The sequence below is a fragment of the Papaver somniferum genome, unplaced genomic scaffold (genome assembly GCF_003573695.1).
Source record: "Papaver somniferum cultivar HN1 unplaced genomic scaffold, ASM357369v1 unplaced-scaffold_135, whole genome shotgun sequence".
Classification (NCBI taxonomy): domain Eukaryota; kingdom Viridiplantae; phylum Streptophyta; class Magnoliopsida; order Ranunculales; family Papaveraceae; genus Papaver; species Papaver somniferum.
In genome coordinates, this window is record NW_020622713.1 from 5327652 (window position 1) to 5399740 (window position 72089).

Sequence of the window (72089 nt, forward strand, 5' to 3'; positions counted from 1 at the left end):
CAATTAAACCAGTCAACAAAAAAAAAACCAAATTTTCAATTGAAAACTAAAACCCAGAAAAATAAAACCCACTTATTAAAATAACCTCACCTCAGATCTTTCAACTAAAACATATTACTCTTTTTTCTCATCAGCACCACCACACCATCATCACCAGAACCCTGAATGGAATTCAATCACAGTTATCTTAACATGATCTGGTAGCATAGATTTTGAGAAAATAAAACGCTAATTAGTCAAATGTACCATATCACCTCAAAACCCAAGAGTCATTAGCATCATTTACTGCCGATTCCAAGAGTTGGATCACCCAAAACAAAAACAAAAAACAAACATTTCAGAGACCAAATACAAATAAATTAGACAGACTTATGCAATCAAAGAAATAAACCTCTAATTGTTCCTGCTTCTCAGCTTTCGACTAATCTACTCAATATCTGAAAAAATCACAAACCAAAATCATTATAAATCCCACAAATTTCAGATATGAATGATGAAATACTGTTAAGACAAACACAAATATAATAATCTAACTCAAAACTGAGATCATAAAACTTAAATTAAAACCAAACCCATGATTTAAACTCCATGAAATCAAATGAAGAAACATAAAAATTGCGAATCCTTGATTTGTTTTCTCAACAAATATGAGAAGATCCAACAAACCTCAGAAGAGATCTATAGAGAAGAAATTTATCTTGATGGGAGAATCGAACGGAAAATCGAGATACTCTCTGATGACAAAACCAATTACCAGATCCACTCATAAACGCACCGAAATCACTAAATAAAACCTCATCAATAAAGTGATCAGGGACGAAGAAAAGTGAGGAAAGGGAGGTGAGAGGGTGAGATGCAGAGGAGAGGAGAATGAAAAAGAGATAAAGTTGATTGATATTCTCTTTCTTCTAGAGATATGTGGAGTATAAGAAAACCTACCTCGAGTAACTAATCAAGGAGATGTAGGCACGCGATTTCTTATTTGTGCGTTTCGCAAAAGTACCTTAACTCAGTTATTGTGTGGTATAGCCAGACGATAATTCCCTATCACCGATGTAATTGGTCCAAGAATATCTGATGGTTAGCTTCTTGCCATGTGTCAAAAGAAAAATTTATGAACGGTTCTCTAGTTTCAATAATAAGTGGAGCACCATGTGATATCGTTTAAAGCTTTGGGAAGTATAAGAAATGAGTAGTAAGAATGAAAAATATATTTGGAAATCATTAAGACAAACACGAGTTCCGAAATATACAAAAATATATTTAGAAATCATTAGACCTGAGTTTCTCGTTCGGATGAACTGAAGACGAAATATATCAGATTGGAAAATCACAGGTTCAAAGATTGCTAGAGTTAGACCTGAGTTTCTCGTTCGGATGAACTGAAGACGAAATATGTCAGATTGGAAAATCACAGGTTCTAAGATTGCTAGAGTTAGACCTGAGTTTCTCGTTCGGATGAACTGAAGACGAAATATATCAGATTGGAAAATCACAGGTTCAAAGATTGCTAGAGTTAGACCTGAGTTTCTCGTTCGGATGAACTGAAGACGAAATATGTCAGATTGGAAAATCACAGGTTCTAAGATTGCTAGAGTTAGACCTGAGTTTCTCGTTCGGATGAACTGAAGACGAAGTATATCAGATTACTAGAGTTAGACCTGAGTTTCTCGTTCAAATGAACTGAAGACGAAATATATCAGATTGGAAAATCACAGGTTTAAAGATTGCTAGAGTTAGACTTGAGTTTCTCGTTCGGATGAACTGAAGACGAAATATATCAGATTACTAGAGTTAGACCTGAGTTTGTCGTTCGGATGAACTAGAGACGAAATATATCAGAATTGAACATCACAGGTTCAAAGATTACTAGAGTTAGACCTAAGTTTCTCGTTCAGATGAACTGGAGACGAAATATATCAGATTTGAACATCACAGGTTTAAAGAGTACTAGAGTTAGACCTAAGTTTCTCGTTCAGATGAACTTGAGACGTAATATATCAGAATTGAACATCATAGGTTCAAAGATTACTAGAGTTAGACCCGAGTTTCTCTTTCGGATGAACTGGAGACGAAATACATCAGATTCGAACATAACAGATTCAAAGATTGCTAAAGTTAGACCTGAGTTTCTCGTTCGGATGAACTGGAGACGAAATATATCAGATTCGGACATCACAGGTTCAAAGATTGCTAGAGTTAGACCTGAGTTTCTCGTTCGGATGAACTGGAGACGAAATATATCAGATTCGAACATCACAGGTTCAAATATTGCTAGAGTTAGACCTGAGTTTCCCGTTCGGATGAATTGAAGACGAATATATCAGATTCAAACATCACAGGTTCAAAAATTGCTAGAGTTAGACCTTAGTTTCTCGTTTGGATGAACTGAAGACGAAATATATCAGATTGGAAAATCACAGGTTCAAAGATTGCTAGAGTTAGACTTGAGTTTCTCGTTAGGATAAACTGAAGACGAAATATATCGGATTACTAGAGTTAGACCTGAGTTTCTCGTTCAGATGAACTGAAGACGAAATATATCAGATTGGAAAATCACAGGTTCAAAGATTGCTAGAGTTAGACCTGAGTTTCTCGTTCGAATGAACTGAAGACGAAATATACCAGATTACTAGAGTTAGACCTGAGTTTCTCGTTCAGATGAACTGAAGACGGAATATATCAGAATTGAACATCACAGGTTCAAAGATTACTAGAGTTAGACCTATGTTTCTAGTTCGGATAAACTGGAGACGAAATATATCAGAATTGAACATCACAGGTTCAAAGATTACTAGAGTTAGACCTAAGTATCTCGTTTGGATGAACTGAAGACGAAATATATCAGAATTGAACATCACAGGTTCAAAGATTACTAGAGTTAGACCTAAGTTTCTCGTTCGGATGAACTGGAGACGAAATATGTCAGAATTGAACATCACAGGTTCAAAGATTGCTAGAGTTAGACATGAGTTTCTCGTTCGGATGAACTGAAGACGAAATATATCAGATTACTAGAGTTAGACCTGAGTTTCTCGTTCGGATGAACTGAAGACGAAATGACCATATTACCCTTATCGGAAATAAGTAAAGTAAATAGTACGAACAATCACACACCACCGCCATCACCACCATCACTACTGAAATTTTGGTCAAACAATGATACGTACCATTACTATTGAAATCCAACAATTTTCAATATCAATAAATTCATGTAATGCCACAACTTAATCTATAGTAACTGAGTTACATCATAAAAACGAGATTCAAATTAGATGGAGATTTCTAGGGTTTCTGATACAAACCTGATCCATCACTCTCTCTGAAATTCGTCTGGTTTTGATTCTCAATTTCAACTTGAAATTACCAAAGATTTTAACCTAAAATCACGATCGCCTAAATCTATAGATGATATTAAAATCACCAATAATAGGAGAAGAAGAAGAAGGAGATGAAGAAAAAGAAGATGAACCGCTGCTGCTGGTGGTTCTTGATTTCAAACGATCTTCGATCTATACATCTCCCTCCTCTCTCTTCTCTCAAATCTCTTTCTCCCTCTTTCAGGTATACCGAATCTACTGACAGCAATTAGGTACAAAAACACAGATACTGACGGACGTGATAAAGGTGGTGATGCTGTTTGTGGTGGAGGCGGTTGAGATGGTAGTGGTGGTGGGAGCGATGGTGATGACGGTGGCCGGAGGAATGAAAATTTTTCCGAGATCGAAGAAGTAAACAAAAACGAGAGTTAGATATGAAGGTTAAAAGACGAATTTTAAAAATTATGATTGCTGATAAAATTTCAATTATGCTATCAGGGGCATTTGTGAAGTTTGTCAATGATATTTTTGAAGGCCCGTTAGAAGTAAGGGTAATTGTACAATTTCCACTTAAAAAAAATCTCTAAACAGACTCGAGTCTTACCGTTAACATGCTTGGTTCATGCTTTAATTAGTGGGAAAAATACGGTTTAGTCCAAAAACGCGTCAAAAAGTATTGATTAGCCCATCCCGAATTAACCAGGTATAATTTAGTCCAAAAGTTATTTAAAATATAAAAAATACACAAATAACCTTCATGATTTACAATTTAGTCTAAATATTTACAGTTTAGTCCAGAGTGATTTATGATGATGTCAGCAATTTTTAATAATATAAAAATTATTTAAAAACGATTTATCTTTCGCACCACTCGTCCAAAATTCACAAATTTTATATATTCGGAAAGCTCTTTCCGAAATCTACAAAAAGAGTACCCATATGACTATATAGTTTTCAGTTTTTAAAAAATTTAATTGTCACTGTGTACAAAAAAAAGTACTCATGCACAGTTTTTCACGTGTGCACCATTTTGTACACACCTACAAAAACATATACGAGTATGAAATTAGACACTCATACACACACTCAGACCTGCTTCTTCATGGGAATTACACTGGTACACTAATACGTATATCCCTGCAAAACTTGCATAAAACCAATTATTCATAACCACACACAAATCTATTTTTACATGGAAAATACACTAGCACATTAATATGTACACCTTTAGAAATCATCATAAAATCGATCATTCATAACCACTCGCAAACCTACTTTTTCATGGGAATTACACAGGTGCACTATACGTACGCCCTCCAAAACATGCATAAAATCGATCATTCATAACCACACGCAAACTTATTTATTCATGGAAATTACACCAGTGCACCAATATGTACACCCCTATGCACATGCATAGAATTGATTATTCATAATGACACACAAACCTACTTACATATGTGCACCAATATGTACACCCCTCCAGAACATGCATAAAATCGATTATTGATAACTGGACACAAACCTACTTTTTCATGGAGAACACACAGGTGCACCAATATGTACACCCCTAAAATACATGTATAAAATCGATTATTAATAACCGAACACAAACCTTAACTTCGTTATCATGGGAATTACACAGGTACACCAATATGTACACCCGTGCAAAACATGCATAAATCGATCATTTATAACCATACACAAACCTATTTTTCATGGGAATTACACAACTGCACCAATATATACACCCCTAAAAAACATGTAAAATATTGATTGTTAATAACCAGATACAAACCTACTTTTTACATGGGAACTACATATGTATACCAATATGTACGCCCCTGCAAACACCTACTCTGTACACCGGAAATAAGTTTAGGCTAGGAGGTAAAAACATTTATAAAACAAAACCATGAAGAAGCAATGAAGACGGCTGCCACACCCCAACTTCTACTAAATCCACTAACATTTGCTTATAATAAGACGAATTCCACAAAAATGATATTTCAGATTCTAGTAACCAATTACTCAATAAACTATACCAGAAATTTTAAACGTATTGTAAATCTAATATTTGAACATGGACAATAGAAACTAAACATAAAATGATGTTATAGTCATCATATTTGGGCATGATTTTCATTATCAAACCGATGGTTAATAAAATAGAGAAGCAAAAAGAAACAGACTTACTTTGGAAAAAATTTCTTTCTCTTCTATTTTCTCCCTTAGACTCAGAGGCAGTAAGAGCTACAACACTTGTTGCACACTTGGAACAATAACCATTAGTGCACTTTCCCCAAAAATCATGGAAGTCATCTTCTCCCTTCCACTTACAATTACCTCTGTGGTATCCTTTTATTTTAATTGGATATAAGAAGCTAATCTTGTCGTCATCAACGGCAGCTCCAACTACAATTAAAAAAAGACAACGGTCAATAGATAGATTTAATATTGAATGCTGGAATATGAAAACGGTACAAGCAAAATATGATATGCATGCACATACGCAACGTACATCGACAAATTCTAGTTTGAGTAAAATAGGAAAGTGATAATGCTAATGATCAACAGGTGTACAACTATGTACAAAATAACGATTAACAGGTGTAAAACTACGTACAGATCAACAATCAACAAGTGTACAACCATGTGCACATTAATAGCAGCATGTGTACAATAGTGTACACATATGTACCCAAATAATGTATACCCAAATGATCCAATAAGTTGGTTGATTCAAATCCCTAAATTTACACGTGTCCTCCAAAATAATCAACAATTTACACATTATGTGCAAAAATATATATCTATGAATGATATTCTTCTCATGGCATTAACAATCAACTGGTGTACAACTATGTGCACGTGAATAAGCAACAAGTGTACAACTATGTACACCAGCATTAACTATGGTAAAATTCAGCCGCCAATTAAATATGAAACTTCCAAACTGCCGCTACTATATGATAAACTACCACCAAGTATATCAAACATTCATGAGTAGATATGAGAATACAAATCTTAACAAGAAGTAATCAATTATTGAAAATGTTAAATAGCCAAATAATTCCAGTAAGGTATCATAAGGTTTTATTTCTTGTAAAATAAACTAGAATTATTATGTAATGTCTTTACTTTACAATTATAACATCCAAAAAAGTATGAGCTACCTAACAACCACACACCATATCTTTACTTAGGATTTGTGTAACTGGTTCTAAAATGTATCAAAGAAAAAAGGCTAAAGTGATAATTAAAATAACTACCGAGCAAAATCCAGTTCACTACTGTGAACTGTTACCAATAAGCAATTAGTAAGGCTCTATATCAAACTGTTGAAACAAAATAAATAAGACACTACTTCCATATATATAAATCTGGCCTAAAGTAGATGCGAGTCCCTGGTATCATCTTAAAAATCCCATATTGTGAATAAGATATTCGTACTTGCAGAGGTAGCATTCGAAAGTACTTGGGCTAAAAAATTTGACAAAATTTCATAAATCCAAGCCCCTATTTCTAAAGCTACCATGAATCATTTTCACATTACTGACGACAAGTCATGGATCTCCACATGTGTACCAGTTTGTACACCCAATGTATTTACCCCAAGCATAAGCTTATGAAGTCATTTTCACATGTGCACCCCAGTTTTTCCACGATTGTCTCATTATAGATCTCCAAGCCAGAAATATTTAGTACAAATTCTCTATCTTGAGACTGAGCATATCACATAAAACCAACAAACTTCAAATGAAAAGGCACATCACATAAACATAAAGAGTTTCAGCTACAAAAGGCAGGATTCCTAGTTAAACATTATTTTTTTAAACAGCTAGAACAATACATTTTACTGTTCAAAGAAAAAAAGCAATATGCGTCTTTAGTAAAGAGAACTAATTTATATTTCCAATGTGATCGTCTGTATCTCAGACAACATTTTACGCAATTCCTTCATGGTAAATGTCTTACCATTGATGGTTTTTCCATAAAAAATACAATCGCTGCCAAAAAGATTTACGATAACAAGTTAAACAGAGGATACCTGTCAAACCTTGATATAAAAATATCGAAGAAGGATGGAAACAGAACAAGAAGGTGGGGACATGTGCGGTCATTTTCTATCCTTAATACTTAATAGGTGTGCTTTCAACCATTTGAATATGAATTATCATATAAGCCAACCATTCAAGGAAATAAATAATCAGTAATTTAACAAGTGAAATAAACCTATTTACACAAGTATATCTCACCATTAATTCCAGTAAGTGGGGAAAATGCGATATCCTTAGCCCCTCCCTTGTAATCTCAATAATCTGAATTCAAAGCTTGCACGTGAAACTAAATACACATAATTAATGAATTTTCTTTACAAACACTGACTGTCTGTAAATTCGTTAGCTGTAAATTATAAAAAATTGAATCATTTACCAAAAACATAAGGGGCAATAGACTGTTTACAATTTAGATTATTAGATAAAATAGTTTGTTCATCGGCACACTCCCAAGCAATCTGATCAGTTAGGATTGTTCTTTTCTAATTATAGGACTCACTCGCAGTAACGAAAATGTTGTCCTCACGAATTAAAAATGAAACCTAAATATTTAGGTTTTTGAAATCGTACATAAAATTCTGAAATCGATTCATAAGTTAATAGTTGAGATCAAACTAAATGATAAGAATATGTTACACTTATCTTTCCAATCACTTTCAACGATGAACTCTTCAATATTGAAGTTAAATCTCATCAAGTTTTCCCCTAGATTGAGTAATCTTCAAAAAAAAAAATGGTACCGTCGTACCAATGATAACGAATCAAGTCCAATCAATTGTTTGTTTGATTCTCAGATCTATGTTTGGAATTTGAAATTTCAGTTTTGAAGAGATTATGATTAGGATTTGTTCTTCACAGGAGAGTTGATGGAAAATGAAAAAGTAGAAAGCCAGAAAGTGAATTGCGAAGAAGAAATATGAGTGATGGGTATTTTCGATAGTGGAAAATATTGGTTTGGATTAAATCATTAAAAAAAGGACTGACTCGTTTTAAATTTGGTAAATTAGGATCTCCTAGTACTAGGCTTTGAAGGACAGGACTAAAGAGTCTAAGGCCCAACAAAAATGGGACTAAACGTCAATTTCTACTTAATTAATCTAAGGACACAAGCTGGGAGGGCATAAGCCCTCTCAAAATTCCCCAAACTCAAAAGAAAAAAAATAAGTAGAAATTAACGTTTAATCCCAAATTAGTTGGGCTTTAGACATTCTAGTCCAGCGTCTTCAGGCCTAATACTAGGTGATCCAAATTTACATAATTTCAGACGAGTCGGTCTATTTACGAATGATTCAGTCCAAAATTAGCATTTTGGATGACACAAATACCCATCAATGCTAAATGTGACATTTCTTCTCCGTAATCAGGAAAGAGCTCTCCATGTACTCCTGATATGATCTTGACAAAACTTCAGCTCGAATTTCGATTCACGATCAGGATTAAATCATTTTACGCATCTCTATCTTTCCCCTCTCTCTCAGCCGCGAGGAACCTTTGGAAGAAGATCTCAAAACAAACAGATCTGGTAAAATTTCCTCAAAATCTTGTTCAAAATTCATTTAATTTTTGATCAATTTTTTGCTTTTAACATTTTCTTCTAAAATATTGCTCCAATTTCTTTTGCGATGATATTTTGACTGGTAGATGTGAATTTGTGGTTAGTTTTGTGTTTCAATTCACGGATCCGTTAGATGTATAAATTTAGTTTTTTTTGGAAATTCTAGATTTGTATAAGATCTATTCAAGGTTTAATTTTTTTTTAAGAATTTGGTTTTGATTGTTGATCGTCTTCTCTTCAATTCAAGTATTGATACTTAATATTCTTATATACAGATTTGAATGAGTTATTATAAGAATTCTTATATCCATTGATTTCATTTTAAAATATAAATTTGATTTCTATATATAATTCACAAGGAACAAATTGAAAAATGACAGATGACATCAATATCTTTAGAGTACCAATTCTAGATCCCTCTTGTGTTAATTTGAGCATACAGGAATATACTAGGAGAATATATAGAGACGTTTCGTTCAAATTGTTAGATTGCAAAAGTAGATAGTGTTTAGTTTCTGTTAGTGCTGATGAAAAATTTGATATAACATCGAATAGTTGGTGTACATTCTGTACCGTAACTTGAAAGCTATCAAAATAGCTTTTAATCATTTGCTGTGGCTGCATCATTTATTCCTAATAAGTTCTCATCTAGTTTAATTTTTATTGCAAACTGATTGTTTTTGATAGACCCTTTATTTTACATTTCTTTGTGCGGCGCAATTTTTCTCTCCCTATTATGTTCTTTTAAAGCTAGCTTGATACGTTCAATAGGTACCTTCCTTTTAATATGTTTGCAGAACGAACACCAATTTGTTGTTTATATGATTACATATCTAAAGTATCACCATGTTTAGCGGTCCTCTAACATGTTCTCACTTGATTTATCTAGTACAATTAGTTAAATGAACGTCGACATACACTAATGGAAGAATTTGCTAAGGAGTATATGCATGGAAATAATGCTCCTGAACTTGAAGGGGAGAACTGACTGGTAAGGGTAAACAAATTATTTTAATAATTGTATATATTTTTCTATGCAGGCCAGTATCTTCGAATAGTTTGGAGTTGTATCCAGTGTGTTGCTGCTTTGTTTTCTTATCATAGTGATTATTTTAAGTTGTAACGTTGCTATTTTCAGTACACAATTTAGAGGCGGATGGTGCCCAATACATTCTTCATCGCCATTAGGTTGTGTTTAGTCCATGCTCTAGCCCAAATTTACCAGTTGTATCACAGACAACCATTAGACTTTTTAGGGACATAGACATTATATTGTGTTTGGTTACATTTGTATCTAAGACTCTTTTCGAATTAGAAGGCTTGCTAAATAACTAGATTGTAGATAGTTGATTTACAAAGGGAATGTCCCTTTCTATTAGTTGGGTTTCCTTTCCTTTAATTTCTTGCTTTCAGCAAAACCATAATAAATATGTGCAACAATTGAGTTCGGTGGAAGGGTGCAGGAATAAGATCAGGACCTTAGTGGGAGGCTTTTCTTTTCATAGATTCGTTTAGCAGTAGGGAGGCTTAATGTGTACATAATTGTACACATTTTGATTCTTAATGTGTACATAATTGTACACAGGTTGATTCTTAATGTCCACATAATATTTAACACCTCTATTAGTTTCACTTAGTAAATTGAATTGGAGATACCTTTGTTACACGAATCCAATGGTTCTATAAGAGAAAATAGTACATATCTTGGATAAAGCATGTATCATTTCATAAAGTAAATCTTTCTATCTCTTTTATCGGAATTGTTTTTTGGAAAGATATCTTTTAAACATGAAAATTAGCTTTGTAATTTTTTTCTCTCGCTTTTGGATGGTTTAAAGACTTAATTGTTGCCTAATGTAAATTTCATTCTTTCACAGGTTCATTGTGAAGGATATGTCTATTGTATCCCATGTATTCCAATTGTTTGATAAGTTTTAGGTTGAATTCCAGTCAAATTTTTTCTTTCATGTATTCCCCACTTGTGAGGTACTCCAAACTTGACAAGATGCGATTTATTTGTTATTTTCTGTTTGCATCTCTAATGTGATATGTGATGTTAACTCAGGGGAAGCTGGTGTTGATGACGACGGTGAAGTTCCTGACATCTCTAAATGAGAATGTATAATATGGCTTGCAATTTTGACAGCTTAAGTGGATCTCAGTCCTCTGTGAATACCTGGTTCAAGTGACAAGGTAAACCATTTTTATTTCACTATATAAGATGTACTTATTTGTACACCAGTTTTACGCGGTGTACTTTTTAGTGCACCAGTTTTATCATACTAGTTGTATGTCGTGCACTTTGTTTCTGCATTGATTATGTTCTAGAAATTATGAAACTAGTATTTGCATTCGAACTTATCTACTACAGTGATCTTATGACATTCAAGGGTTTTGTTATGTATTTTTTGCTTTTGGATACGTATTACAAAATTTTAAATTTTTATACAGTGGATTTTTTGATTTTAGCACAATTTAGTAGAACTGTAGAATGGATAAATGATGTTTGTGCTATATTGGGCTTTCTATAATGTTTGTTAAATGGTATTGTTGTCGTGCTTTTGCACCACTAAGACGTGGGTGACTTTTTAATGATTTCAATGTTGTTTTTGCTATCGGAATCAATTTGTCGAAACCATGACTCAAAGATGGTTCTATTGCAAGCGATTGCTCATCGTTTTTTAATCCCGGGGACATGTACGTACTACCTAAAGATGATCGAGAAGAATAAGCAATTCAACTGTTCTGGCGAGCATTAATGCTTGCAGTCTCCTGAAAGCTTGAGAAAGGCTCTTAGGGAGATCAGTTCCATGTACGCCAAACAAGAGACTTTCTCAAGATTTACAGAGATGGTAATTATGTTGTTAGTATTTCAATAAATTGAAGATAATAAGAAATGAAATTGGCTTCGAGCCGATTAATCTGATGATTTTCGGATTGATCCATTCAGGAACCTGCAACTGTTGAGAAATGTTGTGGATTTTCAAAGCAATGGTTTGACACTTGGCTTGCAGGGTAATTTCTCTCTCCTACAAGATACATTATGTCTTTTACTTTTCTATAACATATTTTTACCTTGCTGATTTTGGTATGCCTATTTTGGTAATGTGTACATAGTTGTACACATGTTGATTCTTAATGTGTACATAATTGTACACATGTTAACTTTATCGTGCACATAGTTGTACACTTGTTATCTGACGTGCACATAATTGTACACTTGTTGATCGTTAATGTTTTCATATATCTACACATGTTCGTTGAAGTGCACATAATTGTACACCTATTGATCGTTAATTTGCACATAGTTCTACACATCTTGATGGTTAATATGCACATAATTATACGTATTTTAATCGTTAATGTGCACGTAACTGTACACTTGTTGATTGTTAATGTGCACATAATTGTATACCCATGAATGATGGTTTAGAAATGTTCCAAACAAATATTTGTGTACAAAATTATCGGCTAATTTTCATCCTTTAAGGTTGAGTTTATCAAAACCAGGCCTAATTCTTTGGTTTACAATAGTAAAACCTTAAAGGAAAACATATTTTATTGTTGTTTGCAGTGTAAAACTTAAAGGAAGTAGTAATTTATTGTTGTCTGAAGTGTCTTATCTCCTTATAACTTGATTTCTTAGATTTCAACAGACACATTATCTGTTAATATCTCGAGTTTTCAACCTTTTTCTTAATCTCAATTGAAGGTGTAATGAAGGTCAAAGATGATAGATAGTCCCCAACTTATGTTGCTATGCTTGCAGCCCAAGATGCTGCAACACAGTGTAAGGTATTTGGTCTAGTTGTATACTTGGTTCCCTTTACAAGATTTTGTGCATTAGGCTTGCTTAGGTGAGTTTGTCATGTGTTGAAGGTATTTTAAGTTTTTCTCATGTGAGTTCGGTATCCTACGAAATACATTGTTCCTCAACTTTTAAAGCATAATTTCTCATTTGTATTTCTTGTTGTGACCACATAAAACACTATTTAGATAACTTAGGTTTGTGACGAGTTTTTTTTTACAAGATTCATACTGATTAGTAAAACTATGCCTATAACAATTATCATTCGGCACTATGGATTTCTTTTGTTGGTTTACTTATTATCTTTTTCATTTGTATCTCATTTGTTCGGAACTCCTCATTTTCTTTCCAATTTTTTCCATATCGGGTTGTGCAGAAGATGGATAGCGTGAACGACGTTTTGGTATATTTGTTCGGAACCCCTTATGGATATGTTGCATGTTATGTGGGCCTGAATGTTGGATTTTCTGGATTTTTACAACGGTGTACATAGTTGTACACAACAGTGTAAATTAGAATTCTACAAAAATGAAAATTACGTAGTCATATGGGTACTCTTTTTGTAGATTTCGGAAAGAGCTTTCCAAATATCTAAAGTTTGTGAATTTTTGACGAGCCATTTGAAAGATAAATTGTTTTTGAATTATTTGTATATTATTGAAAATTGTTGACGTCATCGTGGACTAAACTGCAAATAATTGGACTAAATTGTAAACAATAAGGGTTATTAGTCTACTTTCTCATACTTTGGACTAATTTGTACCTAGTTGACTCGGACTGGAGTAAACCGTATTTTTGGACTGATTTTTGGACTAAACCGTATTTTCTCCAAAAAATAATAATAAAAAAAGAAGAAGACAGGGGCTTCAAATCATTGCTGCTAGGGGTAAATGTTGTTTTGTCTTACGTAGAACTTAATACATCCCCAAGTATATATTGACACACCCCAAACTCTTTTAGGGATATGAATCCTATCAAACTCAAAACTCAAAGTAAGAGGAAGAACCCCTTGTGGATATGTTGCATGTTATGTGGGTCTGAATGTTGGATTTTCTGGATTTTTACAACGGTGTACATAGTTGTACACAACAGTGTAAATTAGAATTTTACAAAAATGAAAATTACATAGTCATATGGGTACTTTTTTTGTAGATTTCGGAAAGAGCTTTCCAAATATCTAAAGTTTGTGAATTTTTGACGAGCCATTTGAAAGATAAATTGTTTTTGAATTATTTGTATATTATTGAAAATTGTTGACGTCATCGTGGACTAAACTGCAAATAATTGGCCTAAATTGTAAACAATAAGGGTTATTAGTCTACTTTCTCATACTTTGGACTAATTTGTACCTAGTTGACTCGGGCTGAACTAAACCGTATTTTTGGACTGATTTTTGTACTAAACCGTATTTTTCCCAAAAAATAATAATAAAAGAAGAAGAAAACACGGGCTTCAAATCATTGCTGCTAGGGGTAAATGCTGTTTTGTCTTACGTAGAACTTAATACATCCCCAAGTATATATTGACACACCCCAAACTCTTTTAGGGATAGGAATCCTATCAAACTCAAAACTCAAACTCAAACTAATTTGTACATCCCCAAGACGATCTAAAAACCTCTTTTAACTCCCAAACTCAAAAATGTTTGATTTCAAAATCAAAAACAATCTATGCCTTGACGTGCCACGACATGTATGAATGAATACATGAAGTAAGAGGAAGATCCCCCGGGTTATAGCAGGGTTAGAAAACCGATGGTTTAAGAGATGCACCAAAGATTTGGAAGTTATATATAGCCTGAAATGGTCCTTTCGTTCATTGGTTGGGTCAATCTGGTTTAGTTGTTTTCCATAAGTAGGCAGGTTTTACACAGTGAGTGTAAGGTGCTCAGATTTCTTCACTGCGACAAGGATGGTTTATGTGTGGGTAAGGACGGTTCTTGTTTCAGTCACTACACAGTACTCATTGATCACTATACATAGTACAGTACTCGTAATAACGTAATAATTACCAAAACCAAATATGCAATTATGAAAATCAGATAAGGAAAAGCAAGTTAAAAGGAAAAGGGTTTGATGTGATTAATAAATGAAGCTAAAATTTGAAGTAAAGGTGGGTCGGTCAAGCATTATACTGCAATGCAATCAGTACCCGTTTAGTTGTTGAGGTTGTACAAAAATGACATGAATCCTCCGCCTCTCAGAGACTGATGAAATCATTCAATGAACCCTAAACATAAATTGAGATATAGACTTAATTATTAAACTGAGTTAGAGTTTGATGTATCTATGTACTGTTCATGATTAATCATGATGATTCAAGAAGACCAATACTTATTTTCTGTCTACAAGGATAGGCTACTAAATGACATGCAGACGTGTGAATGATGTAGTGGGGTAAGTTAAAAACATGAAGTTATTGCTCCATGGGATAACAAGAGGAGTCTAGTCTAGTCTAGTCAGTCAAAGGTAGTAGTGGTAATGCAATGTCATGGAAACTACTTCAAAAAATTATAACAACAGCCTCAAAAGTTTTTCATCATCTCTCTGCGACTCTTTCTCTTCCAATCTCAATCAACTAAGGAAACATCAAACATTTGTTCTTAGTGTTTAGGTATATAAATGTTACCGTTCCATTGCAATAGTTTGTTTGACAGAAGATAATCTGACACCACAATTGAAAATGAAAGTATGAGTATGACCAAAGATTATTACTACATCCTTTCATAGTCATATCAACAGTTCTTCCTTGTTCCTATTTCAGTTCTTCTCCTTTAATGGGTTCATTTGAGAATATCAGTTCTTTATCTATTCATCTGGGGAACCCATTAGTGGAATCTTCTTTTTCTGCTACTTTTTCTTCTTCACAATATAGAGATGATCATGGTGGAAATAGTGATGCCAATATTATTGATTCTAGTGATGTTTCTGGTATTATTAACAGTGTAGTAGTCATGGAATGCAATAATCAGAACAGCAGAGATTTAGATGGTGAATACCATAATTATCACCGCCAGAACTCAGTGAGTAACAATAATGGTCAGTCAAAGCTTTGCTCAAGAGGTCACTGGAGACCTGCAGAGGATTCTAAACTCAAGGAACTTGTTGCCCTCTATGGCCCTCAGAATTGGAACCTTATCGCAGAAAAATTAGAGGGAAGATCAGGTAAGGAGAACAAGTGATGAAATCTACTTATTTTTGTGTCATTTTTTTCATTAACAAGTGTAACTAATTATGGGTTTGTTTTGTGTTTGTGTGTTTAAGGAAAGAGTTGTAGACTGAGATGGTTTAACCAGTTAGACCCAATGATAACTAGAAAGGCGTTCAGTGAAGATGAAGAACAAAGATTAATGGATGCTCATAGATTATATGGTAACAAATGGGCTACGATTGCTAGACTTTTTCATGGAAGAACTGATAACTCAGTGAAGAATCATTGGCATGTTATCATGGCTAGAAAATATAGAGAACGGTCTACTAGTTCTTCTTCTTATAGGAGAAGGGAATCAACTTCATTTTTACATGAAAGTTCATCATCTTATCTTGGATCTTCAATGAACAACAACCGGTTTTGTGAAGATCACCTACAATCACCACCACCAGCACCACCTCGTGACTTCTTCTCTGGTTTGTCTTTTCTCTATCTCGTTTGGTGCATTTTAGGTTTCTGTGCTGCTTCCTATTTGGAGGCCTATGAAACAGTAGAAATGTTTATTTTATGGGATCCATGGTTGGCTCTTTAGGTTTCTAGTTTTATCTTTATTTTGCATAACTTTGTTTCATATCTACTTACTTGAGTTGTGATTGGGTGTTGTTGTTGTGTTGATGCAGCTGCTGGTCAGAAGGACCATATTAGGTGTACATGGGAAGTGCAGCCAAGAAATGATTACTGTTCCAACTTCATGCTACCACCTACTTCTACCTATTATCATGACTCAATGCATCATCATGACTTACTGCAGCAAGAACAGCAACAATATCAACCCACCACTTACTCTCATTCATCATCTAGAACATCAACATCTCATGTCTCGGTCAGTGATCATTTTCAAGCATCATCATCCTCGTCAGTAGACAACAACAACAACAACAATAGAGTTATTGCAACAACCTATGTTGACACTACTGTTACACCACCTTTTATAGACTTTCTTGGGGTAGGAGCAACATGATGATCATTAATAAGTGTTGAGGAGGAGAGGTTAGGGAAGAAAAGGGGCTCATGTAAACCATTTTGTGATTTTTTGATAGCAGGCATTATATTAGAATTCATATTTTCTCATTGTTGTAGGGGAAAACAAATATTATATCTGAAATAATATTTCTATCTTGAAGTCATTCTCACAAGATTTCTTTATGAGTTTATTTTTACCATGTACTACACAAATTTCTATTTACAAAAATGGTTTTTGGCTTTGGTTGTTTTTTTTTGGAATAGTAATAACAGACCATGCACGGGGGTCTTGTAAATGTATGTCATTGTTAACCTATTTTCGAGATTATTAACGAAAAGGATTGAACGAGGCAATCAGATATTCCTCCTGGTCTGTGTTTCAAAAGCTGCTCGTACTGCTTGATTACAATTGGTGACAAGAAATCTCAACAAAATCAAAAAGATGTGTCCTTCCTTATCTCTCTGGTACTCGGTAGTTTTGTTACCTGTACGGATTTTTCTTTTTGGTTAATGTCAGCTCCATCTGTAATATATACAGTTATTTAACTTCTTCTCTCACTCCCTCACCCATCTCCATCTTTCCATCTACTCATTTGGTACACTCGGATATCTTCAGTTTTCTTTCCACAATCTTCTCATCTTGCTCATGTTTCAATTCAACCTCCTTCCTGGTTCAAATTACAATGTTGACTACATTTTTGCATAGTACTCTCTCCGTAGTAAACCGAGTGGTACTTATAGCAAGTTTGGATTCCTGAAGCATAAGTCAGAAGCAAAAAACATTTTGCTTCACAAAAAATTGTCTTTCCTACTTCTAAAAGTCGTTGCGGAATTTTACACCCAAACTAACTTTTTGTTTTTCGACTTCTGAAAGTCGCTGCTTCTGGATGTGTATCCACACACGCTATTAGATTTTTGCATACACATCAGAAAGAAAAAAAGGTGAGATATAGAACTTATATTCATGTTAATAATCTCGAATGTTCGTAGTATATTTCTTCTTCTTTTTCTTTTTAAACAAAACTTATGAGGATATTTTAATTTTATTGATAAAGAAGTCGATTACAGGGGTTCCAAACATTTGTTTTTGAAGGCTCACAAGATGACGAAAGCGGGGTCATGAAATAGTAATCAGCAAAATCCCTTATCCTACTAATTATGCTAAATTCAATTACGTCATCTATTTAGGGACAAAGGGAGTATTTCTTTTTTTAGGATAACCCCTGAATGTTGAGTGGGGTTTGGAGGGAAAACAATATACACCGTACGAAAAAAAATGCCCTATTATATTAGTGAAACTGCATTTAAAACCTAGAATTACACTTACTGACCTTTAAATCATCTGCAAATGAAATTTTAAAATTGAATGATGCAATATAATTATCTTTGAATATACAAAAAAACCTTTTAATTTCCTTGAACATCAAAAAGGGGGGGAATTAAATTTTTTTCTATTAGGGTATTAATAAAGCACATGGTGGAGAAGAAGGAGAAATAAGAGTGCTACGTTTCCTGTTAATTATTAAGCCTTGGGCAGAAATTTAATTTCTGCAGAACCGCATTGACTTAGGGGGAAACCAAGTTTTTGCGCATTACGTACTATTTCTCCAGAAGCTAAGAGACAAAACACTTGCCGATTTCTCTTCTTTTCCCTTACTGCATTTCTCATTTTCAACCAAGAAAATGAATACCATAGCGCTTGCTCTTACTCATCAGGAACATTGTCTTCAACTTCAATAAGTCGATTGAGTTCACAAATTTGCATATCTATAGGGAAAGCAATGATTTTGGTAATGAGTTAGCCAATTATGAAGCTAATGCTATGGACGCCTGTTGGTGGAACCAACTCTATAGATGTGTAGTGTTGGTATGCCATGGCTTAACTATCTGCTGTTCAGGGAAACCAAGTATTCGTCGTGCGTGGTAACCCGATTTCTGCCTAGTATTGTTTTATTTCATATGACCTTTTACCAATGTCTGCCTAATATTATTTTGTTTTATTTCATTTTCCTAGTATTTGCTTTGTATTATTTTATTTCTGCAAGTATTTGTCGTGCGTGGTAACCCAATTTCTGCCTAGTAATATTTTGTTTCATAGTCATAAATTTTAATTTTAATCAAATCCTACAGATTATCTACAGATATGTAGTGTTGGTATGCCATGGCTTAACTATCTGCTGTACAGGGAAACCGAGTATTTGTCGTGCGTGGTATCCCGATTTTTCGCTAGTATTATTTTATTTCATTTGACCTTTTACCAGTGTCTTCCTAGTATTTTTTTATTTTATTTCATTTGCCTAGCATTTGCTTAGTATTATTTTATTTCTGCCAAGTATTTGTCGTGCGTGGTAACACGATTTTTATCTGGTATTATTTTATGTCTTAGTCATAAATTTTAATTTAAATCAAATCCAACCGGACAATTTATTTTGGCCATTTAGATCGAGTTCAATGGCATAGATTTAATAATTTCAGGGAACTTGGTAATTCCATGTAACAACCTTGCTCTTAGGAACTTCTATTCTCCCCTTGCTTGGCTTAGTCATGTGTTGACAAAAATGGTTCATGAAGTTGGTGGGAAATCTTGTATGGAATACATTGTGAAAGTGATTAACGGAGCTGATGGTATTGTGCGATGGAAAAATAATAATATTATTCTTGATTGTAGGATTTTATTAGGAGAATTTCAGAATTGAAAATGCACTTTTGTGCGTAGAGAGTCAAATGAGGTTGCTAATTGTCTGGCTAAAAAAGCCAGATCAACTAGAGCAAACCAAAGTTGGTCTTTTCCCTTTCCTAGTTGGTTTAAAATTCTTGTCAGAGATGAACTAAATGTCATGATTTAATCATCAATAAAATTCAATCTTTCTTATTAAAAAAATAAATTTTTAGGAAAACAAAAAAGAAAGAAAAGTTTTAAAGGGAGTTGTCTCCGTTTGTTCGTGTATGAGGTCATACTCCAAGAAAAATGAAAATTATAGTAAGTTATTTCAAGTTATATCTCAGGTTATTCTTTTTAGCTTTTGCATTGCAGCACCGTGGTCCGTGTCAGTGGTTGATTTTGTCTTTGTCACGTGATTACTTGAAACCACGATATGCATGGTTCCTTAGTAGAATCTTATGGAATTTCTTTCGGATGGACTGATGCAAAACCACATCATCCTGTAACTTCTTGTTTTAGTGGTAGATGTCACTCTGATACGATAATAAAGTCGTTGGATGATGATACCTGCGACCTAAATTCGAAATTCGTCAGTATTGGGGTGGACCGTGGAGGGATTTTTCTGCTTGTAGGTAGTAAATCTCTTTGAGGTTTAAACTTTAATATAATCTCTGGGCTTTTAAACCCAATTTTTTTTAATAATTTTTTTTTTCATTTAGTGGGCCATCTAGCTCATCACACCCTTAATGTTAAGGGATGGTTAGAATTCTTAAACGTAGTTTTTCGAGTTAACTAAGTTAAAAAGTCAAAATTTCAGCTTGAATCGAAATGTTTAAAATGATTTGTAGGAGCAAACAATATCTTTATTATGAAGCAGATATTTTTATTGCTCGCATCTAAAACTATTCTGCTTCCGGTTGTTAGACCATCTCCACCTAAAATGGCCTTGATCCTTGCATTAGAGATGCTCTTAGGACAATTTATTTCGTCTGCTGTTTTTCTGTTCCAAGTTCTATATCTGTTCGGATTTATTTTTGCGAGTTTTTCTTCGGGAAACAATTTCCAAAATTAATTTCTCTAGGGAACCTTTAAATACACTCGGTTCATGCTTCCCTTAATTTTGGTTTAATGCTTCAATAAAGAAAATGGATACTAATAGAGGTACCAATTTGTTTGGGGTATGATTTCAAAGGTAAGGAATGTTTTGTCTTATATACAATATGGTAGACCCCAAAGCAAATTCGAACCCCCGTTAGGAATCCGATTGTCTCAAAAATGTCAGATTCAAACCCATGAGGGCCTTGACGTACCATGAAATAGGAAAAAGGCCCCTCGGGTTATTGCAGGGTTATAGTACCGACGAGAAATTTTTTGACGGGGACGTTTTTTGAAGGGGACATGGGGAACAAATGATATGTTGACACATGTCTTACATATCAGTGAATTCTATTTCCAAAAATACCAACACCAATTAAGAAAACAAATTTTCTCTCCAAAAATACACTTTTTTTATATTTTTGAAAACATAATTCATTAATATGTAAGACATGTGTCAACATATCATTTGTCTCCCATGCCCCCTTCAAAACACCCCATCAAAAAATTTCTCAGTACCGATGGTTTAAGAACCAAAGATTTGGAAGTTATATGTAGCCTGAAATGGTCCTTTCGTTCATTGGTTGGGTCAATCTGGTTTAGTTGTTTTCCACAAGTAGGCAGGTTTTGCACAGTGAGTGTAAGGTGCTCGGATTTCTTCACCGCAACAAAGGATGGTTTATGCGTGGGTAAGGACGGTTTTTGTTTCAGTCACTACACAGTACTCATAATACATAGTACAGTACTCGTAATAATTACCAAAACCAAATATGCAATTATGAAAATCAGATGAGGAAAAACAAATGTAAATGAAAAGGGTTTGATGTGATTAACAAATGAAGCTAAAATTTGAAGTAAAGGTGGGTCAGTCGAGCATTATTCTGCGACCAGTACCCGTTTAGTTGTTGAGGTTGAAACTTGAAAGGTTGTACCAAATTGACTCTCTCAAATATCAATACATGAATCCCTCCACATTTCAGATGAAATCATTCAATGAACCCTAAACATAAAGTTAAGAAGAAACTGAGATACACTTAAACTGAGTTAGAGTTTAATGTTCATCTACTTGGAGTGTTGACTGTTCATGATAAGTCATGATGATTCAAAAAGACTCGAGTAAATAGAAAACAGGAATCTCATATATAGACTCATCATACATACTTTTTATGTCAAACTCTCATTATTTTTTCTACCTGGTAAACAAAAAGTTGTACAGAAACTGAACAATGCTACAAAGAATAGGCTAAATGACATCCGGACGTGTGAATGATGTTGTGGAGTACTGGGCCGGGTTAGTTAAAAACATGAAGTTATTTCTCCATGGGATAACATGAGAAGCCTAGTCTAGTCAGTCAAAGGTAGTAGTGGTGATGCAAAGTGATGGAAATTCTATCGTAAAAGAAAAAGAAAAAAAAAAAAAAAAACTACCTCAATAGTTTTCATCTCTTTGCAACTGTTTCCCTTCCAATCTCAATCAACTAAGGAAACATCAAACATTTTCTTCTTAGTGTTTAGGTGTAAATGTGATCATTCCATTGCAATAGTTTGTTTGACAGAAGATAATCTGACACCACCAAATGAAAATGAAAGTATGGAGTATGACACATTACATCCTTTGATTATGCACAAAGATTATTACATCCTTTCATAGTCATATCAACAGTTCTTCCTTGTTCCCATTTCAGTTTTTCTCCTTCAATGGGAAACCCATTACTAGAATCTTTTTCTTCTACTACTTTTTCTTTTTCACAACATAGAGATGATCATGGTGGAAACAATGATGGTAACATTACTGATTCTAGTGATGGTTCTGGTATTAATAACAATGCAGTAGTCATGGAATGCAATAATCAAAACAGCAGAGATTTAGATGGTGAATACCATAATTATCACCAACGGAACTCAGTGAGTAACAATACTAGTCAGTCAAAGCTTTGTTCAAGAGGTCATTGGAGACCTGCAGAGGATTCTAAACTCAAGGAACTTGTTGCCCTCTACGGCCCTCAGAATTGGAACCTTATTGCAGAAAAAATAGAGGGGAGATCAGGTAAGAACTTGTTGGCCTATACTTCTTCTCCTTTTTCGTTTTTTTTTTAAGAAGTAGCTGATTATGGGATTGCTTTGTTTTGTGTGTTTTAAGGTAAGAGTTGTAGATTGAGATGGTTTAACCAGTTAGACCCAAGGATAACTAGAAAGGCATTAAGTGAAGAAGAAGAACAAAGATTGATGGATGCTCATAGATTATATGGTAACAAATGGGCTACGATTGCTAGACTTTTTCATGGAAGAACTGATAACTCAGTCAAGAATCATTGGCATGTTATCATGGCTAGAAAATATAGAGAACAGTCCAGCAGTTCTTCTTCTTCTTATAGGAGGAGGAAATTAAGTCCATTTTTACATGAAAGTGGTGGTGCTTATCTTGGATCGCCGATGAACAACAATGGTTTTTGTGAAGATCAACCACAATCACCACCACAACCACCTCCTGACTTCTTTTCTGGTTTGTCTTTTCTCTATCTCTCAATTGGTGCATTTTGGGTTTCTGTGCTGCTTCCTATATGGAGGCCTATAAAAAATAGAAATGTTTACTTTATGGGATCCATAGTTAGATGTTTAGGTTATAGTTTTATCTTTATTTTGCATAAATTTGTTTCATATCTACTTACTTGACTTGTGATTGGGTGGTGTTTATGCAGCTGCTGGTCAGAAGAACCAGGATATGGGAAATTCTTTTAACCATATCAAGTGTTGGGAAGAGCAGCAGCCAAGAAATGATTACCGTTCCAACTTCGTGACTTGTTTTATGCCAGTACCTACTTCTACCTATCATGACTTAATGCAGCAACACTATCAACACACTACTTACTCTCATGCATCATCTAAAACATCAACATCTCATGTCTCAGTCACTGATCATTATCAAGCATCATCATTATCATCATCAGCCTCAACTCCTATAGACAACAACAGTAGAGTACTTATTGCAACACCCTATTGTGACACTACAATTGCACCACCACCTTTCATAGACTTTCTTGGGGTAGGAGCAACATGATCATTAGTAAGTGTTTAGGAGGAGGGTAGGGCAGAAAAAGGGTCTTGTGAAGTCACTCTTGTAACATGTCTTTATGAGTTTCGTTTTTACCATGATTGCTACACAAATTCCTATGGGGGTAACCAAATCGATAGAGACCAAAACAATCCTGAATGCACTGGATTGAGAACCTTGGTTTTTAAACACTAACATGAAAGTGAAAACCACTATGTAGAAGTTAATTCCAGAAAGTTCACTTTTTTTTTCTTTTGCTTCAAGAAGTTATTTTCAAAGTTTGTTCCCAATCTAGTTTTTGACTTTTTTCGCTTCTAAAAGTCGAAAAAGTTATTTCGTGCATCCAAAAATCATCTTGTTCTACACAAAAATTCAATGGGTATCAACTGGAATCAGCTGTTTGAATTATTACTTCTTGGAAGTTTTGTTGCATATTCATTATTTCAAAACTTCAGAAATACTCCTCTACTAGCTAATTTGTGTCATTTTGTCACAGTGACATAATAGACAACGAAATTAACATTTACTGGCATGGCTCTCTGTAGAATATAATAGCAAAAAACTGATTTTATTTTATTTCCCTGTTTGGTAACTATAAGTCACAAGTTTCTTCACATGTATTTTTCTGGCTTTTGTAATCAGGATACATAATAACTGTATGACGACACGATGATGGTATGGTGGCAATAATCACACATCATTAAGCATAGCAAGCTTGACTGATTGGAACCGATGGGTCTGACATAGAACCATTTAGTATGAACTTAGCAACCCACTGATTAGCTGCCTCCGAATAATGTATTCCATCCCAGCTGATATGTGTTAACGGATTTGCACAAGGGCCGCTATACACCGTGCCGTTTACAACTACCTTTCCAGGACAGCAGCAAAAGTCGAGGGGGTCAACAAGACCTGCAATCATCAACACCAAAATACCTGATCAATCAATATCTGACGATTAATCACTAACCTACTTTTACCAGCAATTAACTTCTATATTAATGAAATTTGTAAGATTTAGAAACATCTTACCTTGATCCTTGGCAGAGTTGATAAGGTTGTATTTAGCTGTATAAGCATCAACATATGTAAAGGCTGCACCAGTGAGGTTGGCCTTGAGTTGGGCTAACTTGGACTTGAGTTGCCTATTGAATTCTTGAGCTATGTCATTCAAAGATATCACACACCCATTCTTGTCCAACGGCTCCTTGCCATAGTAGTATTTGTTGTTGCTAGGTAAACATCCAATAGGTCCTGTGTTATGCACCCAAAACACCCTTGCACCTTCACCGTAAAGTTGCTGCGACAAAAATCAAAAGTACATTAGAGAACTATGGTATAAGTTGTCACTAACAAATGCCTATGATGCTAGTTTCTTTGTACCTGTACTGCTGTGGAGAACAGATCAAGGATTTCAGGAATTATAGCACGTGCTCCTTCTGGTGTAGATAAACCAAATTGAAGATCGTTTTGCCCGATGTCGAGTGTGTATAAAGCCTTGGAGAAATCTTCTGGTTTCGGTAAATCTGCTTTAACTGAACATAGAGAACAATATATGTTTAAAGCTGTAAAAACTAGACTGGAGACCAAATCTTAAACCAAAATGTTCTTTGTACAGATTTACAAAAATAAATGATGGAAAGGTTACAATTGACTCTGACCTTTTTCCTGTTGGGTAGAGTTAACAATGTCAATGGTTCGAGCTTTAAATTGTCGGAATTGAGCTATCTGGACGTCAAGATGAAATGGGCTATAACCCTTGTCTTTTCTTATGGGTGATCCTCCGGTTGCAAAATTGGCTCCATTTTTGAAACTACTCAATGCAAGTGAGTCCAGATATGCTCTTAAGTAGGCTAAACCCAATTCCTCGGCTGCAGCATCCACCGAGATTGCAATCGTCCGGCATCATTAGCATGCAGCAACAAAACATCATTAGTGTATTCATAAGCTATAACTACTAGAAAGTACGCACCGCAAATCTGACTGCATTAAGTAAATTAGCAAATCTTAAAAGGAAAACTAATACTGCATACCCATAAAATCAACAATAAGACGACCATCACAGGCCCTTCCAGACGGCTTTCCAAAGAAAGTTTCTCCATTTGGAGTACCGATCGGATAAAATGCAGCTGAATGACCTCCAGTGTCCGAGTTTGAATCTCCAAAATTGAAAACCGCAGGGAAATTGCACGTCTTCAACGTTGATTTAAAACCATTATCATCAATATTCTTACCTACTGCAGATAATCCTCCTATTCCATTAGAACTAAAAACAAGAACCCAAAACAAGAAAACGAAGAGGAAACCAGACATCTGAAATTCTTTTCGGAAAACCATGTCTATGTCTTTATGAAATGTTAAAAGATGAAGTTAGAAAGAAAGAGAGATGAGGGGATAGATGAATTGTAGACTCTATTCTTCCTACTACTACCTGTATATATAACCCATTCAATGTCTTCTAGAAAAATCTTAGTGCATGCAGTTAGAAAGAAAGAAAATGACAATCACTAAACTTGACCTTTAACTGAATGCAGTAAGACATAAATTCACATGCGAATAGTGGGCCTAATCAGAAAAACTTTTACAGCTGGAGTTAGTGAAAGTGACAGTCACTGAGCCTAAACACAGCTTTGCTAATCGACTACCACAACCAACTACCAGTTTATTGAACTTAATTACCCAAAGTAACTAACTTTGTATCTACCGCCTAAATAAAGGACTGAGATTTTAAACATGCGTGGGTGGGGTCAGTAAGCGCTACATTTTTAGCATCTCCAACTAATAAAGAATAAAGAAACTCAAGACCTTTACCTGGAAAAAAAAGAGTTAATATCATTCTCCAAGTTTCTTTTGTTTCGCATTTTTTTTTTAAATAGGACCTTTGCCTTATTTTCCCTATATTCAAAAACAAAAGACAATGTAGACACTTTGCAGCGCACATATTATCACAAATGTAGACACTAAACAGGCCTGGGGAAAGGCCTTTGTTTTCGCATCAACCACTTCTTACTTAAACCTGGGGTTAAAACCATAAAAGTGCTTGCGCGGCCTGAATCACTATCGCAAAAATCTATGGCATCCAAATACGACTTCCAGATCTGGCACGCAATGATCACTGGTGCTTATCATTATCTTCTCAGAACGCGCTATACAAGGATATCCTTTAAACTCCAGAAGATGATCAACCGCTAAATATTGACGCTCATTCATTTTTGTCAGGGTCAGATTACATACTGCCGGGAGTCGCATTAAGTGAATCTTTTCCCTATGGAGGGAGGTCGAACGAGAGCAACATTTCCATCTTACAATCATTACCAACTTCACTAGTCGTCCTCCAAAGAAATCGCCCCCGCAAAAGGTGTCTGGTTTACAAAACGATCTCGAAACATCTAGTTATCATTCGACTAGGAAAAGGTGAAGAAGTACCAGGTGCTGGTGACATTTTAGACATTTTAGTCGTTATGTTTCTCCATGAACACGTTCCAGTGTAATGACCATGCAAAGAAACTCGTTGTCTTTTGAAGTAAAAACAATTACAGCCTTGTATACTTGTGATAAAAAACCAAAACCATGGCACAAGTACATGTACCCCCGATTGTAGTCACATAGGAGAGGGTAGGTGTTTGAGATCCGGCGGGGTTGACCAAAACAATTGAACCCACAACATCATCAGGTATACTCGCTATTTTAAACGTGAATTATCTGGTATACTCGCAAATTAATGAAAAAACAACATCATCAGGTGTACTCACTAAAAAAAACTTAAAGAAGATGATCAAAGTGAACTAGAAGATTACCTCAACTCCGAAGCTTCCATAAAATGAAGAATTAATCGATCAACTCTTAACGAGTGGCCAATGAGAATAGTTAATGTTCCAAATCATCAACATATTCACTTTCAGCAGCAGTGGCAGCATCGATAAAAATTAATATCCTAATTAGCAAATAGAAAACAGCATCATCGGTAGAATTCAAGCACACATCTACTGGAGGCTTTAGGAAGACTTGAGAGCTCCGACATAAGTACTTCTTTGCATTTCCCAACAACAGAATTGACACAAGATCTAATAGTAACTGTCTGCAAATCTTCTGCATTCTTCAAAATCAGTTTCAACCATCTCATCTCCCTTGCATTTCCATTAAAACTCATAAAACAAACATACCGGAGGTGTTGAAACAAACATCCTGCTGTAAACATAAGACCATCCCAACTATCTTCTTCTACATTGTCGCGAATATGCTGAGTTGGGTTTAGAAAACAATGAAACAGATAAACATTAAAATATGCTTAGCAATACCCAGGATTTGTTTTTCTATTTTTCTAAAATGGCTAATAAACATCAGAAGTTTTGTGTACTTACCTCATTAAATACGAGAAGAGTAGAATTGGGTGCTGCTTTGAGCAGTGGAAATGCCGATTTATCAGTAGTTTCTTCCAGTTCTAGGAACAACTTCTCCAAATTATGAAATGTAGGTAGGATGTCTACGAAGTCGTCCGCACTGGAGATTGCCTATTCATTACAAAGCAATAACAACAAGTATATCAGTGTTGAGGAATCCGCTTGAGCATATAATACATAAAAATATAAAGAGAGCAAAAGAAAGAAGATACCTGTAGGGTTACATCATATATTGTTAGACTTTTTACATGTGTAAGCGCTTGAAAAAACTTGCTTACAGCTGCACCTATCTGTTGCTCCCTTGGTACATATAGATCACAAAGCCAAACTTTTGCAGATTCTAGTGATTGAAAGCTGGAAAGATATTCCTTTGCCACACAACCACGATAGGTAAGTGACGATAGATTTGGTGCATTGATTTTGAGAGCACAGTTTTGTAGCCCATCATCATCCACTATGCCACCGCGATCAATTACAAGGTGCTTCAGTGCAGGAGTTGAGATGCAAAAATTCCTCACGCCAAACCAATTCCAATCCAAAATCAAATTTTCAAGGACATGGCAATTAGAAATGTGTAGCCCATCCCAGCAATCGTCGATAAACTGGAATCCACAAAGTGTAGGGCTCTTGAGTTTTGGTAAAGAGAAACTTTTAGGAATATAGATAAAGGGATAAAGGATGCAGTTAGCTCCAACGTAATCAATGATTTGCATGTAAAAAGAGACAAAGGGATAAGAAAAGGTTCCCTTTGATTTAACCAGAGATTGAGCTCTTCAACATCACGCTCTGTTACATTAGAGATCCAAGAATGAACCCTATATGCATTGAAGTGCTTATTCATGTAAATATGGACCTTCTGAATATTTGATGATGCATCAGGAAGACGCAGTGTTCTATCCACAAAATCCATGAACTTATTGATTTCGGATTTATGATACAAGTTGGGGAAAACAAGAGTGGGGAAAGAGGTCCATATGCGACTCCATCTTTTCGACAGAAAAGAAGTACGAGCAACATGCTTGATATCAAGGGAAGAGAGGATACGATGAAGAAGTGAGTCAGGTAATTCGCTAATCCTATCCTCTGCCTCACCAATGTTGTTTAAACCCATGAGATTTCAGTTCCTGTATACAAATTGAAAACCAGATGGAAAGGGGTTTATAATGAATATATCTTAATGTTGCACACAAAATCTAATTGCATAAACATAACCAGTTGTCCGTTCGCCTAACAATGAAGCTAGCTAATTTAAAGACAACATCAAGCACAGATTACATAAAATACATAAAAGAAGATTAACAATTAAAAAAAACAACATGCAGACAAAGTACATAAACACAGGACTAAAAAGAAAATTTTCAGTTTTTCTGTACAGAAAAACAAAATCCAGCTTTAAGTCTGTGTGCCTAACAAAGAATCTAGCTAGCTAATAGACGAGATCAAGTACAAATGACATAAACATCAAGAACTAAAATTAAAAGTGAATTGAAAGATTACCTAAACTGTGAAGCTTCCACAAAATGAAAATGAAAATTCACTCTAGAGTGAACTAATTTGAAACCTAGCTAAGGTTTAAGATGAAAACTTCAGCATTTTTCAAATCGGTTATTGCCAGAAATTTGTTGATGAAAGTATTTATTAATTTTTGACGGGAACGGAAAAAAGAAGTTCGGCTAAGAGAGATATCACCGATCTCAGTGTCCAGATCCTAGTTAGCAATTCGGGATTCGGTAAACGTACGGAACGGCAAACGTACGAGTATTATACGGTTTTGTAAAATTCAGATTCGGTCCAAAATTCGGTCAACGGGACGTGATTCGTCAGTAATTCGGAACGGCATACGTACGTGTATAATTCGATTTATAAATGTGAGTTCGGCTCTGAAAATTCGGTATCTATATATAACAAATAATTTGTATTTATAAGGTCATAGACCAATTTTTATGCATATGTGTGAGTTATTTAAAGAAAAAATAAACTTAATATGATGATATTAATAATATATACAACATTAGTTATCCAAGAGGACGTCGTATGGTGGTTTAGATGCTTGGTTAGTGAGTTTGAGATCTCTCTCACCTTCACCTTCACCTTCAAATCTCTTCAGTCGTTTTTGTTTCATAAAAATTACAACACGTCTAATATTCGGTCGTGTATGCTCGGAAGGAAGTAAAGCCCAAAAAGTGGAGTCCTTGAAAAGTAAAAGCTAAAGAATTTATGGCGAATTAAGCGGACGTATCATTCGGAATACGTAAAATTCGTAAACGGTTCGCGAATAATCCGGGAATGCCATATAATGCGCGACTTGGGTTCGGAGTTGTAAACGTACGCGAATAATACGGAAAAATTCGTGATACGGAAAAATTCGTGAATGATTCGCGAATCATTCGCGAACCATTCGCGAACTTACTAACTAGGATCCAGATATGGACATTAGCAGCGGGGGTAAAGAGAAGCAACTTTTAGGGATTTAATGTGGAACCGAGTCAAGTGGGTCCCCGAAAGTCAAACATCTAAAAGTGGTGTGGAACAAACTTAAAGTACAAAGGGTAAAGAAAATAAAAATTGTTTTTGGAATAACAAATCGTATGATTTTAGACCCTCATTTACATAAATGTATCTCTAATGATCTCCATTGGTTAGGTCCTACGATCTAAGAGGGATCGAATATTAAATATGAAGGTGTTAAAGAACAATCCTGTTATAGGGGCGGCATGTTCCATTAGAGGGGCGGCAAGTGAATAGGACAAAAAGGGTCATTACATGGTAATTCTAAGTGCCCCTTATAAAATAAAAACTGAAAATGACTAATTGACCCTTACATAGTTTAGTGTTGATAACTAGTTTAGTGTTGATAATCTAGTTTAGTTTTGATAATCAAATTTCACTTATATTTACTCTAAAACAAATCAAAATCAGCTTTTTCGGAGAAGAAAAAAAAGCTTTTGTGATATTTGTGAAACCCTAGATTTTGATTCACTAAACCAAAGTGAGTGATTCCAGTGACAAATTTGAGATGGGTGAATCTCTATATGTCGCTCAAAATTATCTAAAGTACGTAAAAAAATAAAAACTTTTACATTTTCAGAAGAACTTACGGTTGGAATTGTGCTCTTAACCAACCGTAACTCTGTGTCACGGTTCGATCGCATACCAACCGTAACTGGTTCAATTTGGGAAAAACCCAATCGGAATACCAGTTACGGTTGGTCAAAAAAAAATCGGTACGAACCGTAACCTAATTACGATTTGAAACATGACAGCATATAACAACTGTAACAAATAACGGTTGGTAACTAATGAATAGAGACCAACCGTAACCGACTTACGGTTGGTATTTCAACTAATTTTTGAACCGGATAAGTCTCTAAGACATAGTATGTTTTACGGTTGGTAAGGTTAATTGAGTTACAAGTCGTAACTCAATTACGGTTGATAACAGTGATGCAAATACAAACCGTAAAAAAAAATGAAACATCCAGAAAGAATTACGGTTCGTAACTTAAGTATCGAGACCAACCGTAAATCAATTACGGTTGCAAAAAAGAATCGTAACTGAACATTCTTTCTGAAAATCAAGAACTTACGGTTGGTATTTGAGTTAAATGAACCGTAACATCAACCAAATCTATAGTTACCGTTCCAATTGGCGTTATTACCAACCACACAGAAATTTCAATTTCAATTTTGTTCCAAAGCCCTGATTTTTGATAAAAAAAACTAACTTCAATCTTCGTCAACCTTCTTCTTCGGCATCTCTATTATAGTTTTCAATCAATGATTATCAATTTTTCAAATTTCTGATTAATCGAGGACGATGAAAATTTCATTTTTAATGGAGGAGGAGAAGAGAAGATGAAGATGAAAAAAAACAGTTTTGATTTTTGTGATTCATTAGGTTTAGAAATAGAGGAGGACAATTGTGTCTTTTCAACCAAAAAAGAATGGGTAAAGTAGTCAATTTATACCCCTATAGGACATCCCCTAACCAATTAGAGGGACATTGTTATCACACTTTCCGCCCCTCTAATGGAACATGCCGCCCCTATAACAGGATACTTAAAGAAAGTCTTAACTACACCTTCAGGATGACCCCTAACTAATTCCAAGTCAGCAATTTTATTTTTAAAAAATAATTTTTAATATGGAATCAAGTTAAATATTTTTTTTAATGTTTATCTAAATCTAAAATACATGATATAATCTTAATTATTGGAGGTGAGTTTTAGTATAAAAGGTCTTATTAAGATCCGGGGATAAAATCTAAATAAATGGAGGTCTAACAGTGATATCCACGTAGGATTTTTTTTGACCTACTATTGGAGATGCTCTTAACCTCATCACGTAATTGTATTTTACAATTGTCAATCACCAAGTGGTATGGTGGTTGGCATTGTAGATACCAAAGATACGATTCGCCACGTGGACGAACGAGAAGACCCGTGTCATTCAAGGGAATCCTACCGAAAGATCTTGCACTACTCCCCGAAAATCCTCGTCAGTGACTTGCCAAATCAAGTCAAGGACGTCATTATTAGGTGACTGACGAAATGAAAAACCATGTGCGAGATATCATATTAAGGCGAGGTAACTCACTTGAAGAGTCTAAGTCGCGAAGGATCAATTGGAGTGCCCAGCAAGATACCAGCCACGAAGTAAAGGTTGGAGAAATAAGGTTACTTGGTTGAAAAGATAATTGGCGAAGTCAGTAAATTATGGAGCAAGAAAAGAGACAGCTGACCCGACAAACACCCAAAGTTGTCAGCGAAAGAAAGGGGAAAACTTCATGGAAAATGATCTGGGCGAAGTATAAAGCATCTACACGAGATCCAGGCGAAGAAAAATGAGTTGTACACCATTAGGGTTGATTGGTCTATAAATAGGGGTCCTTGGGAAATGTATGAGAGGTCGGATTCTTTGGTGAACATGAAACATTAAATTACTAAGGAATGCTTTATGCAAACCGTGGCTATAATGTTCATGAGCCGATTCAATCGAACCGAATCATCTTTGTTTCAATTGTGTCTTGTATAGTTACATAAGATCTCATAGAAATTAAACAACTCTTTAACTAGTTCATTTGAGTCAATTGAACTAGTTATGATGAAGAAGAACAAGGTTAATATGGAATGCTCATAGGGTTAACCTTTTGGGTTACTATGTTGAACCAACATACACGTACACGTTTGGACATGGTTTTCACGAACCCAGTAAATGTCTACCCAAGTGTGTGTAACAAGCTAAGTTTTCGATCTAACGGTTGAGAAATATTAGCTTGAATCTAAATCAGGTTTTCATCTAACGGTGAATAAAGATTGCTTTGTAACTAAGGCAAAACCCTGATTTGAAGGCTATATAAAGGAGAGATCTAGCATTGTGCAAAACTAATCCTCACACATCTGTGTGCTACTAGTGCGCCCGCTAGAGTCGATCTTCATTAACCTTTTATTTTCTTCTCTAAAATCAGGCTAACGACTTAAAGACTTCATTGGGATTGTGAAGCCAGACCGATACTACTTTATCGTAGTTGTGTGATCTGATCTTGCATCTTCTATCGTACGAGTACAATCGATATATTGGATTGAGATCGTGAGAGTTCTCTGATAGGCAAGATAAAGAAGTCACAAACATCTTCGTCTCACTGTTTGTGATTCCTCGATAATCCGCTTGTGTAGTCAGGAAGGATTGTAGAGAGGTGATTGATTAATCTAGGCTGTTCTTCGGGAATATAAGACCGGATTATCAATTGGTTCATGTTCACCTTGATTTTATATCAAAAGACGGAACAAAAACTAGGGTTTATCTTTGATAGACAGATTTATCCTTTGATAGACTTTTCTATGTGAGACAGATCTGTTTATTATCAAGTCTGTGATTTTGGGTTGCAGCAACTCTTGGTTGTGGGTGAGATCAGCTAAGGGAATCAAGTGCGCAGTATCCTGCTGGGATAGAAGCGTAGGAGTACAACTGTACCTTGGATCGGTGGGAGACTGATTGGGGTTCAACTATAGTCCAGTCTGAAGTTAGCTTGGAGTAGGCTAGTGTCTGTAGCGGCATAATACAGTGTGTATTCAATCTGGACTAGGTCCCGGGGTTTTTCTGCATTGTGGTTTCCTAATTAACAAAATTTCTGGTGTCTGTGTTATTTCCTTTCCGCATTATATTTTATATAATTGAAATAATACAGGTTGTGCGTTCGTGATCATCAACTGGAAATCCAACCTTTGGTTGTTGATTGATGTTGATTGATCCTTGGACATTGGTATTTGGTACCGTCCAAGTATTCCTTGTGTTTGATTAGGACTCGTTGATTTCTATTAGCTTGAGTAATATCAAAAACAAGAGAGAGATATTAAATCCTTGAGATACTTTTATCTGGATTGAGTCTGACTGTCTAGTTGATTCTCTAGCAAAGTATTTCGGAGTTAGTCCATACAAATTGCTAAGCGAAATATTGGGTGGTGTTGTTAGACCCCCGCTTTTTCAATTGGTATCAGAGCACGAAAACACGTTAAAGACCTTATAAGTCTGTGTTTGTAGCGATCTGACTCTATGGACATTAGTTTTATCTCAATAAATGCACCACCAGATCCAGAGATTTCAGAATTCTCTTCCATGACTGATTTAATAAAATCTGTAGAAGAAATTCTATCTAAACCTCCACCAGGTTTAAAATCCCTTGAAGTGTTTTCAGGGATTGAAAAGAAGCTTGAGAGCTTATCTCTTGATGTTGAGTTATACCTCCAGAAATAGCAAGAATCTCTTGACAGGATAAATCAAGTTATGATGAATAATATTCATGTTGAGGTTGATATTGATTTACTAATCAGTGAGAGCAATGCTCCTCCTCTGCGTAATCCAATTAGTTGTGATAAACTAAACGAATTACAAGAGGATTTTAAATCTCAGTCATCTGAGTGTATCACCTCAAAGCATGAATTGATTCGTTGATCAATTCCTGATACTTCCTACCAAGATAGCAGTATTGTCTTCTTTTATGAAGAATCTAGGACGTCTCTTTTTATCAAAAGAGTTTCCCTTCGCAGTACTAAAAACTATCTGCAGAAACTGTTTTTTATAAGTTGGAAAACAAGAAATCAGAAACACAAATCTTTTTGGGTTCTCTTGAAGTTCTTTGATAGACTTATAAAAACAGTTCCTTGGTTGTTTTTCAACACTACAAGATTTAAGAGTTGTTGGAAATAAACTCTTTCTTGGTGTCATGGTGAGCAAGACATTGTTCACCTCAACACAACTTGTGTTGTGTTGAAAGTGCATCCTCACCAAGAAAAGCCCTGTTATGTATACGGTGAAGGAAGCAAGAGAATTGGGGCGCACAGATTATGTTTGGTAAGGTTGTAGAATTCGATTGGATTATTCTAAAAAGGTATGTCTATAAACTTGAGCAAGTTATATGTTTTTATTACTTGTTTGAGTACTTATAATGACTCATGTACCTTGATTATCATTCTGAAAAAGCGGGGGTTTAACAACACCACCCAATATTTCAATTAACAATCTGTATGGACTAATTTCGAAACACTTTGCTAGAGAATCAACTAGACAGTCAGACTCAATCTAGATAGAAAGTATCTCAAGGAGTTATTATCTCAATCTCTCGATTTGATCTTTACTCAAGCAAATAGAAATCTGCGAGTCTTTATCAAAGAGAGATAACTTGGACGGTACCAAAGACCAATGTCTAAGGATCAATCAACTACAATAACAACCAAAGGTTGGATTAGAGAAGTTGATGATCACGAACGCACAACTTGTATTATTTCAATTATATAAAATATAACGCGGAAAAGAAATAACTAAGACACTAGAAGTTTTGTTAACGAGGAAACCGCAAATGCAGAAAAACCCCGGGACCTAGTCCAGATTGAATACACACTGTATTAAGCCGCTACAGACACTAGCCTACTGCAAACTAACTTCGGACTGGAATGTAGTGAGCCCTAATCAATCTCACACTGATCAAGGCACAGTCACGTTCCTTACGCCTCTAGAACCATGCCGGATTCTGCGCACTTGATTCCCTTAGCTGATCTCACCCACAACTAAGAGTTGATACGACCCAAAGTCGAAGACTTGATAAACCAATCTGTCTCACACATAAAAGTCTATATAATAGATAAATATGTCTCCCACAGATAAACCTATGATTTTTTTTCCGTCTTTTGATAAATCAAGGTGAACATGAACCAATTGATATACCAGACTTATATTCCCGACGAACAACCTAGAAATATCAATGAACTCACAATAATCGTAATTGTATGGTAGCGAAACAAGATATTGTGGAATCACAAACGATGAGACAAACATGTTTGTGACTACATTTTATCTTGCCTATCGGAGAATCAATCTCGGGCAAATCTTAAAGAAGATAGTACTCAATATGATAGAACAAGGAAAGATCAGAACACGCAGCTACAGAGAATATTGTTGGGTCTGGCTTCACAATCCCAATGAAGTCTTTAAGTCGTTAACCTGCAGTGTTTCGTGAAGAACCTGAGGTTAAAGGAAAATCGACTCTAGTCGCAACTAGTATCACACAAGAGGTGTGGGGATTAGGTTTCCCAGTTGCTAAAGTTCTCCTTTATGTAGTCTTCAAAATAGGGTTTGCAATCAATGCTAACTTGGTAACAACACATTCAATATTCACCATTAGATGAAAACCAGATTAGACTCAAGCTAATATCTTTCAACCGTTAGATCGAACTTAGCTTGTTACACACAGATGAAAAGTGACTTCATTTAGATATGAGTAACCGTACCTAAACGTATGCGCCTTGTTGGCTCAACAATAGTTAACCGAAGTTAGCCATATGAACCTTTTCATATCAACCTTATTCATCTTAACCACAACTAGTTCAAATGACTCAATTGAAACTAGTTATAGACCTGTTCAATTTGAAAATGCGGGGGTATAACAACCACACCCAATATTTCGATTAGCAATCTGTATGGACTAACTCCAATATACTTTCTAGAGAATCAACTAGACAGTCAGACTCAATCTAGAGAAAAGTATACCGAGGAGTTAATATCTCTCTCTTGATTTGATCTTTACTCAAGCAAATAGAAATCTGCGAGTCTTTATCAAATATAAGGATAATAAACTTGGATGGTACCAAAGACCAATATCCAAGGATCAATCAATATACAAGCAACAACCAAAGGTTGGATTTCACAATTGATCGATACAAACGTACAACCTGTGATATTTCAATTATATAACAAAATATAATGCGGATAGAAATAACACAAACACCAGAAATTTTGTTAACGAGGAAACCGCAAATGCAGAAAACCCCCGGGACCTAGTCCAGATTGAACACTATATTGTATTAAGCCGCTACAGATATTAGCCTACTACAAACTAATTTCGGTCTGGACTATAGTAGAACCCTAATCAATCTCACACTGATTCAAGGTACATTTGCACTCCTTACGTCTCTGATCCCAGCAGGATACTACGCACTTGATTCCCTTAGCTGATCTCACCCACAACCAAGAGTTGCTACGACCCAAAGTCGAAGACTTTAGTAAACAAATCTGTATCACACAGAAAAGTCTACAAGGATAGATAAATCTGTCTCCCACAGATAAAACTAAAAGTTTTGTTTTGTGTTTTGATACAAATCAAGGTGAACAAGAACTAATTGATAAATCGGACTTATATTCCTGAAGAACATCCTAGTATTATCAATCACCTCATAATAATCTAAATCGTATGGTAGCGAAACTAGATACTGCGGAATTACAAACAATGAGATGAAGATGTTTGTGATTTCTTTTTTATCTTTCCCTATCGGAGATATAATCTCAAGTCAATTATTCAATTGAACTCGTACAATAGAAAATGGCAAGATCAGATTGCTCAACTACAAGAGAAGTAGTTTCGTCTGGCTTCACAATCCCAATGAAGTCTTTAAGTCGTTAATCGACAGGGTCTCGAGAAGAAACCTACGATTAAAGGATAATTGACTCTAGAAAACCAACTAGTATCACACAGGAGGTGTGGGGATAAGTTTTTCACAGTTGCTAGACATCTCCTTCTATAGTTTTCAAATCAGGGTTTGCAATCTAGGTTACCTTGGTAAAAAAGCATTCAATAATCACCGTTAGATGAAAAACCTGATTTATACAAGTGTTTGAGGGTGAAAACGGTTTCTGATGATTTTGGTTATTTTGGGTGTGTGGGTGAGAAACGAATTTAAACCCTAAACAATTACTTCAAGGGAGTACTTTAGATTCGAGAGATCAATCTGTACAAATCCGTCCTAAACCAAGAAATGGTCGTTCCAGACTTGCTTCGGTCACAAAGTGAAGGAGAAGGGTTGGTTTTAGGGAGGGAAGCGAAGAAAGTGTTGAGACCAGAATAGTTGATTCCGGAAGAGTAGTTGTTTTCTATGACTTGTATCAGAAAGTGGGAAGATAACAGATAGAAAGCTAGCAAATGTTTTCTGAGTGTTGTATGCTCCTGATCTGAACTTGTTGTTCGGTGGAAATAGGTAATGTCTATTTATACAAGTCGAAGTGAAACGTACTCTGGTCTCATTAAGAAATGGAAACGGGTGAGTAAATGGGAGGAGGTGGTAACCGGTAACGCTTGGAATTGATGTTCCATAAAAGAAAAGGTTTCAGCATTACTCCCTGTATTTACTAACCACCTCATCCTTATGACACTTTCTTATAACGGGGGTAGTGTACGCCGCATGTTGTAAACCGCCAAACCAATACCCAATGAGCATCCCCCAGTTTGTGACATGCGTTGATGTCTCGAGTGTTTTCATGGAAAACATGTAGCACGTTGTTGTTGTCTGGCAAGTTTATCTTGGGAGACTTCTCGGCTCGGTGGTGACCTTCGACGGTCGAGATTTTTCATCTTAAGAGGAAAGGTAGCCGTTGATTATTGCAACCCTTCGTTTGGTAGCCGCATGGGGAAGGATGGCATGGTATGGCGCGGAAAGGTGGTTGGCATGCCATTGGCACATGTGGCATGGCATGCCTTGGCGCGGTTTGGCGTGGTCAAAACTAGGGTTTGGGCCAAAGGTTACCATGCGTTGTTTGGCGACCTTGGACGGATAGGATTTGCATCTAGGATTGAAGGGTGGTCGTTGATCATCGCACGCCTTCGTTTTGGTAGCCGCATAGGGAAGGACGGCATGGTATGGAGCGGCAAGGTGTTTTGCATGCCATTGGCATATGTGGAATGGCATGCCTTGGCGCGGTTTGGTGTGGCCAAAACTAGGGTTTTGGGCTAAAGGTTACCATGCGTTTTTTGGAGACCTTGGACGGCTAGGATTTGCATCTAGGATTGAAGGGTGGCCGTTTATCGTCGCACGCCTTCGTTTTGGTAGCCGCATAGGGAAGGCCGGCATGGTATGGCGCATCAAGGTGGTTGGCATGCCATTGGCACGTGTGGCATGGCATGACTTGGCGCGAAGGTTACCATGCGTTTTTTGGCGACCTTGGACGACTAGGATTTGCATCTAGGATTGAAGGGTGGTTGTTGATCGTCGCACGCCTTCGTTTTGGTAGCCGCATAGGGAAGGCCGTCTTGGTATGGCGCGGCAAGGTGGTTGGCATGCTATTGGCACATGTGGCATGGCATGCCTTGGCGCGGTTTGGCGTGGCCAAAACTAGGGTTTTGGGCCAAAGGTTACCATGCGTTGTTTGGCGACCTTGGAAGGCTAGGATTTGCATATAGGATTGAAGGGTGGTCGTTGATCGTCGCACGCCTTCGTTTTGGTAGCCGCATAAGGAGGGCCGACATGGTATGGCGCGGCAAGGTGGTTGGCATGCCTTGGCGCGGTTTGGCGTGGCCAAAACTAGGGTTTTGGGCCAAAGGTTACCAAGCGTTTTTTGGCGACCTTGGACGGCTAGAATTTACATCTAGGATTGAAGGGTGGCCGTTGATCGTCGCATGCCTTCGGTTTGGTAGCCGCATAGGGAAAGCCGTCATTGTAGTAGCATAAAATCTGACTACTACATCCAACAAGATCTAATGAACATAAATCATTGAAAATCAAACATGAAAGATAAAGTGCATAAAAGTAAAAATTAACACAAGGATTTTATAGTGGTTCGGCCATTAAAAGACCTACATCCACTTTGTTTTCACTATTATTGGTGGTGATACACAAAGATCCATGAATGGAGGTCCTCATGGGACTTGAAACTCCATCCATGGAAGAGGAGGGCGAGCTAGAGTCTAGCTCGTAGAGAGAATGAAGAAGAAGGAAGGAACCCCTTTACCCTATATATCCTTCTCTTGTATGTGTGTGTGTGTGTGGGGGGTGGGGGGGGGGGGGGGGTATTGTGCATCGAATTACATTTGTGCCTTTAGGTATGACTAGATAATGACTAGATATGATAAGGATTACAAAAGGTGGTATTATTGTGTAGTTACTTGTAGTATTATATGGTGCACCCGTCTAGATCTTGCGCCACGTGTCGAGTCGATATTTTATCCTCACATTTTTCTCCTTTTCTTGGAGGTTCTTCGAAGAAGAATCTTCATGAAAATCTTCTTTTGGTGTTGTTTTTGAGGCGAGATGAGTGCTCCAAGTTTTCACTGAAACATAGAATACAAGAGTAAACTTTTTAGTTTATTCGCCTTTTTAGGGTGACGACCCTCTCCGTTTGTTGTACTATTTCCACCATTTGTGCTTTGAATAACAATCGCGAAGTTGCTCCTTCGTCGTGCTCCATTATGGCATTCTCCAGATGCGCCTTGGTAAATTTGGTGAATGATCGTGTCTTTCACGAGCTGCATTAATTGGATTTCAGTTAACCCTTAATGCTTTGCGATATAATCGTTAAGCTTTTTCTCCTTCATTTTGGTTCATCTATGAACGATGGTTAGGATTGGTGGTATTTTACCGTCAATCTCACCAAGACTGTACAACTTAGTAAGTCTGACATGCTTGGACTCCTTCAAGGGTGATTTTTCCAAGGTGACTTGGTCTTTCAAATTTTGTTTTCTCCTTTTTATTTATCATCTTGCTCCTTGGTGGAGTGTTGTTTTCTCCTTTGCTCATAGTGTGTAAAGGGGAATTACCCCTGCGCGCCTAGCTTCTCATCGTAGTCGTCATCGTGGATTTTAATTTATACCAGATGTGCGCTTTAATTATTGACGCCATTGTAAAATACTCTTTAGGCCAATTTGTTTATTAACCTCTTTTATCAAGTGTATGTCCTCCGTTTCTGCTGGGACATCGTAAGTCCAGCTTCATGGTGGTCCACCATTTGTTTTCTGCGAGTTTATGAGTTTCACATCTTTTGTTGTGATGTGCTCATTGCATAGAAATTCTCCATTGTTGACGAGTCTTCTTAAGGATTCTCCTTTCTCATAAAAATGTGGTAATGAATTTAATCATCACTCGTCGTTGTGGGGTGACGACCCTCTTCCTTTGTTGCTCCATTTTTGGGCACTACTGTTGATGAAGAAACTGTGTGGGGGAATACGATTTGCTCTTTTGTAGTATGCATACTTGCCTCTATTCTCATATTCAGTTCCGAGGCACCTGCTGGATTCAATTCGTCATGTTATTTCGCCTTTGAGTTTGTTTTTTAGCTTTATTGGACTAGCAGTTGGTGATTAATTCCAACTAATTGTTGTAATTAATGATATTAATGTTCTCAAAGCTCCCTTAGGGCCTCCATGCTGCTTCCCGACACCATTGTGAAGGGTTGGTTAGGACGGAGATCGTGCTCTTCCATTTGTTTTATGATCGGGATGGACCTCGTGTGCTGCTATTCGTCTAATAGCTTAGAGATGGGTGCACCTCGCTTGGCTTTTGATTATCTCTACCTTCTGAGCGAGTTTCAGTTTCTATTGTTAACTTCTTGCTCCTAGAAAAATTGTATTTTACGCCATCGGCTCCGTTTGGCTTCGTTTGCTCGGATCGCCTTTGCTTTTGCTGGCCTTTAGCTGGTTTTTGGTACAAACTGGGAAATGTATTCTTAACATCAGTTCATCCGCCTTATCGTCGTTAATGGCTAAATGTGTTTTGGGTTCATTTGCCTCTTGGACTTGTTGGGCTGCATTGGATTGCGCCAGAATTTCTACTTCGTATTATAGTTGGTTTACCACCGTGTGCCATTGGCCCTTCTGATAACTTGGTATCGTACTGTGCTCCACCTTTAACCATCATAGTGGTCTTCGTGCTGAGTTGTTGGCAAAAAGGTGGAGCTGATGCTTCACGAGCTTAGCTCGTCTTTATGCTTGTTAATTTATTGTTTTATGGTTGTGGGGAGACTCCATTCGACCGTCGTCTTGCTAAGATACTATCTTATTAGCACCTCTGACTCCGAGTGTTTTCACCACGTTGATGGTCACTATTTGTAATAATTCCTCAATAGCGTCGTCGGGATGAAATATTTTCATTCTTGTGTCTGTGTTGCTTTAAGTGTTGATAACGATGGAATGATGCTCCATTTTGGATTTCGCCTTCTTGGCCATGTGACTAATATTTATGAAGTCCGATGTCTCACCATTTTTGGTTATGCTTTTCGTAAGCCCTCGTGCATGGTCCGAGGCGATGGCTAAAGGTGTAATTTTCTCCGATACGTCGTCGTTTATCGTCCGAGGCGATAATATTCAATAAGTAATTTTTTGTAATACTTGTTGAACGTCTCATCTTGGAGACTTTTTGAGTAAGTCCACGTGCTCCTTCCGAGGCGGTATCTTACTAACATTATTGACTTTAGCTTGTGATGCTCTTATTTTGGTGGTTCTGGGGTAATTTTTGTGCATGCTGTCGATCCAACCATGGGTGACAAAGGCCAAAGAGTGATCAGTTTCTTAATTGGATAGGGCATCTCTTATGGTGTTGGATTTGGAGTATGACAAATTTCCCTACTCGCCTTAATTTTATGCCTTTTTGGGCTTGGTTTTTAATAGTGTCCTGTTCAGGTTACACTTTCCCCTAGGTCACTGGTTTGTCGACCATTGTGCGTAGGGCGATATATCGGTTGGGTGATTCATGCCTTAGCCAGAGACAAGTACCCCAATTCAGGATATCTCCTGTTATGGCAGGACATCATCCGATTTCATGATCGTGATGGCATTATCTTAGGTCTGTTTCCGTGTTAGGTAGCTTAGGGTATCCTCCGCTTCATTCGTTGTAGAATGGAAGGTGTGGCTAACACCGTGCCATGATATTGATGGGCTTTTAGAAGAGTATTGTTTGGATTCCAAAATATATGCAATGCAAAAAAACAAATATATAAACAAAACAAAAATAAATCCTAAGTACGAAAAAATTCAAAAGAAAAATTAAAACAAACAAAAAGAAAATGTTCAAAAGAAATGTTTATATTATTGTTCCAAATGGAATCTCATTCACGGCATGTAGCCTTTGCTAGTTCCACTTCGTGGCCTCTTATAGCGATTTGTATACTCCATTTTTAATAGTATGGAAGGAAAGTATTCTCCGAAATACACCATACTTGATGGTCTTGAAGGAACGTATCCTCCGAATTTTGTCATTCTCGTTAGAATGATAAGGTACTCCCCTGTCTCTTCCTGGAGATGTCTGTTGTTGCTTTGGGTAGTGACCTTCTTAGCAATATTTTTCTTTCAGAGGATTGTATGGTAGATCTCATCTGGCTCCCCTATTTTGCACGTCATTGTGGCTTAAATTGAAGGTGTCGGGCTCGTCTGGCTTTTTCGAGGCTTGATTTCTCCGGCACCAAATTCTTTTTTGCGTCTTTGTATACTGACTAATGATCGTCAATATCAGCTCTTTTGCTGATGGTGACAGGTACTCCACGATTTGGCCTTCTCGTGGGGACGTCTTGGATTACTGAGCAATGTAGCTCTAGGCATGATTTCATGGGTGAGTTTCACCTTAATTTATTGGACTTCGCCTCTAGCAGCAGGATTGTGCGTCACGGGAGTCATAATTCATTATGGAGCTGGATCGTTATGTTAACGATCGCTTCGTCTTGTTAAACTAATCAGTGTATAGGGCTCTTCGTTATGAGATTCTCTTGTACATAACTAATTGTACCGTCTTGACTTTTCATTTTGTCGTGAATGCGACGAAAGTGAGATAAGAAATTTAAGCTCCAACCACCATTGTAGGGTGACAACCCTCTTCGCTCATAGTGGTTTTGAGAGTGATATATGTTACTACAGAATTTTCACTTCGAGTTTTGATTTTACTTTTTTGGGAGTAGCATTTCTTCGATGCACCATTCGTGGGTTGTATGTGTGGATAATGGTTCCTTTAATTGTCGTCATCGGAGGGGAGTGGTCGTCCTTCATAGACTCATGATTTCATCTTGGTATGGGTGACATTTATTTGTGCCAGAGTGTTTATAGTCCTTCATGGATTGCGGTTAGTCTAAATGTGCACCGGTATTTCACATGGGACCTCGTATCCCTGCTGCCATAGCCCGTTATTGGTGTATGTCTTGTTTGTAAGAAGTGGTTTGAGAAAACTTTAATTAAGTCTCTCCACCTTTATATTCTTCCTTTGAATGTCTTCCTTTGCAAATTTTGCTAGGTTGGCCACCCTTTTTATTGATTCAGTTAACGCCTTCATGCTGTAATGAGACTCCATTGGATGGCATTGTTGATTCAGTTAACGCCTCTTTGTTGGGCTCGCCATATCTCCATGGTTTGGTCTGGTGTTAGCAGACATCCTTCGTACTTCATCAAGTGATTTCGTCATGCGAGGCCCTCACGGCTGGGAGTATACCCCTTCTATACGTTACTATAGTGCTGATTGGTAATGAATTCCAACGGTGATTATCATCATTTATGAATTTATAGTGATTGGTGTTTAAATCCAATCGACTGTTTTGTCATGGTAGTGGCGTCTTGCTCCTCCGAGGTTACTCGTCTGTTGGGTTTTAACGCCGTTTTGGATCCTTCCCTGTACATGGGTGATTTGAGACTGCCATTACTTGGTCTAGCCTTCCTTCGCCGAGACATGCCGACTTGATATTTTGAGCAAGAGTTGTTGATGGCGATGCCATCTCGTTTTTGTTGACTTTGTGTTATCCAGACAATTCGTAGTAATAAGCATGGTAAGTTTGGACTCGGGTTTTCGAGCTTCTCGAGTTGGTACTCCATAGTAATGGATATTGGTTATGAATTCCAATGATCCATTTCTCTTTCTTCGACTTTGCGCCTTTGGGATTCACCTGGTTTCATGACCACTAGTATTACCCGTTGTCTTTATCTATGAAAATGATTCATAGTAAATAATTATCAGTATTTTTTATCACTAGACTCCATCATTTGGATTCGTCCCTCCAGTTTGTTCGTTTGGGATTGCCACCATTGTCCATCCTTTTGAGGTACATCTCATCTTTTGGCATCGTCGGGGGATATGGGAATGAACTGTTCTTTCATGAGCTCATTCGTCCGAGTTAAGCTGTCCTCCTCGGATGTGGTTATAAATTACCTCCCCGAGCAAGTACTCCGAGTTAGTATATCATCTTTCCGATGATCGGATGTGAAATAACGAATTGGTTCGCCAGAGTTCATCATAGTAATGTTTCTTGGCATGGCTTCGTTAATTAGGAAGTGATGCGGCAGCAGTTCGTCTTGGAACCACAGTGATATGGAGATTGGTGATTAATTCCAATCTATTATCATGGTAGTGAGCCCTTACCCCGTTATTCATCGTCATGGTCACTTCGTAAGTGCATGCACGATGTGCAGCTCGAGTGCCTCTGGCTCCTCCATTGATAGCACGAGCTGGTGCTCCTATCAATGTCAACTAGGAAATCAGTAGGAGAGGTTTCTGATCTTATTGAAAAGATGAGAAACACAAATTTAGATGGTGATGAGCAAGTTCACAGAGTCATTAGTTATCCTCATATTAAGCTCAAACCCACTATTCAGAAATGGATTGTTAGCCTGATTGCAAAAAAATTCTGTGAGCATCCTATGAGTCCAGATACAGTGGAACAAGAAGCTGCAATGGCCTGGGGTCATAATCATTTTCAACTTAGGCGACATGCTAAAAATATGTTCATTTTCCGGTTTTTTGACTGGGATTCTTATAATTATGTTCTGGAAGAAGGTCCACGGAGCTTTGATGGATATCTTGTTGTATTTAGAGAATGGAGCACTTCTGTCATTCCGGAAAAGCTGGATTTTCATCTGCAACAATTTTGGATTGATATAAAGAAGCTTCCACCATAATTTCTAAATGTAGAAGTGGAGAACCAAATTGCTAGTATTCTGGGTAATCCACTCAAGTTGGTTCCTGAAGATGGCAATCCAACTAACACAAATGCAGTAAGTGTTCTCATTGAATTTAATATTTCTAATCCAATGCTTAGAGGTTTGTTAACAGAAAATGCTGTTACCGAAACAAGTATTGTGCACACCAAAGATTATGAACCCAAAATCAGAAATCTTCAATATATTCTTTGTCTTCAAATCTTCTTAGATCTTCAATAAACACCTGCACACAACAACTTGAATCTCTTGTGATCAATCAGCACAGAACGGAGTCTGTTAACAATGGATTATCACAAGATCGTCTTTAGCACTAACAACCGTCTAAAGATCCCTGTCGAAACTTCAATCTAGTTTGAGTGAATCTTATATCAGAAGAGAAGATTCTCAAGCATAAATAAACTAGGTGCAAACAAAGTTCACCTCCGTTAGTCAATCAAATCAATCGAAAACACAAGATAAACCGCAATTATCTAGTTTCCCACCAGCGGTACTAATAGAGCTTCTCAATCCCAAAGAAAACTTTAAACTGAGCGGCCGTAAGAGATTTCTCCTAATTAGGTTACTCTCCTCTCCGAATAGGCGGATACACTAGTAACAACACAACCGAGGAAGTTTGCTGTCACGAAGGATTAGTTTGCTAGAAATGCAAACTTTAAGTATTTATAGACAAGGAAGTTTGGACCCCAAGGAACTTCCAAAACCGAAAATATTCTCAAGATATGCAATATAATTTCAAATTCGGTTTCCATAATTCCTGGAAATGTTCTGTCCAAAATAATGACCGAAAATCTCTTTGAAAAATCTCAACTAGTAAATGCACATTACTAATTCTCATTTTCCTTAAATAAAATTAACAACCTTAAATAAAAGATTCTCAACTTATTTATATTTCGATCCTGGGATTTTCTTCCATTAGCTATTAAGGAATAACTTTGAAAAATTAAAGATAAACATTATTGTACGTGTTCAAAGTGTGTCGACATCCTTACTTTGTAAGTCCTCTTTCATACTTACAACCTTGAAACCGATTTGCCACACTTCCAAACAAGTTTAGAATTGGTTCATCTGACTTTCAAGAACTATGTGATTGATCAAGAACACTCAATCACAAATCATTGGTTTAACGGTTCTACCAAAACAAGTTTTGGTTCAACCTCCATGTGAGTAATGTGCATAGTCTAGCTTTCCAAAATTCAGTTGACTAGGATGGGTTCCCCACATATATATGGTATCTAACTTATATGTGTTGCACATGTCCACAGGATCGGTTCCCCTTTGCCTAAAAACGTGTTGCACATGTCCATAGGATCGGTTCCCCTTTCTGCTATAAACTTGTTGCACCTCATACAAAGATCGATTCCCCTTTGTGATGTGTTGCACCTCTTACTATTATCGGTTCCTCTTTACCCAGATTCGGTCCTATACATACACAAACTCGATCATATCATCTCAGGTGATTACTTAAGATCGGTTTCACTAATAAAAGTCATACCAATACATAAGTCAGTCCTTTGTGAATAGTTTTACCAAGAAAACAAACAAGTCGTGAGCGGTTATACTAAATTACACATATTGGATGTTCACAAGATATGCAATGAATAACAATCCCAATAACGCTTGGCGATTTCCTTTTCGATTCATAAATAATTTTATGAACTTACTTCCTTAAAACACATGTAAAAATATTATTTCCTAGGATAAAATCCTCACCTCATACCCATACATAATCACAATAGCATTTAAACGATTATGTCGATGTCTTATCTGCAAAGTTTAATGGTTAAGCAATAAACTTCATATTGTATTCCTTAATACTATGTCTATCTAGAGTGTTCATGCTTCACAGTTTTGTTTTCAATATGCATGACTTGAAAGATACATTAGGGAATGAAACAGTTCAAGTCAAATATCACTAACCTCAAGTGGAAGGATGATGTTGTCGTTGTAGCTTCTTACTTCTGCACTTCTTCAAGTCTTCTCAATACTTGTAATATCTCATATCCTAATACTTTCAAGCTAACCTATATGAAGTTGACTCTAGTACATAATCAAGCGACTCTTAAAATGAGTTTTGATTCACTAAAATATGACAACCAACATTGACATACCAACGCTTGGTGGTTTCAATCGAGCTATGCTCTAACAAATTTTTTGATGCTAATAGTGTGTGAAAACGGATATTGTCATCCTCTAAGAAAGTTTCAATAATTGAAATAAGATTTTAGAAAACTTAACCATTATTGGATATGTCATGTTGTGCACTCTTGCACATATGTAATCCATGTTCGGGAACCATAGTATGCGCACTCGTTTGCGTACCGGTTGGTTTGAGAAATCCAGAAACCTAAGTATGCGTACCCGTTTGCGTACTGGCGTACAGGTTCATGTACGAGAATTTCTGATGGGTTGAAAGTTCATGTACCCGTTTGCGTACTGGCGAAACCAAATCTTAGTCCGGGTATTTCAAATATGCGTACCCGTTTGCACACTTGAAGGTTAAAGTTCTAAAATCGTTTATGAACATGAACATAAACATTTATATAATAAGGAACTAAATCTTTTCTAACCGTGGGTATAATATTCATGATTGATTCGAGCGAATCAAACCTATTTTGCTTCAATTGTGTTCTTGCATAATTCTTTTTTGATGCTAATAGTGTGTGAAAACGGCTATTGTCATCCTCTAAGAAAGTTTAAATGATTGAAATAAGAGTTTAGAACACTTAACCGTTATTGGATATGTCATGTTGTGCACTCTTGCACATATGTAATCCATGTTCGGGAACCATAGTATGCGCACCCGTTTGTGTACCGGTTGGTTTGAGAAATCCGGAAACCTAAGTATGCGTACCCGTTTGCGTACTGGCGTATAGGTTCATGTCCGAGAATTTCTGATGGGTTGAAAGTTCGCGTACCCGTTTGCGTACTGGAGAAACCCAATCTTAGTCCGGGTATTTCAAGTATGCGTACCCGTTTGCACACTTGAAGGTTAAAGTTCTAAAATCGTTTATGAACATGAACATAAACATTTATATAATAAGGAACGAATCTTTGCAAACCGTGGGTTTAATATTCATGATTGATTCGAGTGAATCAAACCGATTTTGCTTCAATTGTGTTCTTGCATAATTCTATGAGAATATAGCAATTGAACAACTCTTTAACTAGTTTCATTTGAGTCATTTGAACTAGTTATGGTTAAGATGAATAAGGTTGATATGAGAATAATCATATGGCTAACCTCGGTTAACTATTTGTGAACCAACATGGTGTGTACGTTTAGGTACGGTTACATAAACCTAAATGAGGGTACATTTCATTTGTGTGTAGCAAGCTAAGTTCGATCTAACGGTTGAAAGATATTAGCTTGGTTGAATCAGGTTTTTCATCTAAGGGTGAATATTGAATGCTTTGTTACCAAGGTAACTTGGATTGCAAACTTTTAGAAGAAGAAATAACCTATATGAATTAGCTAAATCAAAGACAAGGTCAGAACGCAAAAGAAATTCAGCCCTGATTTGAAAATTATATAAATGAGAACTCTAGCAATTGGGAAAACTAATCCCCACACCTCCTGTGTGTTACTAGTTGCATAAACTATAGTCGATTCTCCTTTAACCTTAGGTTTCTATCAAGACCATGTAGGTTAACGACTTGAAAGACTTCATTAGGATTGTGAAGCCAGATCCAACTATTTTCTTTGTAGTTGTGTGTTCTGATCTTGCCCGATTCTATTGTATTGAGTTCAATTGAAATAATTGACTCGAGATTAATTTCTCCGATAGGAAAGATAAAAGTAATCACAAACATCTTATTCTCATCGTTTGTGATTCCACAATATCTTGTTTCGCTAGTCGATTAAGATTATTGTGAGGTGATTGATAATATTAGGATGTTCTTCGGGAATATGTCTGGTTTATCAATTGGTTCCTGTTCACCTTGATTTATCAAAAGACGGAAAAAAATCTCTTGGATATTTCTGCGGGAAACAGATTTACTCAATCCTATAGACTTTTCTGTGTGAGACAAATTTGTTTATCAAGTCTTCGACTTTGGGTCGTAGCAACTCTTGGTTGTGGGTGAGATCAACTAAGGGAATCAAGTACGTAGTATTCTGATGGGATCAGAGACCTAAGGAACGCAACTGTACCTTGAATCAGTGTGAGATTGATTAGGGTTCAACTATAGTCCAGTCCGAATTTAATTGGTAGTAGGCTAGAGTCTGTAGATGCTAGATTAATACTCCTATAATACTTAGGAGGTAGTCGTAGATAACGTGGACTGCTAATCTAGCTTATAGATTAGCAACCATAGGACTAAGCCTAATGGATATGTTGCCATCATATCAGAACCACTTGCAAAACTGATGATCATCTTGTACATACATCACGTCAGTAATATCACATCAGTAATTAAATAATGAAGAAAAATCATTTTCCATAATAACTTCTTAGCAAGTTAGTAGAATGACAATGGAATAAATAATAAAATGATAATTAAACATGAACAAAAATGATCTTGAATTTGAGAAATACATAAGACTTGTGTACCTTGTCGTGCTTGCTAGAGAGATGGAGGATCCATTTTGTCTACGGTGATGAAGAAAAAACAAACATAACCCAGAAAATCCTAATATATCTTGAATCATTTACAATACAAAGATATCTAATCCTAATTGAATACCTAAGATATTTAAAGAATCTAAAATAATCCTAACTGAATACTTCGAAGTTTTGAAGATATTTAAAACCGGATCCAATACACCCTTATTAGATGTCTACAATGCGGTCAAATGGTCAACATTAAGAACACAGTTTTTACTAAGCATTTTCTACTAAGCATGAGATCAATAAGAATGGCTTTTTCTATTAGGCCTATTCCTACGCACATGCCAAACTCACATATTTGCCATATATGCACCCATTATGGGTATGCCAAAGTGTCAAACTCATATGCCTATATGCCAATTATAACATATAGGCATACATGACAGAATTTCCAATGAACGGTAGAGTTTCTATCGCTCTATGGTCAAATCAGCGCTCGCTGGTCATTCCAGCGCCAGCGCTAGTCAAGTTAACACTCGCCGGTCTGATCATCGCTTATCAGATCCTCATCCAACGACTACAATTTCCCCCCTCTATAGATACCGATGTAAAACTCATTTCAACTCACACCAGAATTTCTATATCTCTCTAGAATTTCCCAATCTCTCAATCTTCTTCAAATTTGAAACAATCACACCTTCTCTACAATTCTTAATTTCTTGTATATGGATTCACAAACTCAAAGTCAAGGCAAAGATAAAAAAAAACACGAGGGGTGCAAAATACACCACGAAAGAAGATGAATGCATTTTTCATAATTATGTTTTTTTTTACCCAAGATTGTACCGATGGTGCACAACAACATGGTAACACCATGCGGGAAAATATATTTCATAAATACGAAGAAGAAACCTTGAATCAACATGGAAGTCACTGGTAGACACATTTTTGTGTCTAATTTGTCCTCAATGTCCGTATTGTTGGAACTCTATTTTTGTACTAATATTGTGTTTTTATGTATTTTTAGGAAATAAACATTTTTGGAAAATTCGGCTCGAAAAGTTGATTTTGGCACCCGGAGGACAAGTGTTATTCGGACTCTCGCTTTTGGATAAGGGGTAACCTAATTACTAAGGGGCACCTATAGGTCACCCCCAAGGCAGCTGCTATTTGCACCCCTACTCTGGATAGGGGGCTACCAGTTTCTTCCCCATTTGAACCGAGTTTTGGCGGGAAAAATAGTTCTTCACTTGCGTAATTGTTGAAGCAAATTTTGGACGTGATATAAGGAGATTCAAGGGCTAGTTTTCATTGGGTTGGACCTGTTATAGCCTAACAGGGATGGTATGGGTGTTTGAATCGAGTTATTTGGGATGGATAATCGTGGGATGCAAAACAGGGAAGATATTCTCAAAACAGGGAAGATATTCTATTCTCGGAATTTTTGGATGGAAGATACGTGCATGGGTCGACTGTATTGGTTGGAAAAAAATTCTACAACTCATAGAAGACGCGTGAAAGAGATAAACCAGGAAACAAATTCCGTAACAAGTCAGAAGAATAAAAAAAATATCGGAAATATTCTCTTCACTGCCGGATTATATAGAAGTTATTACAAAGATTTGGTCGACCTGTTGAGTATAAATAGGTTGCTGGGGTTGAGGAGAAGGGTGTCGAGAGTCTGGGGTGGTGAGGAGAGCCAGGGAAGAAGAAATTCGAGTTTTCCCAAACTCGGTTTCTGCTGCTGCTGATGATGATGAACATGAAGAACACGAAGAACGGACCCGCACCATCAGTCGTTTTTCTACAGTAATAACGACTCACACCTGTGGGTCGTACATAAGGAAGACTTATTTGCTACAGCGTTTGCGACACAGCTGCAGCAGTCTTATTTTGTCACTGAGGGTCGTAGTTCTCTGGTTTGTAACAAATATAATTGTTACAAACCCGGTTTTATTGTATTTCTCATATTCTCATCATTTGTAAACCATTTTTGAGCATCAATGAGGTCTTTGAGAGGTTTTCCAACATGATGAGCGGCTAATTCCCTCGTAACCAAGGCAATGGAGGAAGCTATTCACGCAACATAAATGGGTAACTATTTCATTTAATTATATAATTTACCTAATCGCTGCTTTTCCAGAGTTTTAAATTATTTGAATGATTGTCTTAATTATTTGTTATTCAGTTTGATAGGTTGTGCTTGGTTTAATCTCTTGATTATCTATGCTTAAGGTTTACAAATAATGTTTGAGAATCTGTATGATTGTTAGTGAATTAAAGATAAAAGAGGACTTAAGAATTGAATAGAGTTTTGAAATATTTATCATTCAATTTTGCATAATAGTGGAATCTAGTGTCTTGGTTACCTCTCGCACCCATTGTTAATAATTTTGTATATAATTTTATTAAATCTTTAAATTTAATCTTCACAAGTCCGAGAGTTTGAACCTCATTACTACAACCACAAAAAAAAAAGATTATCAATTTTTGACGCCGCTGCCGGGGATTTGTGCTTAGATAGAATTTTTAGGTTTTTATTATTTATTATTCCATTTGTTCTTTTTACGTCTCTTTGGTTGTGTATTTATATTACAGGTTTGAAGTTGGATACTAAAGACCTTGGAATCAAAGCTTAAATCTAAAAGAGAAGGAAAAAGACAAAGCAAAAAAATAAAGAAAAAAGAGAGAGAGAAAAGAGAGAGAGAGAGAGATTTTTTTTTAAGAGACTTTCCATTTTATTTTATTTTTGTAATTATTATTATTATTTTTTGTATTTCTTTTCATTGGACTGGACTTTGGACAATTTATTTTAATTCTAAACCCTACGGAAGTGTTATATAAAAAAAAATTATATATAAACTGTGTGCAGGGAAGGACGACGATTACTATATCGTCTCGGCCCCTCGGGTTCGTACATGACTTATGAGTCGTGGCCCGAGTCAACTTCAACGGTTCATCCACCGTCTGGTACGGGAGGTAAGTCCATCGAAACACTCGCGAATCTCCTGTAAGCAAGTTACTGTATTCCTTAAGGTGATTCATTGATTGCGGACGAATTTGGACTGTTTTTAAATTCCTAGTAAAGGGCAAGGCCTGGCCAATACCAGATAAGGGTTCGGATTTCATCACCGCCTTAGGAAAACGAAACCTAACGCGAACCCAAGCTTAAAACTTGACTAGAATGAGACCGATAGGGTAACGCGCTTATTAGGAAAAAAATTCGAAGGATATTTGTTACTTTCTTAAGCACACCTTGAAGTTCATGATGGTTTCTGTGAGTTGAATGCGTGACTGCGCCACCTTGTGATAGCGGTGAGGCCTTGGGTATCAAAGCTCCACTGAGCTTCCCTCGCCTCAATTCAACTTACTTTGACTCGGATTGATTCCAGAGGGGTTTGCTTAAATTGTAACGGATTCCCTTTCGAAGGATTAGAAGCGGGTCTAGAAACAATCTAAGTGGAGCCATCATGCTTTGTGTTTGCTAGAAATCAGTAGGTTTGATTTGGTCGAGTCATCCTTGCTTGTGATTGTACAGAATTCCCTTGTAATTAAGAATGTCGAACTGGTATGACAGAAGCCAATACAATGAGTATCGATCTGAATTTGAATATGGACATCATCATTTTTATGACCATGGTGGGAATAGTAGTTGGGAACGCCAACCTTTTCAAGGTTATGGTTCATACCATGGTGAGCCCAATTACTATCCACACGCGAATTGGTCTTACGAGCAAGAAAATCAGGAACACTGTAGTACTGGTTACTCGTTTTTGGAAACTAGTCCTGATTATGATATTTCTGAACCTGTTCCATCTCTAGAAGAGACCCAACAACGGATTGAAAGGACGTATAAACGTTTAGTTGCAATGAATAGTTCAAAAGAAGAGTGTACACGATATTCTGAGATGATAAACGAGAGTGGTGAACGTATAAGTGTTATGCTCAGTGAAATTCAGGCACGTCTAGAGGCAGAAAATGAACAGTTGGCTAATGCTGCTCGAAATAATCTAAATTTCCAAAATAGGTTTCTAATTCTACCCTTGATATCAATAGTGAATATTTGCCTAATTTAGAGGACGAGGCTAGAAAAAAGACACTACTTATTTAGATAAGGTTCAATCATCTTTGTACTATTATGATGATGAGGATAGTAGTAATGAAGAATCTGAAATATGTAGGCATAGTGATCAGGAATCTATTAATCCAATTGAGCTTTATAATGATTATATATTTCTAGTTCAAATCCAAATAATTTTTATGATTATTCACCTATTCAAAAGGACGAGGATTTGATTAGGGATACCACCGTTTTAGACGATGTAGTTTTTCCTTTTGATTACGAAGCCGATAGTGGTTTAGAGGAACGGGTTTATTCCGAAAATGCTGTTTTAGAGTCTAGCGACTTAGAAACAATAGTATTAGATGAAGAAGATATACCGTAGAGATGAGTAAGATCACTACCTGATAATAATTAGAAAATCAATTGACCATTTTCAGAATCTAATGATCCAGAAATTAGGGAGATTGTAACTAGTCTATCTAGAGACACTGAAAACTCTAAGTTTGGGGGTGATTATCACCCTCCTAGTGCCTTACCTTTAACTCTCATAAAGTCCCTTCACTTAGGACTTGATATCTCTGCCTCGACAATTTTACAAGATTACCTTCATACTCGTTTTCCCGAACCTAATGCTGTCCAGGAAGAAGTCCAGTCGTTAGAAACCCATCCTATGGTTGATATGGTTTTCCCAGGTTATGATCCCCAGATTGACTTTGTTGTCCCACCAAATAGTTTTCTTCCAACTGTGGGAACGTTTATATTCCAAATGTGTCGAATATTAAGTTGTGAGACTAAACCTAAATGCTTTAGGAAATTAGAATCGACACATTTGCTTAAGAATGACCACTACTCTCATTGTGGTCAATTTTGTAAGTCAAATCTTATTGACTTAGAGGATCCTCAGTTATTTAGGTTATTATTGTGCGCTTCTAAGATCATATTTGAGTTTTTTCAGACTCTAGGACCTAATGATTCGGATCCCACCTATGAAGAAACACAACCAATGAAAATATTTTATTTAGACCCTTTCTTAGAACCTTAACCTGAACCACAATTAGATATAAATATCTTAATCAGGAAAATAGATAAGGGAATGCTATCCTTGTTCAGTTTCTTGAGTTATTGTAGTTTCCTTTGGTCAGCTCTTTTTGGTTTTGAAGACCCACAGTTATTTCGGCTGTTACTTTTTGATTCTATGAGGTGACTAATTCCTTCCGATGTCTGGCTGAAGACTTTAAACTTAGCACTTTTTGGGAGTCAACCCAATCTCATACCACACGATAATATCTTTCCTTAACTCTTTTGCTTCAAATGGTAACAGTTTCTCCTTGTTCATATGCTTTTAATTTTATCTTTAGAACATTGAGGACAATGTTAGATTTAAGTTTGGGGGTATGGGAGAAACTTTTTAGTTGCACTTTTGAAACTTCTAGCATCACATGGTATCCGGTTAGATAAGTTTATATATTGTTTCTCACCGAAAAGATAGAAATTGGAATGCTAGAGATAACAATCTTTTGAGACATTAGAGAAAAAGACATTGAGATATTTGAAATTCAGGAGAGAACTTGTTCCTTTTAGAGGGTAACCGTGATGGACCTAACCATCCATGATGGAAAGGCAAGTAGATCAGAAGGAAATGCCAGAAAGACAAAGCAACCTCACAATGTAGTCTTAGTTACTGGATTACGACTCTCTCTCAGTAGAAACTTATCATCATCAACAAGCGGGGCGACATCAACATCTATGAAGAAAGTTGAAGACATTTTAGGTTTAGAAGCAACAATAGAAAAGAATAATTCAAAAATCAAAGTTGAAGTTATAAGAGCAAATGATATAAGTTGTTAGAATCCATGATACCAAGACATCACAAGTTGCGAAGATCCAAGTTTTGAAAGTCCTTCTCTCATGGCCATGTAAATTGTTGTCTTGTAATTTTTGTTTTTACCAAAAAAAAAATGAAAAAAAAAATTGAAAAATAAAAATGAAACATCATTACGTTCTTTTTGTTCAATAAGGCCATAGGAAAGAAGAAATTTATAAGTCAAGCAAGAAATCGAAGAGAAGAGTTAATTTTTCAAGGTTCTATGAGGTTCGAGAGTTTATCATCAACAGTTGAAGACTGAAGAAGGCGTTGTTTCTACTGAGCACTGTGAGAGAGTCGAAGAAAGATGCATTTTGGTTGCTTTGTTAGTCTGCTTTCAATCTGGCACAAGATCTTTCTAGCACTGGTTTAACTCATCACACGTAATTAGTCCAGTTGTGTAGCAGATGTCCCTCTCATTTTTATCTCTCTCCTAATCTTATCCAGTTGTAAAGCAGCGGACGCATCTTACAATGTTTATCTAGCTGTGTAGCGGATATCTCTTTATCTAGCAGTCGTGTGGATGTGTCTCCCCTTTTCTTCAGTTAGCTTTAGAGCTGACACCTTTAATTTCTCTGGAATTCTAGTTACTTGGAGATAGGTTGAGAATATGTATGTCCTCATAGCTCTTTGGATACTTGTGACCAATTAGGAGTAAAGGTTTTGTGGGTACACCTCTGGTAAACCCTCCGGAGAAAACACTCCGCCGCTAGGGCAACCTAGCGGTTTAACGGCCCGCTGCACGTGCTAAGTGTAGTCTTTTTATCTTTTCAAAAATAAATTTTGCTCGAGGACTAGCAAATAATAATTTTGGGGGTATTTGATAGACACATTTTTGTGTCTAATTTTTCCTCAATGTCCGTATTGTTGGAACTCTATTTTTGTACTAATATTGTGTTTTTATGTATTTTTAGGAAATAAACATTTTTGGAAAATTCGGCTCGAAAAGTTGATTTTGGTACCCGGAGGACAAGTGTTATCCGGACTATCGCTTTTGGATAAGGGGTAACCTAATTACTAAGGGGCACCCCAGGTCACCCCCAAGGAAGCTGTTATTCGCAGCCCTACTCTGGATAGGGGACTACCAGTTTCTTCCCCATTTGAACCGAGTTTTGGCGGGAAAAATAGTTCTTCACCTGCGTAATTGTTGAAGAAAATTTTGGACGTGATATAAGGAGATTCAAGGGCTAGTTTTCATTGGGTTGGACCTGTTATAGCCTAACAGGGATGGTATGGGTGTTCGAATCGAGTTATTTGGGATGGATAATCGTGGGATGCAAAACAGGGAAGATATTCTCAAAACAGGGAAGATATTCTATTCTCGGAATTTTTGGATAGAAGATATGTGCATGGGTCGACTGTATTGGTTGGAAACAAATTCTACAGCACAAAGAAGACGCGTAAAAGAGATAAACCAGGAAACAAATCCCGTAACAAGTCAGAAGAATAAAAAAAAATATATCGGAAATATTCTCTTCACTTCCGGATTATATTGAAGTTATTACAAAGATTTGGTCGACCTGTTGAGTATAAATAGGTTGCTGGGGTTGAGGAGAAGGGTGTCGAGAGTCTGGGGGCTGAGGAGAGCCATAGAAGAAGAAATTAGAGTTTTCCCAAACTCGGTTTCTGCTGCTGATGATGATGAACATGAAGAACACGAAGAACGGACCCGCACCAGCAGTCGTTTTTCTACAGTAATAACGACTCACACCTGTGGGTCGTACATAAGGCATACTTATTTGCTACAGCGTTTGCGACACAGCTGCAGCAGTCTTATTTTGTCACTGAGGGTCGTAGTTCTCTGGTTTGTAACAAATATAATTGTTACAAACCCGGTTTTATTGTATTTCTCATATTCTCATCATTTGTAAACCATTTTTGAGCATCAATGAAATTCTTTGAGAGGTTTTCCAACATGATGAGCAGCTAATTCCGTCGTAACCAAGGCAATGGAGGAAGATATTCACGCAACATAAATGGGTAACTATTTCATTTAATTGTATAATTCACCTAATCGCTGCTTTTGCAGAGTTTTAAATTATTTGAATGATTGTCTTAATTATTTGTTATTCAGTTTGATAGGTTATGCTTGGTTTAATCTCTTGATTATCTATGCTTAAGGTTTACAAATAATGTTTGAGAATATGTATGATTGATAGTGAATTAAAGATAAAAGAGGACTTAAGAATTGAATAGAGTTTTGAAATATTTATCATTCAATTTTGCATAATAGTGGAATCTGGTGTCTTGGTTATCTCTCGCACCCATTGTTAATAATTTTATTAAATCTTTAAATTTAATCTTCACAAGTCCGAGAGTTTGAACCTCATTACTACAACCACAAAAAAAAAAAAGATTATCAGTTACCACTTATGTTGGATTGATAATGCAAGCCAAGAGAGGCGTCCGGGAGAGTGGTCATGTGGAAGTTTATGTTGAAAAAAAGGTTCGTAAGGAGTGGCAACGAAAACATGGCAAACAATTCGCTTTCGAAAGTTGTTATCATATTTTGAAGGTGTTGAACAAATATAATCCAGATGTTTTAGAAAGTAATCAACAAGTACCTGAAAGGTCACCATATAATGCGTCTCCCTCAACACCAAATTCTTCACCCTTTTCACCAGGTCCATCAAATTCTTCATCAGATACCCCAAGAAACCCAAATATGAACTTAGTTCTTAATGATGATGGTAAGATAAAACTTCTAGGGAGGAACAATGCAAGACTGGATAGAAAATTAGCTCAAGAAGGAGGAAGTTCCGGTGGATTTAACATGGCGGAGTTTATGGAACATCAAAAGACCGTCGAGAAGCAAAGAGAAGTTGATAGGAAATTTCAAAACAGCTAGAGTAAGAAAACTCGTCTTTCTCAAGAAAAATTTTGGTTTGACTATGACAAGCATAACATTATTCAAACTAACACTTTAATTATGAACGCCCAATAAAAACATGTGTGGCAAATCGAATTTTACAGGATTCAAGCACATATTGAACAACAAGTTGGATTTATTAACAACCAACCTAGTGGTGATGATGATGAGGATGAGTTTGACGATGAGTTGATGTATTACTTTAAGTTTTAATTTGATATGTTGGTGTTGCATTCTACTTAATATTAGTTTGAAATGAAAAGTTGATTAATTTGAAATGTTGTTGCAATCTACTTAAATAAGTTTGCATATATTAACTTAAACTAAAATACATAGCTTAAACCAAAATACAGAACTTAATAATCATTGTCTTCCATGCTCTGCCCAAATATTCACTCTCAGATCATCTCTTGAACATTCATACAAATTGTAGTTCTGAACGTAGTTAGTCATTTGAGCATAACTCCTTGCAGGGACGCCTCTTTGTGGTTGAATCTCCAGCCTCAAATCTTCATCTTCATAGTTAGTCCACTCTGAATCACGACGGGTTTCCTGAATGACCATGTTATGAAGAATTATGCAACTGAGCATAGTCTTGTGCATTTCACTAGGACTCAACTCACGATATGATCCATAAACGATAGCGAACTTCATTTTCAAAATTCCAAAAGCCTTCACATCCTTCCTCGCTGCCATTTGGGCGGTGTTAAAATACAGGTATGAACGACCCATTGCACCGGCAGGAGGCTGGCGGTAGCATTGAACCAAGGTGGACCATTTTGGGTAGATACCATACACAAGATAATACCCGTGAGTGTACTCATGGCCGTTGACTATGAAACGGACTTGGGGACAAATTCTATACTTCAGATCTTGAAACAGAGTCGACTTATGCAAAACATTAATATCATTTTGTGAACCTGGAAGACCAAAAGAAGTGTGCCATATCCAACAATCATAAGAATCGGAAGCTTCAAGGATAACGGTTGGTTTAGGATAATGACCCTTATATTGACCGGACCAATAAACAGGGCATCCTTGCCATACCCAATGCATACAGTCAAGACTACCTAGCATTCCTGGGAATCCCCTTTCCTCATTTTCCCCTAATATTTGTCTAATATCTTCCTCGTTTGGTTTTCGTAAATATGTTGGACCAAAATGATTAATTATTACTTCACAAAACAATGACAGGTAAGTGAATGAAGTTGTTTGACCATAGGAAGGTACTCGCATCCGCTGGTATGCCATAACCTAGAATCCTTAAAGGCGAAGTAACTTTTTGTTCAAGACTATGACCTCTAATATTCAGTGCATCAAACTGATAATTAAATTGAGGTTCTACTCGACAAAGATCTTCAATAATCTTTTTTACCAGATGCCGAGGCATGCGGAATCGACCTTGGAAATATCGATCAGAGTACATACAATTGGGAAGAAAATAATGGTACATCAGCTTCTGATTGTAAAATTTCCTCCCCCGATACGTATATCTTCTTGAGAATACTTCTTGTGACTCTGGAACTTTGGGTATTTAGACCGTATGTACTAGCATCAAAGTGTCAATTAGTTTATTATCTTCAGCTTCCTCATCGTCAAGTTGTTGCAACCTCCTCGGATGCATTTCTGGCTGTAATCTGAACCGATTCATGATAACATTCCTCTCTTCATTGGAGAAGTAGGTGTGAGTAACTTGGAGAAGTAAAATGACATATATATAGAAACCAACATGGGGGGAAATAGCCATTGCAAAATAACTACTAGTCGATAATCTTAACATCGCCAGCTTTACTATTTATATCGCGCGTTGGAATGTTTGACGCCAGCGATATTCGGAATATCGCCAGCGTTTTTGAGAATAACGGTCGATAGAATCTCTGTCGCTCAGTGGTTTTCCCATAGTGGCACAACTCGTTTTCCATACCACCTGGTATGCCAAACAACATTTTTTTTGCCATACCCATAGGAATAAGACTTAGATCACATACATCAAAAAATCGATGATCTTTAAGTTTTAGCTATAAAAAGATAATAGGCTTTCATAAAATGTGATTTATAGTTTGTGATCTAAAGGATGTTTTGTTGTACTGAAGGTTCCAACACTTCAATTCCATCCTTCCAAGCATTGGAGGATGATACCTAGTGTTTACTAGGACCTATTGCCAGTAATATCAATAAATACAACCTCAATGATGTCCGGTCCGCTACAGATTATGGCATGGTAAAATAATAATAATAATAATATTAATCCCAAATTTACACAATTTTTTAAGAGTTCAACAGATTCATACTCCCTCCGTTTCGAAAAGATACGTTGGTTTAGAAACCGAACCTCTGCTATCAAATAGTATGATTTTTTATTTTTTTAGATAACTGAAGCTTTTATTTAAATAGGAGAAGGCTCAATATGCCTCTCTAGAAAAGAGTCAATACAAAGTGAATAACTTCTAAATTCTTTAACTGATCGTTTGTCACTTTTTACTTTCTTAGAAATGGCATCAGCTAGATGGTTACCATTTTTTTTTGACATAAGTAATATACCAATAATCAAAAGAAGATAAAATGGTTTTTATGTCTCTAGTTATTTTCCTACTTTCCCAGCCAACAAACAATTCTTCCATTGTGATTGATGTCACAACAGTTTCTGCATTTGCCACAATGTGTATCTTCTGAAGCTCCATATCTCTAACTCGGCTCAAAGCTTCCATTATGACCATGCACACTCCTGCTTTTTGGTCTCTTATTCCATTTGCATAGGATCCTTTGAAGCCTGAGACTGAACCTGCATTAGTACAAAGCACCATTCTGGTTCCACATTTATTAGTAATATAATCAAATGAAAGCGTCAACAAAGACTTTGAATGTATCACCATCTCCAGTGTTAAGACTATGAGCACCTGGACTAGTTCTGGGATTAAGAACTGAATTATGCATGTTATGAGGTAATGGACTAAGTTGTAACATGTGGTGATTAATTCTAGAGACAGTATTATTAGGGTTTATGGTTTTATCCTGAAAGATGCATTCGCATCTCTCCTTCCATATTATCCAGCAGCCGACCATGAGCAGTGATCTCCAGTGATGAATATCTTCTGTATTCGTATTTCTGACATCAACAAACCAAGAAATATTTCACCATGTAATACTTTGGAAGTTGGTGATAACTTGATCGATATTGATGTTGAGAAGTCTCCGCACAACCTTTGCATGATTACAGATAAGCAGTAAGTGGTACAGTGATTCCTCCTCAAAATTGCAAATACTGCAGTGGTATTCATCCAGATGATTGAACTGAGATAACTTTGCCTTGTAGGAACTTCATTCTTAAGGCATTTCCAGATAAAAAGCTTTACTCTATGAGGTAACTTCATCTTCCAGAGTGCTTTCTACACCACCTTAGGAACTGTGCAAATAACAACTTGATGTTGAACCCTTCTCTCCATCCGTTTATTATAAGTAGATTTAACTGTGAATACACCATCTTTGGAAGGAGACCACCTCAATATATCTTCTTCTGACAAAGAAAGTTGCATTCTAGTAATTCTTTCAACATTTTCTAGAGTGAATAAGATATTAAGAAGATATATGTCCCATTCATTAGTAAATGTTAAAATCATCTCACTAACATATGCATACTGATAATTAGATGGGTGCAGTGGCTCTACTGTATAGCTCAGCCATAAAATCCATTTATTAGTCTAAATTCTAGTAGAATTTCCATTGTTAACCTCCATAAAATAGTGATATTGAACTATTGAGAGACCCAGTTCAATACCCCCAAGAAGAGTTACTCTTCTCAGCATGTAAATGGAGGAAATCCTCATGCTTGTATTATTTAGCCTTAAAAAATTGACCCAGCAAATGATCAGATTTTGGACATATTCTCCATGCTATTTTGGCAAGAAGGGCATGATTCAACATTTCTAAATCTCTGGAGTCCAGACCACCTAAGTCTTTACATAAGCACATATTTTTCCAAGAAATAAGATTAATACCTTTATTTGTTTTAAAACCTCACCAGAACTTCCTTTGAATAGTGTCTATCTTCCTGAGTAATTTCTTTGGAATCTTAAAAGTACTCATTTAATACATGAGAACTGAATTAAGAACAGCTTTGACCATAGTAGTTCTGCCAGCTTGATGAATTGTGATGCCTTGCCAGTTTCCCAGTCTTCTCTCAAAAGCCATTTGTATTCTTCAAAGGCTTTAACTTTTGATATGCCAATGATTAAAGGAGAACCCAAGTACTTCTCATTCTTATTCATAGGTTTGACGCCTAGAATGTTGCTTAGAGTGTCACATACCCCATGATCCATGTTTTTACTATAATGAATTAAAGGTTTGTCAAAATTTATGACTTGACCAGACTGTGAACTAAAATCTTGCAGGACTTGCAAGAGATTATTCACACTGGTTAACTCAGCATGAGTAAAAATGAGATAATTAATCATCTGCAAATAGCAAGTGATTAATAGGTGGTGCTCCTCTAGCTACTGAGATACCATGTATTCTTTTAGAATGGTGAGCTTCAACCATAGTTCTAGAAAACCACTCCATTGCTAAGATGAAAAGGTATGGAGATATAGGATCTCCTTGTATTATTCATATAGATGCATAGCATTCTTTACAAGGTGAGCCATTTATAAGTATATATAAAGTGGTGGTGCTGATACATTGATGTATTAGTTGACACCAATCTTCAGAGAAACCAAAACTCTTAAGAATCTTAATAAGAAAACACCATTCAAGTCTATCAAATGCCTTTGACATATCTAACTTGAGGGCTAGCAAGCCACCTTGCCCTTCTTTTCTCTTCATGGAATGAATGATTTCGTGAGCAATTATAATCTTATCATTAATTAATCTTCCACATACATATGAAGCTTGATATGGTGAAATAATTTTCTCCATGATGGGATTCATCCTGCTGACCAAAATCTTTGAAATAATTTTATAAGAAGTATTATAAAGACTTATAGGTCTAAACTCAGTTGGAGTGCAAGGCTTGTTGTTTTTAGGAATCAAAGAAATATAAGTCTTGTTTAATTGTCTAAGCATGTGCTTAGATGAGAAGAACTGTTTTACCATATCACAGACATCACCACCAACAGTATACCATTGAGACTTATTAAAACCTTCTTGAAACCCTTCTGGTCCAGGAGCTGACCAGTTTTACATGGTCTTGAGAATTTTGAAAATTTCTTCATCATTTGGAGGAGCAAGGAGTCTGATATTATCTTCTTCAGAGTCCAAATTAGGAATATAATTATAGTACCTTTGTTCAATAATATGTAAAGAAGTAGAACTAATGTTCTTGAAATGATTAGTTAACAAATCAGCTATATCATCTCTTGAGTGAACCCAGTACCCTTCTGAATCCTTTAAAAAGTCAATATTGTTTCTTTCTCTTTTCCTTTTTGAAAAAGCGGGGGGTCTAACAACCACACCCAATATTTTGCTGAGCAATACGTATGGACTAACTCCAATATACTTTCAAGAGAATCAGCTAGACAGTCAGGCTCAATCTTTAGAAAAGTATATCAAAGACTTATATCTCAATTTCTCAATTCAATCTGCAATCAAACAAATAGGAATTTGCGAGCCCTATTGAATTTAAAAAATAACTTGAACGGTATCAAAAACCAATATCCAAGTGTCAATCAATTTAATCAACAACCCAAAGGTGGAATCCAAAAACTGATTGAGATTACGCACAACCTGTGATATTTCAATTATATAGAAAATATAATGCGGAAAAGAAATAACACAGACACCAGAAATTTTGTTAACGAGGAAACCACAAATGCAGAAAACTCCGGAACCTAGCCCAGATTTAAGCACCACACTATATTAAGCCGCTACAGACACTAACCTACTCCAAGTTAACTTCGGACTGGAATATAGTTGAGCCATAACCAATCGCACACTGATCAAGGTACAATCGCATTCCTTATGCCTCTATTGCTACGATTCAAAGTCGAAGACTTGATTAACCAATCTGTCTCATGCAGAAAAGTCTATTATATAGATAAATCCGTCTCCCACAGATATACCTATGAGTTTTGTTGCGTATTTTGATAAATCAAGGTGAACATCAATTGATGTACCAGACTTATATTCCCGAAAAACAGCCTAGAAATATCAATCACCTCACAATAATCTTAATCTTATGGTAGCGAAACAAGATATTGCGGAATAACAAACGATGAGACGAAGATGTTTGTGACTATTTTTTTTCTTGCCTATCGAAGATTAAATCTCAAGCAAATCTTAGAGAAGATAGTACTCAATCACGATAGAAAATAGCAAGATCATAACAAGCAACTACAGAGAAAATAGTTGGGCCTGGATTCACAATCCCAATGAAGTCTTCAAGTCGTTCACCTACGGGGTTTTGGAAAAACCTAATGTTAAAGTAGAATCGACTCTAGTCGCAACTAGTATCATACATGAGGTGTGGGGATTAGGTTTCCCAGTTTCTAGAGTTCTCCTTTATATAGTCTTCAAATCAGGGTTTGCAATCAATATTACCTTGGTAACAAAGTATTCAATATTCACCATTAGATGAAAACCTGATTAGACTCAAGCTAATATCTTTCAACCGTTAGATCAAACTTATCTTGTTACACACAAATGAAAAGTGACTTCATTTAGATATGAGTAACCGTACTTAAACGTGTTCACCTTTGTTGGCTCAATAATAGTTAACTGAAGTTAGACATTTGAACACTTTCATATCAACCTTATTCATCTTAACCATAACTAGTTCAAACGACTCAAATGAAACTAGTACTAGAGTTGTTCAATTGTTTATATTCTCATAGAAGTATACAAAACACAATTTAAGAATAATCGATTTTGATTCACTCGAACCAATTCATGAACATTATATCCACGGTTTTCAAAAGATTGCATTCCTTAATATATAAATGTATTATTTCATGAACAAACCGATTTTAGAACATAACCCACTCAAGTATGCAAACAGGTACGCATACCTAAGTAGCGGGACTTGGATTGTATTCGCCAATATGCAAACAAGTACGCATACTGTCGTACACTTCCAAACTTCAGTTCATTCCAGTACGCATATAGGTATGCATATTATACTACCCGGACTTCATCTGACTCGCAAGTACGCATACGGGTATGCATACTACATTCCGGACTTGGACCAACACATATGAAAGTACGCATACCGTTCTTTAATCCAATTATGGTTAAGTGTTCTGAACTCCCATTTCAATCATTGAAATATTCTTAGAAGACGACAATAGCTGTCTCACACAAACTATTAGCTTCAAAGCAATTTTAAAGCGATCGAATGATCAATACGAGACATTCTGAGTCTACATGAAATGACTATCTCACACAAATCATGTAAGATGTTACAAGGCGATTTTGACATAATCACTTTTTGACATTCGTCAAGAATATAAGATGAACTTGGTTAAAGTGAAAGTTTACCAACATATATTTCGAGAAATATGTAAGTGAGTTAAACTCAACTCGAAATATCAAATGTGTATAATCGAAGTCTATATAGCTATATGAATTTTGTCTCAAATAGGATATATAGTAGATAGACTTTTGAGTGATATATTAGTTCAAGTCTCCACATACCTTTTGTTGATGAAGTTCCACAAGCTCCCCTTAGTAGTTCTTCGTCTTTGATCGATGAATGTCGTGAAGTCTAATTCTCAACTAAACTTTCAATCCTAATCCGAGACTTAACTATAAGTAGACTCACTAGTGGAAAATAGGGTTTTCTCAACCCACATCCGTGACCCTCGTTGACGGTCAACGGACCATTGACCGGTCAATACGGTCATTGATCTAAAAAAACACGGAAAAGTTCTTTAATCCCTATAAACGGTCATTGCCTAACAAATTTTTAATACCGTATTAGTCCTATTCAACTACTAATGTCGCGACCGCTGATCCTAGATGTTTCAGTGGTTAGATTTCCTCGAGATTGAGTCTGATAATTGACATACGGCTGTGATTAAATACCTCATCTCCTCATTAAAACCAGAAGAACCTTATCTCTTTATTTTATTTCTTCTCTCTCACCTCTTTCACAAAACAACTCATCTATATCTTTTTCTTGTTTTTTTCTCTAAAAGTTTAATAGAGATCGAGTCTGCTTATTGACTTCCTCTCTCAGCTCTTTCATTATTTGCTCTCAATCGACCTTCATCGTCTTCTTCTGCAATTTTTCAAGATCCGGAAGGTGGAGTAGAAGTCAATACCCTCAAACAAATAATCGATTTCAATGGTAGCATGTGTTTCAGTAATAAAATCCTTCTCGCGACTAATTTGGTAACTATCTATAACTGATTCTTATTCATCATGTTCAATTACAAAAATTTAATTTTTAATTTAGGGTTAGGATAAATTTTCAAAGCTCTTGATTTTCCTGGTAATAGTTTTGATTAAGTGTTATCTTCCTTAATTGAGGTTGTAGATTACTTCAACTGGTTCCTATTGACGGTGTGGTGGTGATGAAGTAGAAGATGACTCAGTTTGCTAATTAGATTGCTCGTTATATTGCTTGTATTTTTTTGAGGTGGGTTAATTTGTTTTTGTTTCTTCAATTTGGGATTTAGGGGTATTCGGATATCATGAGTTGATGATGTTTCTGTTTTCCTTTGGTTGATTCCAGTTGGGTCATTCTTAGGTTCCATGACATGAGCTTTTAATAGGGCAAGAAACTGAAGGTGGTAACTGGTTATCAAGAATCCAAGGTTTGTTTGTATGCAGAACTTCGTCATTTGTGATGTTTTGATGTTTTTTTTTTTGGTTTTGGTGATCTGATCAATTTTTTGTTTAAGTGTTGATTTTGAAGATGAGGATGAATATTTGTGAAGGACCTTATGGAATGGGGATGTGTTTGTTTTTATGAAGTGGTCAAATACAGGTATAGTTTGATTTTGTTTGACTGAAATCATTTATGTTTCATCAATGATATCTTGGCCTCCTGGTGGCGGTTGAACTATGTGGTTTTTTTTTGAACTTTGCTTTTTCTACTATGAATTCATCGTTTTGTGGATGTTGAGTTGATTAAGCAATGATAAGTACTTGGTTTCACATAGTTATTTTTAGTTTCCTGCTTACTAGATGTGTGAAGCAAGGATATAGAATTTTCCTTGGACTGGGAGTTACACTTTAAAATAGGTTTTGAAATTGAAGATATGACTTTTTTTAATTTTTTTGAGTATTGCAAAAGGTTGGCTTGTCCTTCTCTAATATGTGTATACGAGATAATGAGAATGTATAGAGAATGTTCAAGACAGAGATGCCTATAGATAACTGTCATGCTTTTAAATGTATCGACGCAAGCCCTCTACCTCCTTGGAAGAATTTACAATTTGTTAAAGGACATCAAAGCTTTGTTTAGTAGTAAAATAAAAATACTATACGGTTATGGGTGTCTTATCTTGATATGAAACACTGTGGCAGTGGCATTTATGAAGGTGTTGAATTTCAGTTTGTTTACATCTTCTAGATTGACTTATAACTAATGGATTTCATACTATTTTGAGGGATTGAATTATTGATGATGGATTTGCTGGTGGTGGTGGTGGAACTATGATTACCTAAGGTGACTGCTATGGCGAGAATTTGCTCAGTTTTCTTTTGCTTTATGTTGTTTTCCTTAAACCCTTTCTTTTATGATTATTTTTAGTTTATACTTAGAAATATGATTTCTTAAAGTGATGTCCTCTACTGTCTTATTCATATGGAAAAATATAAGAACTATGACTTCTGGAGATGTACTAAAGTTTATTCACATGGACAAAATCGTGTCTTCCAGTTGGAAAATCATACATTCCTCGGTCAAGTACAGTGAAGATCAACTATCCCAAGTACGAAGATATATACTATCTTAGAGTTTATTGATGATTGTTGGTTGAATATTTAAATTGCTGGTTACTTGGTTTTGTATTGGTTGTTGATTGCAGCTTAAGGCTGCTGGAGACATGATCATACAAAGTCAGGTGCATAAACAAAAATTTATTGTATTCGAAAAATCTCCATTTCAAAGAGAATCTTTTAGGGAAAAGTTTTTATTAAAAATTTAAAGAGATGCGCAGTTAGAAAGACAACATTTTTTTAATATCATGTAGACACATCTATATTGGAGTGGTATTGTGATAGGTTAATGTTCTCACTTAGTTGTTTGCAGAAGATCAGTCTAGTTAGTCCTGCAAAGGGTGTCATTAATTCTTGTTTACGACATTCGATATTTACGGAAGTTCTTAGTGTTTAATTAGTGTTATGGGTTGACTACATGGGAACAATTCAGTTGGAGAATCCTCACGAAGCGGGGATAGTTTACCAGTGGAAAGCATAATCGAAGACCTGCAGTCCCGGATCAGAAAGCTCGAACGATGGCGTACGGTCAATACGGTAAACTAAATTCTCGTTCTGACATTATTGTTGATGTTCTTTCATTTTATCATTTCCTTGTTTAAGCCCTTGAACTCCATATGATTTATTTTTCTAGCCGGTGCTTTGGACCCTTCTAACGTACGCTCTTTTTGGGTATTCACTCTACCAACGAAAACGTCAGTAACAATGACTGCACAAGTGAATTTGATGGAACACCAGTAGCTTTTGATGCCCCTTCTTTTCTGTTTGTTTTTACATGGACCTTGGTAACTCATCAGTTATTGGGGGCATTAGGGGTCAGTTTAAAATAAAATACATTGGGTTTTAAGTAGGGGATCCAAGCATGTGTTTCCCATCACATGTCCCTGCTCGGACTGTGGTTCAGTGAACCCACCTTGATTGAATTGTATATATATATATATATATATATATATATAATTTTGAAGCTGACTAGTTTTACCAAATGGTTCCAATCTTTGTAGAACTTGATATTAACATGGTCAATTTTCTTCCACTATTGTTTAGTATGTACCATACTAATAAGTCATTTGTTACACAAATAATCACTTGTTTAGTATCTCAGGAAATTCCCTGCTTGAGAAGTCATACGGATTGATTTCTTTCGTAGTCCAGTATCTGAACCGGAAACAACACACCCTATAGTAAGTAAATTCTACATGATTGTTTACTTATTTTATTTTGTATCAGTCATATTAACCCATTGGTTAATTCAAGGAAACATGAAATTTCAATACAGCAAGGCAGATTTAGCTTACACTTATTAGGCTAGATTAAGCTTTAAATAAGAATATCTTTTGAAATTTGCTGCAAACACAATTTAATACAATACTGGGAAAATATATTTTTCATGTACTAATTTTGGTTCTTTTTTAAGTTGAATAATGATGATATATAGACTGATTGTTTCTGAAATCATTGTGTATTTTCAGGTTCAGGAACAAACAAAAGTTTAATCTTTGTGTCAATTGAAGAAGGTTCTACATAACTTTCATTTTTCTTCTTTTAGCTATTAAATGTGTTAGTTCTTTGAGTTTTTGTGTTAAACTGTGCTCTTTATGTTGCTGGATTCCACATGTATCTTTTAAGAAAACTTATTAGGACTTGTATTATGCGAATTCAGGATTTGAATCCTCTTTGTGTGATTTTGAAACTAAATGTCAACTGAATTCAGTTATGGGTTGTGCAGTGAATACAATGAATGTTTAATGGAATGAAATTTGGTCCACATTATTATTTGAGTATCATTTTAATTTGAGTTTTATATTCTTCTTATCTGAGCTTCATTTGTCTTCTCGTTTGAGATTTAGTCGGATTCAGTCAAGCCAGACGGATCAGTCAGATTCAGTCAGGCCAGACAGCCAATCTGAATCAATTTTTTTTTTATATTAAGATTTATATCTATGACTGATTGAAGTCAGTCATAAAGTACTGACCGTTAAAATCGGTCGTTGATATAAGATTTTCAACGACCCCTAGAGACACGTCATAGTTGAAAAAGACGCTCAAACAGCGACCCTTTCTTCGACCGACAAAGAAAGTCATTAAATGACTTTCTTTGTCGGTCGCGAAACTGCTGATTTCCACTAGTGACTAAAAATCAAGACTTATAGTTTCGGCAAATAAACTTGACAACAAGCTTGAGATAGCAACGCTTACGAGTTCGACCGAGCAGTGCTCTAAGAATCTCCTCATTTGTCAATTTTAGTAACAAAACTATCAATATATATGGAATAAAAAATGAATATACTTTGTAGCTCGTAATCCAAATGCTTGATTTCCTTGGTTCTTCAATATTACTCGAAATCTCGTCACTTCCAAGTGCTCAAGTTATTCTGAATGTGTTCAACTCAACATCATAGTTGTTGAAGATCCGAATATGCAACAATGAGAAAACAGTAGCTCTCGACCATTGTTATACAGTGTCATAATATTATTACACAACATCAAAGTCCAACTGTATCACAACTTTGACAACAATACT

General features: G+C 36.2%; 4 protein-coding genes and 3 long non-coding RNA genes across 17 annotated transcripts in view; 4 read left to right on the plus strand and 3 right to left on the minus strand.

Moving 5' to 3' along the window:
* LOC113334211 overlaps nucleotides 1-823 on the minus strand; it is a 4000-nt gene extending 3177 nt beyond the window's left edge. For 2 of the 3 annotated variants that reach the window (XR_003352649.1, XR_003352648.1), the window contains exons 1-4: nucleotides 667-823; nucleotides 392-437; nucleotides 255-285; nucleotides 91-161 (exon numbers count right to left, since the gene is read on the minus strand). This is a non-coding gene — a long non-coding RNA (uncharacterized LOC113334211). Of the gene's footprint in view, nucleotides 1-90; nucleotides 162-246; nucleotides 286-391; nucleotides 438-666 lie in introns of all 3 variants that reach the window. The other variant, XR_003352650.1, reaches the window with a different exon arrangement.
* A 7932-nt stretch (nucleotides 824-8755) lies between these two features.
* Nucleotides 8756-13351, plus strand: LOC113333937. Of its 2 annotated transcripts, XR_003352449.1 has the most exons (6): nucleotides 8756-8903; nucleotides 9826-9927; nucleotides 11002-11788; nucleotides 11887-11951; nucleotides 12649-12731; nucleotides 13121-13351. It is a non-coding gene; the product is annotated as an uncharacterized LOC113333937 (long non-coding RNA). The 2 variants fall into 2 exon arrangements; XR_003352448.1 differs by lacking the exon at nucleotides 12649-12731.
* Nucleotides 13352-15690: 2339 nt separating this feature from the next.
* LOC113334027 (transcription factor MYB54-like) lies at nucleotides 15691-16915 on the plus strand. Its single transcript, XM_026580377.1, has 3 exons — nucleotides 15691-15908; nucleotides 16008-16370; nucleotides 16575-16915. Exons 1-3 carry the CDS (start codon nucleotides 15698-15700, stop codon nucleotides 16913-16915), a joined length of 915 nt encoding a protein of 304 aa, XP_026436162.1. The 5' UTR covers nucleotides 15691-15697.
* Nucleotides 16916-20724: 3809 nt separating this feature from the next.
* On the plus strand, nucleotides 20725-23732 carry LOC113334028 (transcription factor MYB54-like). Its single transcript, XM_026580378.1, has 4 exons — nucleotides 20725-20757; nucleotides 22601-22721; nucleotides 22815-23177; nucleotides 23374-23732. Exons 1-4 carry the CDS (start codon nucleotides 20725-20727, stop codon nucleotides 23730-23732), a joined length of 876 nt encoding a protein of 291 aa, XP_026436163.1.
* Nucleotides 23733-24167: 435 nt separating this feature from the next.
* LOC113333924 (GDSL esterase/lipase At5g14450-like) lies at nucleotides 24168-26137 on the minus strand. Its single transcript, XM_026580288.1, has 5 exons — nucleotides 25760-26137; nucleotides 25388-25597; nucleotides 25110-25261; nucleotides 24759-25026; nucleotides 24168-24638 (listed from the first exon to the last, which is right to left on the minus strand). The coding sequence occupies exons 1-5, from the start codon at nucleotides 26061-26063 to the stop codon at nucleotides 24427-24429; spliced, it is 1146 nt and encodes a 381-aa protein (XP_026436073.1). The 5' UTR covers nucleotides 26064-26137; the 3' UTR covers nucleotides 24168-24426.
* Nucleotides 26138-28667: 2530 nt separating this feature from the next.
* Nucleotides 28668-29237, minus strand: LOC113334029 (F-box/LRR-repeat protein At4g14103-like). Its single transcript, XM_026580379.1, has one exon. It carries the CDS (start codon nucleotides 29235-29237, stop codon nucleotides 28668-28670), a length of 570 nt encoding a protein of 189 aa, XP_026436164.1.
* Nucleotides 29238-67768: 38531 nt separating this feature from the next.
* Nucleotides 67769-71335, plus strand: LOC113334238. Of its 8 annotated transcripts, none has more exons than XR_003352678.1 (8): nucleotides 67769-68014; nucleotides 68160-68261; nucleotides 68358-68439; nucleotides 68527-68612; nucleotides 69238-69693; nucleotides 70002-70105; nucleotides 70671-70749; nucleotides 71038-71335. It is a non-coding gene; the product is annotated as an uncharacterized LOC113334238 (long non-coding RNA). The 8 variants fall into 8 exon arrangements; XR_003352679.1 differs by having other exon boundaries at nucleotides 69238-69561; nucleotides 69658-70105; XR_003352675.1 differs by having other exon boundaries at nucleotides 69238-69296; nucleotides 69510-70105.
* The last annotated feature ends 754 nt before the right edge of the window (nucleotides 71336-72089 follow it).

What these genes read in the sequence shown, in the direction of transcription:
- LOC113333924 (XM_026580288.1), bottom strand. Translation starts at nt 26,063, where the DNA reads ATGGTTTTCCGAAAAGAATTTCAGATGTCTGGTTTCCTCTTCGTTTTC. An exon ending in TCTTATTGTTGATTTTATGG is followed by an intron (nt 25,598 to 25,759) that starts GTATGCAGTATT and finishes TGGATGCTGCAG; the next exon opens with CCGAGGAATTGGGTTTAGCC. An exon ending in TGTTCTCCACAGCAGTACAG is followed by an intron (nt 25,027 to 25,109) that starts GTACAAAGAAAC and finishes TTTTTGTCGCAG; the next exon opens with CAACTTTACGGTGAAGGTGC.
- LOC113334029 (XM_026580379.1), bottom strand. Translation starts at nt 29,237, where the DNA reads ATGGGTTTAAACAACATTGGTGAGGCAGAGGATAGGATTAGCGAATTA.
- LOC113334028 (XM_026580378.1), top strand. Translation starts at nt 20,725, where the DNA reads ATGGATACTAATAGAGGTACCAATTTGTTTGGG. An exon ending in GAGGTACCAATTTGTTTGGG is followed by an intron (nt 20,758 to 22,600) that starts GTATGATTTCAA and finishes AATACTAGTCAG; the next exon opens with TCAAAGCTTTGTTCAAGAGG. An exon ending in AAAAATAGAGGGGAGATCAG is followed by an intron (nt 22,722 to 22,814) that starts GTAAGAACTTGT and finishes GTGTGTTTTAAG; the next exon opens with GTAAGAGTTGTAGATTGAGA.
- LOC113334027 (XM_026580377.1), top strand. Translation starts at nt 15,698, where the DNA reads ATGGAATGCAATAATCAGAACAGCAGAGATTTAGATGGTGAATACCAT. An exon ending in AAAATTAGAGGGAAGATCAG is followed by an intron (nt 15,909 to 16,007) that starts GTAAGGAGAACA and finishes TGTGTGTTTAAG; the next exon opens with GAAAGAGTTGTAGACTGAGA. An exon ending in ACCTCGTGACTTCTTCTCTG is followed by an intron (nt 16,371 to 16,574) that starts GTTTGTCTTTTC and finishes GTGTTGATGCAG; the next exon opens with CTGCTGGTCAGAAGGACCAT.